Here is a 52,698-nt window from a genome sequence, read left to right on the forward strand (position 1 = left end):
AAATTATTAAGTTGTTAGCAGCACGGATACTTAATTAACGAGCGGATGCATAATATAGCAGCGCAGATACTTTAATTAATAACGGGCGATACTTAAATTATTAAGTTGTTAGCAGCACGGATACTTAATTAACGGGCGGATGCATAATATAGCAGCGCAGATACTTTAATTAATAACGGGCGGATACTTAAACTAATAAAGTATCCGGTTAAGTTGAATTGGGGGAAAATAAGGGATTTTTGTATTTTAGTAAAAGAGTAGGGAAATATTGAGAATAGGTAAAAAAGTGTAGTGTATTTAAGTAATTTTTCCTATTTTTTATCAAGTGACCAAATATGTTAAAAGCCCAAAAGGACTCTACGTAATACTTGGACTAGGACCTACGAGCTGAATTTATACTGGACCTTACTTCTTGGCCCATGGGCCATGACTAGGACTGAGAAACGAGTGGGTCGAGTCGAAAATGAGTTGATAAAAAATGAGTTAAATAAAAATGGATAAAGTTAACTAGACTCATATTTTAAATGGGTAAAAACGACTCGACTCATTTAAGATAGGTGATTTGAATGAGAACTCATATAACTTATCCATTTTGTCATGGCTACTCATGACCTTAAATTCGTGGGTCAGACTACTTTGGGTCACAAAAATGAATCAAAATTCATAGTTGCTACACAATTAATTACCTATAATATATATATTTTGTATCCTTCACATAGTTTTAATATGAAACTACAATTTATCCCTTTTTAATTTGTAATTACGTTAATCCCTTAAAAAGTAACACAAACCAGATACATAATATGTAGCTCGGATATATTAAAGAGTATCTCGGATACATAATATGTAGCTCGGATACATTAAAAACTAGCTCAGATACATAATGTGTAGCTCGGATACATTAAAAACTAGCTCGGATACATTATAAAATAAACCGGATACATAATATGTAGCTCAGATACATTAAATACTGGCTCGGATACATTAATATGTAGCTCAGATACATTATAAAAAATAAGAGATTTTAGAGGTTTTTAGAAATAGAAGGACATATTGGAAATAAGGGAAACATAAGACGTGTATTTAAATAATTTTTCCTAGAATATATCAACAAAAAATTAAGAGAAAATGTCTACTAGTATTTCCTATTTTAATTTCATATAGTATATGAATAATGTAAAACTAATTAAGATTAATTTAAATGAAACAATATTTTCCGAAAAAATTCATACAATTAATCTCAACTTTGTAGCTCGTCAATTATGATTTAATAATGAGTAAATTTTAGGTTTAGCGAACATAAAAATCATATTTGTATGATATAGCTATAGTTTGCATAATTGCGCTCCATAGCAAATTTTATGTTTGAACTTTGATATGGCTATTAATCTGTATATTTCGGTATACATATACATAAAAATCTGTATTTTTATATTTCGATATACATATACATAAAAATTTGTATTTGTATATTTCGTTATACATATACATAAAAATTTGTATATGTACATGTAAATGTATTTTGTATATATGTTTTTTTGTTGTAATTTTCAATCGCATATGTATATGTGTATTATATGTATTTAAAAATAAATCTGTATATGTAACTGTATTTTTGTAGACAGATATATTTGTATACAAATCTCTCTCTTTATACCACAAATTATACATTGTATTTTGTATAATCTATGTTTGTATAAAGCGAGAAAGAGAGAAAGGCAAAAGAGAACTGGGCAGGGGAAGATTTGTATTGTATAATTATAAGTGTATAGGACGAACATATATGTATTTGCATGTGTATATACAATTTTCTCTCGTTTTATACAAACATAAACACAATTTATACATTTGTGTTTGTATAAAGTGAGAGAGGCGAGGGAGAGACTAGTGAGAGTGGCGATCGAGATTCGTTGGGGAGAGAGGCGAATGATAATTGTTTGCTACAGGTTACAATTAAATCAAACTGTGGTTATAACATTTAATTTGAATTAATAGTTTGCTATTTTATACAATTTTCTCTTTAATAATGGAAGTGGGCTTCATAAATAATGGGCCTAAATGAGTTTGGAATGTAAACCGCTGTTCTAGACGCATAGTTTGGTTCGATTATTTATATGAAAATCTTATCATATAGCTTTGTTTGCTTAAATTATCGCATATAATTGTAATTAAACTTTTTCTAACTAATTCAATTATCTTAGTTTCTGTTCGGTTCAGTTAAGTTTCAATAATTATTTTAAAGAAGACTCATGTTACAAGAATTCTTGTTACCTTAAAACATGAAACTTCTTTTTCCACCCGATGTCCGGAGCACGCATTGGAGCTCCAATTAAATTTCAATCGTCCACTATTTGGGGGTCGTGGTCTCAACAATTTTTTTTATACCTCGAGCTCGAATTCAAGACCTTAAGATGAGACAGTCCCACCACTGCACCACAATCCATGTTGGTAAAACATGAAACTTTGATAGTATAATATATATATAAATAAGAAATTAAAAATGTCTTATTAAAAACATCAATATTACAAGCTGAAACAGTAGTGCAAGCTGGCTTATTAGAAATAGAACAAGGAACCATAAATACAATACAAACTTCATTCACAATAGATGAGAGATCTACTGCTGAGGAAGACGTAAATAAAGTGGAATAGGATTGTAAGGTTGTGGAGAAGAGTCCCAAACAGAGAATGCGCTACTGGAATTCATCCATTTTTGAGTCATTTTTGGGTAATGACGATCTAACACATCTTTCAAACTTTCAGTAGTATTCACCCATTCCAATCCTTTTTTTGTGTATGTCTCGTCGTTGTAATTGCTTGTGAAAAATCTATCTCCCTCTAGCCTCCTGCCATGCATTTTCAAAATATATCAACTTTTATAACTCATCATTTATGGAGTACTACACATAAAATTTGTATATATACCAATTACCTTCCTGCCATGAAAAGGAATATGAAAAAAGCAGTTTCAGAAATAGCAAAGCCCTTGATCTTTTTTTCCGCCATGATTCCGACTAACAAATCCAATTCTTCTACATTATTATCACCATATACTTCAACTAGTGTTTCAATAACTTCCTTATCATCGCTCAAATCTCCCATTTAGTGATGGGAATTTGGAATATCCTTCTTCGAAATTCATTGTACCTTGCAACACTTCTTTCCCTGTCCCTATAAACTACGTACGTACCATCCAAATATTACAAGTGAATTACTAATATTTTAAATAATAAAACGAATAAACTTACTTTCGAGAGCTGCAAGGTCAACATGATCTGGTCTGTCAGTTCCATCAACATCTTGAGCAACAAGATCCCTCATCCACACTGGATAATTCCAAAGCTCAAGAGCTCCACAAGCTTGATGCCCCATTGAAACCATTTGATTAATAAACCCGATTTTAGATAATTTCTCCGCTCCTTTACCTCCAATTAAATCTTCCATTGGGATCCTAATGCAATATGAGTACTTTAATTTAACATATTATATATAATCATCTTCAAGTGTGCATGAATGAAATAGCGCAGCCTGTTTGAAATGTGACTTACTCATTAGTCAAAGGGAGAGACTTATTTGGTGCAGGTGTTGCATCTATATTTCTCAGCTGAAGAGTATCAGGTAAGAGTTGATGCATACGATAGACACTCGAAAATTCCTCCGTTAAAGAGTAAGGCACGCCATGGTTTCTTCATTCCAACAAAGCCACTCAACCAAAAATCTCCTCCAATGTGTCCAAATGTATCCTTAAACTTTTTCCCTAGCAATCCATACCTACAATATTAATTATTTCGTCACAAAACATTAAAAAAAAAAAAAAAGTAAAATAACTACTCCCTTCAATCCATTTTTTTTTGTCACCTTTTCCTTTTTAATCCGTCTAAAAAAGAATGTCATCTTAGGTAAGTCTGTAACTATAAATAACTTAACTTTAAAATTCACTTTTACCCTTAGTAAAATGATTTACAATTGCTTAAGGATTATTTTGGATCAGAAATTTCGAAAGTCTTTTTTCTCCTTAAACATTATGGGAATTAGTCAAATGGTGCTACGAGACGGATAGAGTAATTTATAAGAATATTAACCAAGAAATACGCATTCCGGCGAGCAAGGTGTCAGTTTTGAGAAGCTCGACAGTCCAATCTATGGTGTGAACTTTTGCAATGACAGCAGAAGTCACCAGCCTAGCATGACGATACAGGTCTTCGTCCTTCAATTCTGGATATTCTTTCTGGAAAAATGGAAAAACAAGTTATATATATAAATGAATCAAGAAAAAACTGGATTTAGCAACAGAAAATATTTTGTAGCTAAACACTAAAATCCCTCCGTCCACTTTTAATTGTCATGATTTCCCTCTTTAGAGTCAAACTATAAAAACTTTAACTTACATTTTTATGAAGTATTTTTTCATGAGATGCAAAAAATTGCAATTTATAGTACTTTTCTTATAGTTTTTAAATAACTAAATTTTTTGTTTAAAGTATTGAATTAATGAAATCTAATTTAACTTTAAAAATTAATAAAATTAAATTTTCGAAAATTGCAACATAATAAATAAAAGTGGACCCAGGGAGTAATTAATATGACTAGTTATTAGTACCTTCAAAGCATCACAAACAGCATTGTGCTCTTGAACAAAGAGAGCATAGAGTGTCAAAAGTCCAGCCCAAGTATTGCGAACATCACCAGAGATGATTTTTCCATTTTCATCTTGTTGGATGAGTCCATTTTCTGATAGTTTCAATTTTCCGTCTATAAATGTTCTTACTTTCTTTAAATCATCTGCGTTGTTTCCATAAATTGCACTTCCATCCCTTCATCATCATATTATATTATACAAAATACAAGAGAATTTTAATAAATAATAGAAAATCATGTCATCAAATGTTTTAATACGCATATATACATTATACTAATGTTTCATTTAGAGTAAAAATATAAAATTATTGCAGTATGAAATATTTACCACCAAGGGGTACGTCTGTTCAAGTGACCTGTTTTGATTTCATCTAAGCCCATAGGAGTTTCGGTGGACTTGTAAAATTTAAAAGACTTGAGAGGGCACTGACTTGCAACTTAATTCTTTAGGTGCATCAAGTTTCATCTGTGCATGCACAACATTAATATTACCAACAACAATAAAGTCTAGTCAATGGTAGTAAAGTTTAATTCTCTAATATGATCGATGGAGCTTAGAATGAAATTGATTCTTGAGTCGCCGAAAAAATAAAAATAAAAGTAATATCTAGCTAGGCTGACCTGGTTAGTGTCTTCCATATGATCGATCCAATCATGAATCATAAATTGTATCTAAGAGGCAGCTATTATGTTAAGTTGTTTTCCAGTGTCTATGAATTTTCTACGTGCTAGTAGCTTCGTTGCTACTACCATTGGATCTGGCTTCTTTAACTGCATGCATTTTTTATGTTTATTTTTTTTTTGGAATAAAGAAATTAGTAAAAATTAGGTCTCTTGATTTTTAATTAAACTAAAGGTAATAAATTAATTAAGCATTACTTATTACCTTGTTAAGCTGATGAACAGGTAGCATATTCCTCCCAAAGAAGGAAAATTCACTGCCTGCATTTTCATTGAAAGGGTCGTTATATTTTCCATCGGCAGTTCTATAAGGGTAATCCCCCGGATTTCCGGTAGGTGTTGTACCGACGTTGATCAAATTATATTGCTGGTGAAGACGTCGACTCGCTCCAAGATAAGCTAGCCCCAGGAACACCGGCAGCCGGTGCCAAAAGTTCAATTTATCAACGAAATGGACCATCTATATGCATCTCACATTAATTATTATAAAGAACGTAAAATAATAATAATAATAATGGAAAGAAATTAATTGTAATGTTGATCACTTCTTTTGAGTCGAAAATCAGACATGACTTTGATATTTTAATAAACTTTGATCAAAGTAGCAAAAGTTTATTGTACAAGGATGTCTTTGCTTCCTATCAGTTCAAAAGGTAAATATAATCAGTTTGAGAATTAGGGTTAAAAAAGAAGAAGATAATTAATCTAATAAAAGAATTACCAGAAACAAAAAAATTGTTGATTAGAGTCATTTCCTCAAAGACGTCATGAAAATCTTTGTGAATGAAATTACGAAGATGGGATAGCAAGAAATTCTCGAGGAATGCCATAACCAAACACGTTACGTTATTAATTTCGTCGTTATTTATACGATAAGAAAGACAATTGTAATATGATATGATGTTTTTTGTTTAATTTGGAGTATATATGAAGAGAACGCCCTCTTTATATAATACTAATATATAGTATATAATTAACAGAAGCAATAGGCTTTATTAGACACCTACGTACAAAAAAAAAATTAAAAAAATAGCACACGTTGGATGGCTTTGACAATTCAGACCAATATCATCTATGAACACCTATATATAAATAAGTATTTACCCCGAGATGTTGAGCTGGACGGGTAAATGGAGTTGTTTATCAAAGGAGCAAGATATCATACTTAACTTGTACAACCATATCAAATCTCTCTAATTTTTTCTTTTAAAGAAAATAAAATGCTTTATGATAATGGAAAAATAGAGAGAAAATTGGTGTACTTTCTTTTATTACTATTAGCTTAATCTTTCCCCCAAATCCACTTAGTTTCCAATCTGCAGGTTACATTTTTTTGACTCGTTTTATGTAAAAGTTGGATGATGGATCAAGTAAACAAACGGATTGGGCCAATCAAACTGCAGGTTACTAAAAAGTGAATTTGATTTTAGGGTTACTTACCAATATAAACGGGTAACAAAATTCTTTTCAACAAAATGGACATGTGTATGCAATGTATCGAAGGGCCAGACCCACCCTTGAATAATAAGGGGTGTCAAGCGATATTCCTTATCGAAAAATTACATCGTATACAAAGTTTAATTTTAGTTTAATAAATATATATAAATATTGTCATCTTTTGACACAAGGTAAATTTTAAGTCTAGTGGTTAAGACATTGTGAAAATTAGGGGTGTACATGACCGGGTTGGTTCGGGTTTTTCAAATATCAAATCAAACCATTTGTGTCGGATTTTTAAATCTATAAACCAAACCAATAAAATTCGGGGTTTTCAACCTCGGGTTTTTTCGAGTTTTTCCGGTAAAGTATTTATACAAACATATAATTTACTTGTACTTCAAATATTTCTTTAGTCCTACCAAAATATAACTATCTAAGGTGTTTCTTAAGAAAATAACACAAAATATGATATGACTAATGACACTAAAATATCCAACAAAAAAATAATAATAATGAAATCGCATAAAACAAATATTGCAAATTAACAAGTCATAATGGAAATGATCATAATTTAAAAGTACTAAATCATGCTAAAATAAGTTTAATATGTATTTGTTACGTGATTAAATATTAAAGGAAATTAAAATTAGATTATGTATTTGAATTGTCTAAACCAATGTAAAACCAAAGAACAAATATTCAATATTATTGTCATTCTTAGTGCTGAATTGATTTTCTTTTTGCATTAGTATTAATTTGATTTTGATTTAAGCTTTATTATAATTACCAACATATGTAGACTATAATCTTTATTGAACCATTCAAACTTAAAATAATATATTAAAAGATAAAAACTAAGAAAAAGTATAAGAAATATTTTATAATTATATCAAAGTAAATATTTTTATGTATAAAATAAAATTTTAAAATTATATATATAATGTCGGGTTGGTTTGGTCTTGGGTTGTTTTTTTTTTTTAGTTAAAACCAAACCAACCCAAATATAGTCGGGTTCTTTATTTAAATACCAAACCAAGTCAAACCAATCACTAGTCGGTTTTTTTTTTTTGGTTTGACTCGATTTGCGGTTTGGTTCGATTTTCGATTCGGTTTTGTACATTACAGGTATTGATATTTATATAAAATGCATGATATTGTATAAATAGTGTATAATCATGTATACATAATGTATAACTATGTATTAAAGATGTTTTTTTTAAAAAAAAAATGAAAAGATGTATTAGATATGTAAAATAATTCACTGCGAAACGTCAATTTCTAAAGGACTCCTCATCGAGGTTTAATAATATTTTTTTAATATAAATTACATTTGAACCCATTGAGATACAATCCTGTTCAACTAATATTAACTAGCAAGGCCTTAATTACATGTTCCATATTTTTTTCCAGTTACTACAGTACCAAAATAGGCTTTAGTTCATTCCTGAGATACAAAAGGAACATTCTGTTGTGACTTTCAGTACTTTGAAGCCAGTGATAAAATGTCAGTAGTAAATAAGTTTTTTTTTCCAGAATAGCTGTACAGAACAATGGATGGATATATATATGCCAACAATTTGCTGCTCCTTCTTTTCCCATAGCAGCATATTGTTTCTTCCTATACAACCCGATACTCGATTTTTGTTCATAAAAGATGGTGTGATTCTTCGTGATTTCAACCTTTTGGGTGACATCCCTTTCTGCCTTCAAACTAATTGTTTACTTGTTTGAGATGTCTTCATTTTTGAAATTGTGTAACAAGGGGAACTTTTGATCTGGAGACGATTCGAGATCACTAGAATCATTAAATTCAGGCATCTCTTTTGCCTTTCCCCACATTACGGTATAGAATCCAATTGCAATTATCGTTGCTCCAAGGATGCTGATTGTCAAAGAAGAAAGTAGTTAATTAGATTATGATGACATACGTAGTAATTCGTTAAAGAAAATAAATGTGTTGTGTGCAGAATTGGGCACTTGAGTGTTTGTACCTTCCCAAACAAAGAGTATCTCCTAAGAGAATAACTCCCATGGCAACTGCAATCGCGATGGACAATGGATTAAACATTCCTACATATACTGGTCCTTTCACGCGCAAAGCCCAGGTGTGAATTGTAGTCTTTAGGGATGAACCCAATATTCCCTGTGTGATGCAACACATATCATTTCATCGTACATGAACAGACATAGCAAAATATATAGTATAAAGATATGAAAAAATCAAACTTATTTCTCGTTTTAACTTACAGAGCAGAGGATGGAGGCCAGTGCGATATCCGGTTTAATTATCCATTTGTTGGAGTCAGGTTCAGATAAAAACCCTACAATACCAGCTAGGATGCTAACAGTCAAGTTGTAGAAGAAAACTACCGTCACTTCTGCTGGATACACCTTCATAATCCATGTCTGTCATAAAAAACACAAAAACTCTCTATTCAGGGACTAAGTCTGTGTTGGAAAAAACTTTCCCGCACATTTAATCACGAGTCACAAAATAAAGCGAGAATATACATATGAAAGAAAATTGTATATAAGACACGTATTTTGCATTAATTTGGTTGTTGTAAACATTGAGTACGAGTAAAAAGAACACACCTGAACTATATACCACATGGGGACTAAAAAATACTCAGTTGTGAGGAAAAGGCCACCAAGCATCCAATTCGATTGAGATGAGCTGAGAGGTTGATGTTGACGAAGTAAATTGGGTGTGGACGTGGTAGGCACTAATATTTTTGGGCCTTTGTAGAGAGTCACTACGAATGCTCCAGCTATGGACACCACCGTGCCCAACACTTTGGCTCGAGTGGTTGATCTTTTCAACTGTATCTTCTCCATCCTGTTTAACAGTTCTACTCATCAAATTGCTTCTTCTAAAACATAAAAACCAGAGAGCCACTTTTGAACTTGACACCACAGGTCTAATTATGAAAAGTGGCCAACATCTAAATACAATCCACACAAGTGTTTATTTTTGTAAATCAGCGTAAAATGAATTAGTTATACCGTAGGCCTATTCTGAGGTCATTCTTTAAACTTAGTCCCCGTTAGTCGAATTGAGTGAACTTTGCCCTTTAAAGTAGAGTTGGATGTATTTTTCTTTTACAGACAAGTTTAATCCAGGGAGCTAACATCGACACAATTATAATAGTGGCCTCGAAGGGTCATTTATGCAAATGGTTCAATATTTCTTCCAACCTTTGGCCTACAACTTTTTGTTTTTAAACAATGGATCAAATGGCCTACATGCTACAACTTAGATATCAGTAATCTTAGTCGAGTTTATCCTTTGTTTCGGTTGGGAAAAAATGATGGATGCTGACAAAAGATGTCAACAACTTGACACAAATTGGAGATTAAAAAAAAACAATCTAGTTTCATTATAGTGGGGACAACAAAATTAAGAAAATGACCTGAAATTAGGACATGAGATTATTAAAGAGAACCTGAAAATGACAGCCATGACGAAAGTAAAAGCAGGGACGAGATTGCTGATGGCGGAGGCAAGCGTAGGAGAGGCATAGATAATGCCTGTATACCCCATTATCTGTGATGTACACCTGCACTTCCATTTATGCACTATAATATACATTATGAAAAAGCAAGAAAACATGATTATATTTTGTTCTTAGACTATTTTGTTGAAATTTACTAGAATGAAACACCAATGAATGATCATCAAAGCGTATAGTCTAAAATGTTACTGGTGTGAGTTGGATTTCCACTTTACCCCCGCAATAATTTGCACCGTATGGCCTTTTTTTAAGTTTAATCTTTATATTCTGCCACTCTCGTTGTAGTAGCTAAATTTCACTTTTAAAATCAAGTGGATGCATTTTCCTTTTCACGGACAAATTTAGCCTACTGAATTAATGTGGAACAAATTTATGTAGTGCCCTCAAAAGAGGTCATTTGCGCAAATGCCCAGTCCCATCTATGTTAGTAAATGAAAAAAAAAGTTGAAAAAATAAAATGTAAAGAATAGAGAAAGGGACAAAACGTTACAAAAATTCTTATTGAGCTTGTGCCTAGTAAATTACCACATCTGAAACAGAATTACTATTGAAGTATCAATCAACTTGTACTTTAACCTCACATTATTGAGGTGAACGAGGATGGTTAAGAGACCCGTGGTCCGGTCAAATGGATCTGACTTTGATACTATGTCAAATTAGTTCAAAGGAAAGAAGATTGTCCAGTGGGATCATTCTCATCAACAAATTCAATTGATTTGCTCATTTTTAAGACTAACAACATCCAATAATCCTAATTTTCTCGAAAATAACCGAACTTTTTTTGGGGTTTTAGCATATTGACAGATTGAGAGTGAAAAAAAACAAGAAAAAGAGTCAAATTGGTACCCGATAACTCCAAGAAGAAAGATTTTGGCGAGAATTGAGCAATTGAGAGGTGGAAGTATTCTTGATCTGCAGTTAAATGATTCCATTTTTTCAAACCCCCATTAGATTCTTGATCAAATTTTACAAACATGCAATAGAAAAAAAAGCAGAGTATGTACCTGGCAGAGAAGAAAGGAGAAGGAAGAAGTAGAAGAGCAGCAAGACCATGACTATAAACAACAAAGACATGATTACTCATGCCTTTGTTAGTAGCAGCTTTGTAAAGTGTATTTAATCCAACATTTATACATTCCATAGTCACCATAGCTGTAAATGGTAGCACTTCTTTGTAAAAAGTTGTCTCTCTGTTGTTATTGCTTCCCATTTTTGCTCTGTTTTTGCTTCAAGAACTTCAACTTTTGTATTTCCCAAGTATCAATTTCTACGCGTGGCGGCCATGAGCTCTACCTGAAAAATCTGATATTTAATTGTTCAAATACAAATTAGTTCATTAGTCAGTTAACTAGTTAACACTGTTCATTAGTTAGTTAACATTATTTGCACTAGTTAGTTAACGGATTAGTTGGTTGCTCAACTATGAGCTGTCAATAATTAGTTAGTTTGTTATCTCAATTCCTGGCTATAAAAACACAAGTTGAGAGTCACACTTTGTATGTTGTTGCAGTTAAACATCAATAAAATTCTCTCCTTTCTTCTTTCAGTTTTCTGTCAAGATTCATCAATGAACTGATGAGCTGATTTGCTCACAGTTTTCACATGGTATCAGAGCTCTGAGCAATCGATGCTGGTTGTGTATGAGCAAAAGTCTTAGACGAGAACAGAGTCTTCTTCTTCAATAATTTTTTCCTTTTGAGCATTCATCAATGGCGCCTAAAATCGATCAAAACGATCATCTGTACATCGAACCATCAGACGCTTAAGGAGTTGTATTAATTCCCATAAAATTGACTGGATCAGAGAACTATGGGATCTGGAGCAGGTCGATGAGGATTGCACTTCTAGGGAAGAGAAAGTTTGGTTTTGTGACTGGAGCTTGTACTAGAGGATTGTACAAGGATGAGCTTCATGAACAATGGGAAACATGTAATGCGATTGTATTGTCCTGGCTGATGAACACTGTTAGTGATGATCTACTCAGTGGAATCGTGTATGCAACTACTGCATTTTCAGTTTGGGCAGATTTGAAAGAGCGATTTGACAAAGTGAACAAAATGAGAATCTATCAGCTGCATAGGGAACTCACAACACTCACACAAGGTACAGATTTTGTATCACATTATTTCATTAAATTGAAGACATTATGGAGTGAATATGATACTGTGGTACCAAATCCTTGTTGTACATGTCCTCAATCGAAAGATTATGCTGATCATCTGCAACAACAAAGGTTAATTCAGTTTTTAAGTGGTTTAAATGACTCTTATGATCAAGCTAGGAGACAGATCTTGTTGAAGGGAACTACACATTCCATTAATCATGCTTATGCTATGGTTATTGAAGATGAGATTCAAAATTCATCAGTTGTTGTTAATGTAGTAGAGAAACCAGAATCAATAGCAATTAATGTGAACAAAAATCAAGGAAGAGAGTATTACAAAGGGAAGATGTGTGACTTTTGTCATTTCACTGGTCACACTAAAGAGAATTGCTATAAGTTGATTGGTTACCCAGAGGATTGGAAGCAAAGGAGAAAGTCAGGATCAGGCTATGGAAATGGCAACACACGCAGTGCATCAAACTCTACCAGTGGAGGTGGTTATAGTAGACAGTCTTCTACTAACAATGTGAATTTGAGAAATACAGGAAACTCTAATGACTATGGAGGACAGAACTCAACAAACAATGCATCTGGTAGCCATTGTGATTGCTCTCAAGGGAATTTCACTAATCAAGATGAGAGCAGGGCTTTCTTGGCAAAAGGTCATGCATTCACAGACCATGAATACAAGCAGATACTAAACATGTTAAACAAAGAAGGACATGACTCTAAGCAGGTCAACTTAGCAGGTATAACTACTTGCTTAATGTCAAATAATTTCACTCAGGATTGGATCATAGATTCTGGTGCAACTCATCACATTATAGCAGACAATTGTTCACTCACAAAAAGTCAGGTGTTAGCTAAATCACAGAAGAACCAGGTACACTTGCCTACAAGAGACAAGGTAGACATTAGTCACATTAGTGAGGCATCTGTGTTTGATGACAAGACAGTTAAGAATGTTCTACATGTTCTAGACTTCAAATTCAGCCTATTATCAATTTCAAAAATCACAAGGGAATTGTCTTGTTTTGTATCATTCTATCCTGATTTTTGTGTATTTCAGGACCTCTTCAATGGCAAGGTGAAGGGGATTGGTAAAGAAGATGGAGTTTTATACATGTTCAAGGGTAAAATTCCACCACACAAGGAAGAAGTTACATGTCAGAAGAAAGTGATTACTGCAGGAGCAATAGTCAAAGATGTTGATCTGTGGCATAGGAGGCTTGGACATCCTTCTGTTCAAGTCCTGAAGATTTTAAAGCTAGTTCATAACAATAAAGACAGTGAAGTCCTTTCTAAATGTTCAATTTGTCCATTAGCTAAGCAAACTAGACTTGCATTCTCTATCAGTAGCTCTAGAGCATCTATAAGTTTTGATGTTGTTCACATGGATGTTTGGGGCCCCTATAAGACCCCTACTATGGATAAGAAACACTATTTTTTAACAATTGTAGATAACTATAGTAGGTTTGTATGGACCTACCTGTTGCAATTGAAATCTGAAACAATTGTTGCCATCAAAAATTTCATATTAATGGTCAAGACTCAGTTTGATTCTCATGTTACAGTTGTGAGGTCTGATAATGGTACTGAGTTCTTTAACTCTCAGAGCATAAAGTTATTTCAGGAGCTAGGAATTCTATACCAAAGTAGTTGTCCTCACACACCTCAACAAAATGGTGTGGTAGAGAGGAAACACAGACACATTCTCAACATTGCTAGAGTTATCAGATTCCAATCATATTTGCCTATTAGATTTTGGCGCTACTGTATTAAGATTGTTGTCTACTTAATGAACAGGTTACTTTCATCTGCCATTGAGAACAAAAGTCCTTATGAAATGCTTTATGCCAAACAACCTTCTGTCTCTCATTTAAGGACATTAGGATGTCTTTGTCATGCCTTAGTATTGCCAAAAAGTGATAAGTTTGCAGAAAGGTCTATCCCTGCTATTCTCATAGGATATTCAGAGCTTTAAAAGGGATATATATTACTGTACATTAAATACAATAAGATCTCTGTACATAGAGATGTGATTTTTCATGAGGATGTTTTCCCTTTTGCACAAGTGATGCCACAGACACAGCCATCATTCACTGTTTTTGACTTTCCTTTAGAGTTGGATACTACTTATACTGATAATGCTAGGGATCCTCATATTGAAGACAGTGTTGTGTTGGATAGTGAGGATGTTTAGCATGATAGTGAGATTTCAGAAGAATTCACTTGTGAGAATTCTCCATTACAAGTTGTTTCTGATCAGACTCTTATTGTGCCTACAGATCCTCCCATGAGAAGGACCACCAGAAGCACTAAAGAGCCTACTTGGACGAAAGATTATACTACTGTTGGCAAGAAGTAAAGTAGTACCAGGCATCTTTTGATTAATTATCTATGTTATGACAGCTTAACATCATCTTATAGAGGCTATCTAAGTAAAGTGTCTGATTCTGTGGAGCCCAAACACTTCAGACAAGCAGTAAAAGATGATAGATGGATACATGCCATGAAGCAAGAGATACAGGCTCTTGAAGATAACAAAACTTGGATGGTAGTTGATTTACCACCAGGGATGCATACAGTGGGTTCTAAATGGGTGTATAAGGAGAAATATAAAGCAAATGGTGAGGTGGAAAGGTTCAAGGCCAGGCTGGTTGCTAAAAGATATAGTCAGTAAGAAGGATTGGACTATCATGATACTTTTTCACCAGTTGCAAAGATGGTAACAGTTAGATGTGTGATTGCTCTAGCAGTGTCTAAAGGTTGGAATCTCTATCAAATGGATGTCTACAATGCATTTCTCCAAGGTGATCTAGATGAGGAGGTATATATGGAGATGCCTGAAGGTTTCAGAAAGCCAGGGGAGACGAAAGTTTGCAAGTTACTTAAGTCATTATATGGGCTTAAACAAGCCTCTAGACAATGGAACTTAAAACTTACTACTGCCTTGTTATCTACTGGTTTCAATCAGAGTGCACATGATTATTCTCTTTTTACTCTTAAGAAAAATGAAGGACTTGTCATTATCCTAGTTTATGTTGATGATTTATTAATCACAGGCAACAATGCTAAGATGATCACAGAAGCCAAGGAGAATATACATCAACATTTCAAGTTAAAAAATCTAGGGGAGCTGAGATATTTTTTGGGAATTGAAGTGTTAAGATCCTCTAAGGGTGTTGTTTTGAATCAAAGAAAGTATGTTTTAAACCTTATTGCTGATGCATGGCTCACTGGTGCTAAACCTGCTCTCACTCCTCTTGAATGAAACCTCAAACTCACCTCAGTGGAAAATAATTTGGTGAATGGGGTTACTGGAGATGAGATCTTTTATGACATCACAGCTTATCAGAGATTAGTTGGAAAGCTTTTTTATGCCAATGTCACTAGACCTGACATTAGCTATGCAGTACAAACTATCAGTCAGTTCATGCAGTCTCCTAAAAGGTCACATTGGGAAGCAGCTACAAGAGTAGTAAGATACTTGAAGGGAACAGTAGGCCAAGGTGTTTGGTTGCAAGCTAAACCTGCCACTATGTTAACTTGTTGGTGCGACTCTGATTGGGCTAGTTGTCCAAATACTAGAAGGTCTATTACAAGCTATGTGGTGAAGTTTGGTGATTCCTTGGTGTCCTGGAAATCTAAGAAACAACACACTGTCTCTAGGAGCTCAGCTGAGGCCGAATACAGGAGCATGGCTTCAGCTGTATCTGAGATCACCTGGTTGTTGGGATTATTTACTGAGTTAGGAGTTCCTATTCAGGTGCCTGTGACTCTTTTTCGTGACAGTAAGTCAGCCATTCAGCTTGCAGCTAATTCAGTCTTCCATGAAAGGACTAAGCATATTGAAATTGGCTGCCATTTTATCAGAGACAAGATCAAAGCAGGGGTAATAGACACTGTACATGTTCCTACTCAACATCAAGTTGCAGACCTTTTGACCAAAGGATTGCCTCAGGCTCAACATTTGCGTCTTCTCAGCAAGCTTGGTGTGCTTAATGTCATGCACCTTTCAGCTTAAGGGGGTGTGTTCAAATACAAATTAGTTCATTAGTCAGTTAACTAGTTAACACTGTTCATTAGTTAGTTAACATTGTTTGCACTGGTTAGTTAACGAATTAGTTGGTTGCTGAACTATGAGCTGTCAATAATTATTTAGTTTATTATCTCAATTCCTATCTATAAAAGCACAAGTTGAGAGTCACACTTTGTATGTTGTTGCAGTTAAACATCAATAAAATTCTCTCCATTCTTCTTTCAGTTTTCTGTCTAGATTCATCAATGAACTGATGAGCTGATTTTCTCATAGTTTTCACATTAATCATACCAGTGTGTGTGTTTAATAATACTACTTATATATTATGGACCAGAATTAAAGTAACTGTTTTTTCAGCTAAGCGTATATTGGAATTAAAACAACTGTTTTTTTTAGCTAAGTTTATATGGAAATTAAAGTTGAAATCTTTACACTTTTTTTTATTCCTAAGGTCCCATATTGGAGATGACATTTTCTGTTTTTCATTATCTTAGAGTAGAGGTTGTGCAAATTTGGTTAATTCCTAACCATCTATTCATCAAAAAGTATGTTATTTCATTTTCTAATCAGACAGCACTTTCAACTTGCAAAAGTTTTTTCGAATCAAACCTTCTTCTTGGTACAATTTGTAATTAGACCAAGACTAAATATTTAAACCTTTCGTTTATGACTAAATGTGGTAAACTATTTATGATTGGTCTGAGAAAGTCATGATTTATATACATTAGTTGATGATATGAGGAAATACAGAATAAGAATTGATTCATTATATCCATCTTGTTAATTTTATCTACCTATTATCGGAGATTAGAGTCCAAAATTCTTATTGAAATCTAGTTACATGATAAGTCTTGAAATTTTATATCCTCGATTCTCCTTCTTTTTCTTCCATGTCAATATTATTTTAATGATGTGCAAGGCTTGACAAGACCACAACCTACAAATTATGATGAATTTATCTTACTTATTTATGTAAAAATCTACTGGTATTTGGTTGAAATTTAATAATTGATGGCATATCATTTCGCCGAAAGGAAATTATTTAGTGCATATACTTGTGATGTAATTAAAGATGAAAAAAAACATTAGATGAATGAGCACGCTAAGTAGTAGTTGTCCTCATGAGAAATGAGAGTTACTTGTGGGAGTGATAAAAGGATGAGTGACTATTATATTGTGCTTTGGTGTGATAAAGGGGCAATCTACATAATTGGTTTCCTTTCAAATAAACGACAATAGAGCAAGTGAAGTTTGGAGTAATATTGGACCCGATTAAATGTAGATTTGTGTCGATGTCGATCAAACTTAAACACGAAACATTTAATTAAACATAAATAAGTACTTATTACTCAACTCTACCCTACCTTATCGGATATAATTGGCACCCATTCAACTAAAAAAGACAAGTGAAGTTTGGAGTGGAACGGTAACACTGTGGAATGTGAATGGTGACACTAATTGATTGTTGACATTTCGACAATTTATGCACTTCCCTTCAATTATTGATACTTTCAGCACTACAATAATGCTTTAAAAAAAACAAACAGTGGGAGTGCCTGACAAATTGTGAAATTGACCTGCTTCTTTTATCAAAGAAAAAAGTTGTAAGGAATTAAAAGAGCTAGATTAAAATCTGAAACAATACTAATTAAGTGGCACCGATATTCATAGACATCTTTAATCTTAGGTTCAAGTTAAGATTATGCTATGAAATATAATGATATAAGTTTATTTAACTATAAGGTTAATTCGTTGGAAGAGTTCTCATTCAACGTGACCTAACACGAATACAAATATGTAGCTCGGATACATTAAAGAGTATCTCGGATACATTATAACATAAATCAGATACATAATATGTAGCTCGGATACATTAAAAATTAGCTCGGAAACATTATAAAATAAACCGGATACATAATATGTAGCTCGGATACATTAAATACTGGCTCGAACACATTAAAAAAAATAAGGGATTTTAGAGGTTTTTAGAAATAGAAGGGGATATTGGAAATAAGGAAAACATAAGACATGCATTTCAGTAATTTTTCCTAGAATATATCAACAAAAAATAAAGAGAAAATGTCTACTAGTATTTCCTATTTTAATTTCATATAGTATATGAATAATGTAAAACTAATTAAGATTAATTTAAATGAAACAACATATTTCGAAAAAAATCATACAATTAATCTCAACTTTGTAGCTCGTCAATTATGATTTAATAATGAGTAAATTTTAGGTTTAGCGAACATAAAAATCATGTTTGTATGTTATAGTTATAGTTTGTGTAATTGCATTCCATAGCAAATTTTATGTTTGAACTTTGATATGGCTATTAATCTGTATATTTTGGTATACATATACATAAAAATATGTATTTTTATATTTTGATATACATATACATAAAAATCTGTATTTGTATATTTCGGTATACATATACATAAAAATTTGTATATGTATATGTAAATGTATTTTGTATATATGTTTTTTTGTTGTAATTTTCAATCGTATATGTATATATGTATTATATGTATTTAAAAATAAATCTGTATATGTAACTGTATTTTTGTATACATATATAGTTGTATACAAATCTCTCTCTCTTTATACAAACACAAATTATACATTGTATTTTGTATAAAGCGAGAAAGAGAGAAAGGCAAAAGAGAACTGGGCAGGGGAAAATTTGTATTGTATAATTATAAGTATATAGGACGAATATATATGTATTTGCATGTGTATATACAATTTTCTCTCGCTTTGTACAAACATAAACACAATTTATACATTTGTGTTTGTATAAAGTGAGAGAGGCGAGGGAGAGACTAGTGAGAGTGGCGAGCGAGATTCGCTGGGGAGAGAGGCGAATGATAATTATTTGTGATGGATTACAATTAAATCAAACTGTGATTATAACATTTAATTTGAATTAATAATTTGTTATTTTATACAATTTTCCCTTTAATAATGGAAGTGGGCCTTCATAAATAATGGGCCTAAATGAGTTTGGAATGTAAACCGCTGTTCTAGACGCATAGTTTGGTTCGATTATTTATATGAAAATCTTATCATATAGCTTTGTTTGCTTAAATTATCGCATATAATTGTAATTAAACTTTTTCTAACTAATTCAATTATCTTAGTTTCTGTTCGGTTCAGTTAAGTTTCAATAATTATTTTAAAGAAGACTCATGTTACAAGAATTCTCGTTACCTTAAAACATGAAACTTCTTTTTCCACCCGATGTCCGGAACACGCATTGGAGCTTCAATTAAATTTCAATCGTTCACTATTTGGGGGTCGCGGTCTCAACAAATTTTTTTTATACCCCGAGCTCGAATTCAAGACCTTAAGATGAGACAGTCCCACCACTGCACCACAATCTATGTTGGTAAAACATGAAACTTTGATAGTATAATATAGGGATAAGGGTCTGAAAAATACCCCAACTTTGGTCGAATTTGCTGTTGCGATACTAAACTTTCAGGAGGACCTATTACCTCCCTAGACTATTTAATACTGTATTTTAAACATATATATTTGCCCACATGGACATAAAAAATAATGCAAAATTACAAATAGTAATGTGTCCACGTGAGCACATATATACCTTTAAAATACACTATTTGTTGACACCCAATTTTGGACCTCCACAATATAAATTAATCATCGAACTTCCTAAATTCTAAATAATTTGAAATAATTGGTTTTATAAAATTCAAAATAATTTTCAAATCATTTTAAGTAGTTCTGTCATTTTTATAAATTTCAACTAATAAATATGATAGTTTCTATAATTACGTGTCTAATTAGTATATTTTGTGAATGGTCAAAAATTGTGTCAAAAGAATTTTAGTTTTATTTAAATATTTGGTTATTTAGTTTAAATTAATTAATAGCTTATATTTTAAGTTAATTAGTTTATATTTAAGTTAATTATTATATAATTATGTATAATTAGTATATATTATGAATATTGGAAAATCATCTCAAAGATTTTATTTCTTACTTAAATATTTTTATTAAATTAGTTTAGTTTAAATTATGGTTTTAACTTTGAGTAATTTAGTTTAGCTAAATTTATTATCTTATTCAATTGAAATTAGGAAGTTCGTTAATCGATTATATTAGTTCATCTCATTTAAATTTTAGCCAAATTCTTTACATAATGTTCTTAATACACTTGGCTATTGTATTTATAAATATACCCATTTATATAATCCTAATTTCAACTCTTAAAATGTCAAATTTTGGGGCCCATTTACAAATTGCAGCAACTTTTTTTTTCTCCCTTTTATTCAATTCAAGCAACACCCCACCCTTTTAATTCCCCAAACTCACAATACATATAACAACAAAACAACGTACACCAACCGGCCCCACCCCCTTTTTCCCTTCTAATTTCAACAATAGCAGCTGCAGTCCAAAATGTCAACAGCAGCTATACGCAGCAACCCTGCTGCCTCGGATTTTCTGGGATTTTGGAGAAATTTCATGCCAAACTCAGTTGCTCCCTGTTGGCCTTGAAAAGGAGCAAGAAATTTGAATTTGAAATGGAAAAATTTCACCCGATTTCCCCCTAATTTTCATCTATATATTCATCTCTTTTGATCACTAAAAAAGGGGGAGAAATAGAGGAAAATTGATTAAAAAAAAAAACCAACGGGAAAGAGTAAAAAAAAAAAAAAACAGACTTTGAGTCTCCTTTATTAGAATTCAAAGTTATTTTATTTTTTTGGAACCCATCGAAGCAGGCTCACAGTGGTGGTAGCTCTTCGTGGTTAAACTCGTTGTCTCAGTTCCTGCCCGGAAAAAGGTGAACTCTTCTCATCTTTATTCTGTGTTTTTCAACTTCCTTTATCAACTCTTGGCTAGTTAATCATAGTATTATTGGGTTTTCGTAGTTTGGAATTTAATTGTGTTGATGATTTTAGCTGAAAATGTTGTTCCCATGTGTCTACTGCTATGAAGTATTGGGACATTAACATAAATATTTCTGTCCATGAATATTGAATCGGCCCTAATGCGAACTTAGTCATTGTCGGTTTCTTTTGCTAACTCTAAAATGCTCTTCTATAATGTTTTCCAATTTAATTTTCTCACCATAGTTCAGGATCATACAAGCTTTGGCTGCCTAGATTTTACTTTTTCATCTTGTCTTAATAAATTTTACATAATAATGCATATTAATTTGTAATTTGTTGCAAGCATGGTTATAGATCGGGTCTTGTTTAAGTGTAAATTTTTTGCACCAAAGGGTGAATCTATCAATTTTGGTGTTGAGAACTTGCAATAGCTTTCTTTTCTCTTTTTATTAGTGATGGTCAAAGCTTGCTTGTTAACCTCTTGGTGATTAAGTTTATTATGGAAAGTGTAGAATAAAAGATTAGAACAAAGAATAAATCTTGCTTGCTACAGATTAGTGGTAGGTAATTTTGTCCTGATCACTTTGATCTATGGGACCATTGACATGTGATATTGGTTGAGCTATTTTTATTTTACTGTGTTGTTGACATTTATATATAACTAGTACTAGTATAAAAGCATGTTGGCCTAGTGACCTGGAAATACAATATTTGTCCAGTTATCTTCACTAGGAAATCATCTCCAAAGCTCCCACTTGGTCACATGATATTAGTCAACATGTGTACTAGTTGAGCATCATCATTTTAGGGCCAATGAGTGTTTGCTAACAATCTGGAAAGCCATAGTAATACTCAGTTTTGATCTCTTTACATGTGATATGAATGATTACTAATCTTTATCTATCTTTTTTTTTTTTTGCATGAACTCCTCGGTTGAGTCTCATGGGCTCCCGCCTTTCCTCCCTTCGTATTTTGAGAGGGCCATAAAGGCCCAAAATTCTTTTATTGAGTCATCCAACCTTGAGAAATCGAAGTACAAGTCTTTGGAGTTGACGTACAGGTCCCGGAAAGCAGAAAAATAGGTTGTATACATTCGATATACACTGATATACATCAGATGTATACAAAAACGGGAATTAGATTAAAACCCAAAAAATTCCATTGGCCCAAAAAGAGGCCCAAATCCAATTTCTCCCTTACTCTTTAATTGTTTAATTGTGATTATTTATTGTTTGTTGTCTAACTCTAACTTTAGCATTGTTAAATTAACTTAATTAGATTCCCCAAAAGATGAGTTATTTTCTTTGTGTTGGGTTAATTTTCATTTTGAGCAACATGATCTGGTCTGTCAGTTCCATCAACATCTTGAGCAACAAGATCTCTCATCCACACTGAATAATTCCAAAGCTCAAGAGCTCCACAAGCTTGATGCCCCATTGAAACCATTTGATTAATAAACCCAATTTTAGATAATTTCTCCGCTCCTTTACCTCCAATTAAATCTTCCATTGGGATCCTAATGCAATATGAGTACTCTAATTTAACCTATTATATATAATCATCTTCAAGTGTGCATGAAATAGCGCAGCCTGTTTGAAATGTGACTTACTCATTAGTCAAAGGGAGAGACTTATTTGGTGCAGGTGTTGCATCTATATTTCTCAGCTGAAGAGTATCAGGTAAGAGTTGATGCATACGATAGACACTCGAAAATTCCTCCGTTAAAGAGTAAGGCACGCCATGGTTTCTTCATTCCAACAAAGCCACTCAACCAAAAATCTCCTCCAATGTGTCCAAATGTATCCTTAAACTTTTTCCCTAGCAATCCATACCTACAATATTATTTATTTCGTCACAAAACATGAAAAAAGAAGAAGTAAAATAACTACTCCCTTCAATCCATTTTTTTTTATCACCTTTTCCTTTTTAGTCCGTCTAAAAAAGAATGTCATCTTAGGTAAGTCTGTAACTATAAATAACTTAACTTTAAAATTCCCTTTTACCCTTAGTAAAATGATTTACAATTGCTTAAGGATTATTTTGGACCAGAAATTTCAAAAGTCTTTTTTTCTCCTTAAACATTATGGAAATTAGTCAAATGGTGCTACATAAAATGAGACGGATAAAGTAATTTATAAGAATAGAAAAACCTGTCATCATCTGTTTTAATACGCATATATACATTATACTAATGTTTCATTTAGAGTAAAAATATAAAATTATTGCAGTATGAAATATTTACCAACAAGGGGTACGTCTGTTCAAGTGACCTGTTTTGATTTCATCTAAGCCCGTAGGAGTTTCGGTGGACTTGTAAAATTTAAAAGACTTGAGAGGGCACTGACTTGCAACATCTTTAGGTGCATCAAGTTTCATCTGTGCATGCACAACATTAATATTACCAACAACAGTAAAATCTAGTCAATGGTAGTAAAATTTAATTCTCTAATACGATCGATGGAGCTTAGAATGAAATTGATTCTTGAGTCGCCGAAAAAAAAAAAAAAAGTAATAGCTAGCTAGGCTGACCTGGTTAGTGTCTTCCATATGATCGATCCAATCATGAATCATAAATTGTATCCAAGAGGCAGCTATTATGTTAAGTTGTTTTCCAGTGTCTATGAATTTTCTACGTGCTAGTAGCTTCGTTGCTACTACCATTGGATCTGGCTTCTTTAACTGCATGCATTTTTTATGTTTATTTTTTTTTTGGAATAAAGAAATTAGTAAAAATTAGGTCTCTTGATTTTTAATTAAACTAAAGGTAATAGAATTAATTAAGCATTACTTATTACGTTGTTAAGCTGATGAACAGGTAGCATATTCCTCCCAAAGAAGGAAAATTCACTGCCTGCATTTTCATTGAAAGGGTCGTTATATTTTCCATCGGCAGTTCTATAAGGGTAATCCCCCGGATTTCCGGTAGGTGTTGTACCGACGTTGATCAAATTATATTGCTGGTGAAGACGTCGACGCGCTCCAAGATAAGCTAGCCCCAGGAACACCGGCAGCCGGTGCCAAAAGTTCAATTTATCAACGAAATGGACCATCTACATGCATCTCACATTAATTATTATAACGAACGTAAAATAATAATAATAGTGAAAAGAAATTAATTGTAATGTTGATCACTTCTTTTGAGTCGAAAATCAGACATGACTTTGATATTTTAATAAACTTTGATCAAAGTAGCAAAAGTTTATTGTACAAGGATGTCTTAGCTTCCTATTAGTTCAAAAGGTAAATATAATCAGTTTGAAAATTAGGGTTAAAAAAGAAGAAGATAATTAATCTAATAAAAGAATTACCAGAAACAAAAATTTGTTGATTAGAGTCATTTCCTCAAAGACGTCATGAAAATCTTTGTGAATGAAATTACGAAGATGGGATAGCAAGAGATTCTCGAGGAATGCCATAACCAAACGCGTTACTTTATTAATTTCGTCGTTATTTATACGATAATAAAGACAATTGTAATATAATATGATGTTTTTTTTTGTTTAATTTGGAGTATATATGAAGAGAACATCCTCTTTATATAATACTAATATATAGTATATAATTAACAGAAGCATAAGGCATTATTAGACACCTACGTACAAAAAAATAAAAATAAAAAAATAGCACACGCTGGATGGCTTTGACAATTCAGACCAATATCATCTATGAACACCTATATATAAATAAATAAAATAGAAATCCTACTCATTTTCCCCATGAAGCTAATAATAAAGTATTTACCCCGAGATGTTGAGCTGGACGGGTAAATGGAGTTGTTTATAGTAAAATTTAGGCAAATGACATATTATAAGAAAGAAATTACTTCTTTTCCCTACTCTTTCATTAATTACCAAAAATCCCTTTTTTTAGTGTTTTTCGGATACATAATATAGCAGTGTCGATACTTAATATAGCAGCGCGGATACTTAAATTATTAAGTTGTTAGCAGCACGGATACTTAATTAACGGGCGGATGCATAATATAGCAGCGCGAATACTTTAATTAATAACGGGCGGATACTTAAATTATTAAGTTGTTAGCAGCACAGATACTTAATTAACGGGCGGATGCATAATATAGCAGCGCGGATACTTTAATTAATAACGAGCGGATACTTAAACTAATAAAGTATCCGGTTAAGTTGAATTGGGGGAAAATAAGGGATTTTTGTATTTTAGTAAAAGAGTAGGAAAATATTGAGAATAGGTAAAGAAGTGTTGTGTATTTAAGTAATTTTTCCTTGTTTATATTAGAAAGTGTTTTACCATAAATTTGTAGTGCCATGGCTGGAAAATGTTAAGTAGATTGTTAAATAATTATACTTCTGGCTTGTTCACGTAGGAATAATATGCGATGTAATTATAATATGGATGCCTACTGCTTTGGTTTAACATTTTGAAAGATCAAAATTTCAAGAAACAAATTAAAACATATATGTACCTTTTGATAGTTTCAAGTATAATAAATAATGCACTACCGCTAATTCTAAACTTCTAGATAAAGATAAATACCTACTTTTTGTTGAATTAATCTTCAAGCATTATGATGCATGGTCCATGTAAATATTTTCCATACAACAAGCTGGTCCATATATAGGATTGCTAGTGCAAATATATAAATCTCCTCAACGATTTAATAATAAGACATCCCAAGATATATATAATACGAGTTAATATCTCAAATGATCATTAAGAAGTGACTAGTTGTTTTCACAAACCAAGAAACAATAGATTATTTTGATGAAATAGAACAAGACACCTTAAATACAAACTTGTACGTATTACAGTATTAATAAATAGTAACACACATGATTTTGAGGTCTACTACTGAGGAACACGAAAATAGAGTGGAATAGGATTGTGAGGTTCTGGAGAAGAGTCCCAAACAGAAAATGCGCTGTTTGAATTCATACATTTATCAGTCATTTCTGGATAATGACGATCTAACACATCTTTCAAACTTTCAGTAGTATTCACCCACTCCAATCCTTTCTTTGTGTATGTCTCCTCGTTGTAATTGCTTGTGAAAAATCTATCTGCCTCTAATCTCCTGTAAATTCGAAATTAAATCAACTTATAAGTTACCTAATTGTGTAAAAAATATAATAGTAATGCATAAAATTTTCTTGCTTATTTACAACAAACCTTATTGCCATGAGAAGGAATATGTTAAATGCAGTTTCTGAAATGGCAAATCCTTTAATCTTTTTCTCCGCCATGAGTCCCACTAATAAATCCAACTCTTCTATATCATCATCATATACTTCACGAAGTGTTTTGATTGCTTCTTCATCATCCGTCAAATCTTCCCATTTCGAAATAGGAATTTGTAGCATTCCTCTTCGAAAGTCATTGTACCTAGCAACACTTCTTTCTCTATCTCTATAAACTGCATGCCATCAAAATATAATTAATTTATTGATTATTGGAAAAGATCTAATTATTCAACAAATAATTATTAACAATAAAGCCATATTTTATTTATGATATTCTGACTGTACGTAATAGAAAATAAACTTACTTTCAAGGGCTGCAAGGTCAATATGATGTGGCCTATCAGTTCCATCAACATCTTGGGCAATAAGATCTCTCATCCACACTGGATAATTCCAAAGCTCAAGAGCTCCACTAGCTTGGTGGCCCATTGAAACCATTTGCTTAGTAAAACCAATTCTTGATAAATTCTCTTTTCCTTTACTCCCAACTACTTCTTCCATCGGAATTCTACAATTAATTTGATTAATTATGTTAATTTTATGTATATATAATATTGAAATTATAGCGGTTAAAGTTATTTTAGTATTACAATAATTAAGGAAAGTTCGTTACGATGAGAATTTTTTTTTTTTTTTTTTGTTACTATACTAATATAGCGTATAATGAAGACTTACTCATTAGTTAAAGGGAGAGATTTGTTTGGTCCAGGCGTGGCATCTATATTTCTTAGCTGAAGTGTATCAGGTAAGAGTTGATGCATTCTATAAACACACACGAATTCTTCAGTTAAGGAATAAGGCACTCCATGATTCTCAGGTTTCTTCATTCCCACAACACCACTTAAAATGGAACCAACATGCCCAAATGTATCCTTGAATTTCTTTCCTAGTAATCCATACCTGTCATACAAATTAATTTTAATTTAATCACGGGCGGCGACGATAGTATAGTTGATATATAGAGTAAGAGAGATAAATACTAACCAATTGGCACGCATTCCAGCAAGCATAGTATCGGTTTTGAGAAGCTGAACAGTCCAATCTATGGTGTGAACTTTTGCAATGACAGCTGAAGTGACTAGCCTTGCATGACGATACAACTCTTCGTCTTTTAATTCTGGATATTCTTTCTGAAATATTGAAAATCAAAGTTTTTTTTAAAAAAGATTCAAGATCGTCCATATATGTTTCATTTTTCGAGTTATTAATAGTTAAACTCCAATATGATTAATTAGTAGGTACCTTCAAAGTGTCACAAACAGCATTGTGCTCTTGAACAAAGAGAGCTTGTAGTGTTAAAAGTCCAGCCCAAGTGTTACGAACATCACCAGAAATAATTTTTCCATTTTCATCTTGTTGGATGAGTCCATTTTCTGATAGTTTCAGTTTTCCGTCTTTAAATGTCCTCACTTTCTTCAAAACATCCTCATTACTTCCATAAATTACACTTCCGTCCCTTCATGTGAAAATTAAAATTTAAACAATTATTCTGCACTCTCTTTCTTTTCTAAAACAACACTTATTTTGGACTAGATAATAATTTAGTTAGTCTAAATTAATTTATGATAAATATTTTAGAGATCTTACCACCAGGGAGTACGGCTGTTCAAGTGACCTGTTTTGATTTCATAAAAATCTGTAGGAGTTTCCTTGGATTTGTTAAACCTAAAGGACTTGAGAGGGCATTCATTAGCAACTTCTTTTGGTGCCCTTAGCTCAACCTGGTGCACAAAATTTAATGTACCAACAAAATACGTCACAAATTACTTGAAGGAAAATTACTGTTTAATGTTTCTGGAAAATCTAGTCCACAAAATATGTGTACAGTAAATATATATAGTATGCATAATGTATATATACTTCGGTGGTGATGTTGGTAAACTAGCTAGATGACCCATGTACATTTACATAAGTTTCCCAATTATTTTCACTAATTGAATGAAAGAATAATTCTGAAATTGGGCCTAAAAAATACTAAATAAAAGTTGCCTAACTGACCTGCTGAGTGTCTTCCAAATGATCGATCCAATCATGAACCATAAATTGTATCCAAGAGGCAGCTATCATGTTAAATTGTTTTCCAGTGTCTATGAATTTTCTTCGTGCTAGCAGCTTCGTTGCTACTACCATTGGATCTGGCTTCTTTAACTGCATAAATATCATTTTATTTTATTTTAATTAAAAAAATATGAAAAAAAAAATTTTGGACTTGGGCAATGATCCCCTCATGAGCTAGTTTTTAATTTTCGGTTGAGTTATGCAAATATATATATATATATATATACCTTATTATCCTGATGAACAGGCATCATATTCCTGCCAAAGAAAGAAAATTGACTGCCAGCTCCTTCATTAAAAGGGTCATTGAATTTTCCATCAGCAGTTCTATAAGGGTAATCTGCCGGATTTGATCGAATGCCGGTAGGTGTTCTACCGACGTTGATCAAATTATATTGCTGGTGAAGAGTCCGCCGTGCTCCAAGATAAAGTAGCCCAAAGAACACCGGTAGCCGGTGCCAAAAGTTATGCTTATCAATAAAATGAACAATCTGCATGCATCTCACATTATTAGCTACTACGTACGTACACAATAAACTAAAAAAAAATAACTATGATCAACTAGGACATAAAATAAAATATTCGGTCCAACTCTTCTTTACCAGAAAAAATAATTTATCGATGAGGGTCATTTTCTCGAAGATCTCATGGAAATCTTTGTGGATGAATTTACGGAGAGGGGATAGTAAGAGATTCTTGAGCATAACAAAAGACATTGTTTATACGAGAAATTAATATCACTTGTAATATGATTTTGGAGTATATATGGAGGTAACGTCCCCTCTCTCTATATATATATAACAAACACATAAGTACTAATATTAGCAGAAGACATGCACTAAGATAATATATCCCAATTGGGAATAAATAATAGTAGCATGTTGGATGGCTTTGACAATTATTTTCCAATTTTAGCCGCCACCTAAATGATAAGATCTTGTAAAATTTTGGAAGAAAAAAAAATGTATATATGGTGTGCACGTATAGAAGACAATGTATGAGTCAAAAAGAAAGAGCTGAGATATCATTTTTTATATCATGTATGACGAATATACTAATTGAAATTCACACTGTCTTTAGCTCCAGATTTGCAATTTAATAAGTTTTTAGATGATTGGTTCAGTAGATGTGATTTAATAGACAGCTTTTGGTAAAATTATCTAATGACATACGTAGTATGAATGTGATTTCTCTAATTTTGATTTGAAATTTTAGATTTAAGCCTTTAAAATTTGAATCAATCAAGTTAGTGAGTTTGGTAGAATTAAGATAAAGTTTATAAGCATATGGTTCATCGCAACCCAATATTTTTAACAAGATTGATGAGTGAGAGGAGACAATAAATTTACAACGTTATTTATATAAAAGAAATTTCATTTTCATTAAGGAAATTATTTCTTTTATTTTTAAGAAGTTTACTTTTTTCTAGATTTTTTTTAAAAAAAAAATCAAAGTCAAATACAGGAAAATTGAAAGAACATTTTCTCAAAAATGTTCTCCTCCCTACCAAACACACCCCATAAGTGTCGGTCGGTTTGGTCAAACACGTTTCTTTCTAGGAGGAATAGCTTAAAAGACTTTGAATGTTCCATTTTACTTTAAGAGCCTAATAAAATAATTCAAATCTTAATTTATGTAATTAAAAAATATATTTTAAATTATACTATTCTTTAGGTAACACATCAAAATTTGAGTGGCGGCGAAAATGATATTTACTTGATTAAAAATTGTGCAAGAGGATAAAATATTGTTATCAATTTGCACTTGCTTCAACCTCGAGTTTCCGATAATGCTTTTATACAAATATAATTAAATTTGACACTTTTTAAAAATTAAAACTAAATTAGTTATGATTCAACTTTTTAAATACTAAATCAAATCACTAGTCAATTTTTTAAAATCATATTTAACTTGATTTATTGATTTTCTTTGTAAATCCATCTATTTATCGGGAATATCAATCAAAGGAGCAAGATATCATACTTAACTTGTACAACAATATCAAATCTCTCTAATTTTTTCTTTTAAAGAAAATAAAATGCTTTATGATAATGGAAAAATAGAGAGAAAATTGGTGTACTTTCTTTTATTACTATTAGCTTAATCTTTCCCCCAAATCCACTTAGTTTCCAATCTGCAGGTTACATTTTTTTGACTCGTTTTATGTAAAAGCTCGATGATGGATCAAGTAAACAAACGGATTGGGCCAATCAAACTGCAGGTTACTAAAAAGTGAATTTGATTTTAGGGTTACTTACCAATATGTACGGGTAACAAAAATTCTTTTCAACAAAATGGACATGTGTATGTAATGTATCGAAGGGCCAGACCCACCCTTCAATAATAAGGGGTGTCAAGCGATATTTTTTATCGAAAAATTACACCGTATACAAAGTCTAATTTTAGTTTAATAAATATATATAAATATTGACATCTTTTGACACAAGGTAAATTTTTAGTCTAGTGGTTAAGACATTGTGAAAATTAGGGGTGTACATGACCGGATTGACTCGGGTTTTTCAAATATCAAATCAAACCATTTGTGTCAGATTTTTAAATCTATAAACCAAACCTATAAAACTCGAGTTTTTTAACCTCGAGTTTTTTCGGATTTTTCCGGTAAAGTATTCATACAAACATATAATTTACTTGTACTTCAAATATTTCTTTAGTCCTACCAAAATACAACTATCTAAGGTGTTTCTTAAGAAAATAACACAAAATATGATATGAGTAATGATACTAAAATATCCAACAAAATAATTTTAATAATGAAATCACGTAAAACAAATATTGCAAATTAACAAGTCATAATGAAAATGATCATAATTTAAAAGTACTAAATCATGCAAAAATAAGTTTAATAAGTATTAGTTACGTGATTAAATATTAAAGAAAATTAAAATTAGATTATGTATTTGAATTGTTTAAATCAATGTAAAACCAAAGAACAAATATTCAACATTATTGTCATTTTTAGTGCTGAATTGATTTATTTTTTTGCATTAGTATTAATTTGATTTTGATTTAAGCTTTATTATAATTACCCACATATGTGGACTTTAATCTTTATTGAACCATTCAAACTTGAAATAATATATTAAAAGATAAAAACTATGAAAAAGTATAAGAAATATTTAAAAATTATATCAAAGTAAATATTTTTATGTATAAAATAAAATTTTAAAATTATATATATAATGTCGGGTTGGTTTTTTTTAGTTAAAATCAAACCAACCCAAATATAGTCGGGTTTTTTTTTCCAATACCAAACCAAGTCAAACCCAACACTAGTCGGATTTTTTCTCGATTTGCGGTTTGATTCGATTTTCGATACGATTTTGTACACTATATTTATATATAATGCATGATATTGTATAAATAGTGTATAATCATGTATACATAAATGTATAACTATGTATTAAAGATGTTTTTAAAAATAATAATTAAAAGATGTATTAGAAATGTAAAATTATTCACTGCGAAACGTCAATTTCTAAAGGACTCCTCATCGAGGTTTAATAATATTTTTTTAGTAGAAATTACATTAGAACCCATTGAGATACAATCCTGTTCAACTAATATTAACTAGCAAGGCCCCAAAATAGGCTTTAGTTCATTCCTGAGATACAAATGGAACATTCTGTTGTGACTTTCAGTACTTTGAAGCCAGTGATAAAATGTCAGTAGTAAACAAGTTTTTTTTACCAGAATAGCTGTACAGAACAATGGATGGATATATATATGCCAACAATTTGCTGCTCCTTCTTTTCCCATAGCAGCATATTGTTTCTTCCTATACAACCCGATACTCGATTTTTGTTCATAAAAGATGGTGTGATTCTTCGTGATTTGCAGCTACAACCTTTTGAGTGACATCCCTTTCTGCCTTCAAACTAATTGTTTACTTGTTTGAGATGTCTTCATTTTTGAAATTGTGTAACAAGGGGAACTTTTGATCTGGAGACGATTCGAGATCACTAGAATCATTAAATTCAGGCATCTCTTTTGCCTTTCCCCACATTACGGTATAGAATCCAATTGCAATTATCGTTGCTCCAAGGATGCTGATTGTCAAAGAAGAAAGTAGTTCATTAGATTATGATGACATACGTAGTAATTCGTTAAAGAAAATAAATGTGTTGTGTGCAGAATTGGGCACTTGAGTGTTTGTACCTTCCCAAATAAAGAGTATCTCCTAAGAGAATAACTCCCATGGCAACTGCAATCGCGATGGACAATGGTTTAAACATTGCTACATACACTGGTCCTTTTACGCGCAAAGCCCAGGTGTGAATTGTATTATTTAGGGATGAACCCAATATCCCCTGTGTGATGCAACACATATCATTTCATCGTACATGAACAGACGTAGCAAAATATATAGTATAAATTATATGAAAAAATCAAACTTATTTCTCGTTTTAACTTACAGAGCAGAGGATGGAGGCCAGTGCGATATCCGGTTTAATTATCCATTTGTTGGAGTCAGGTTCAGATAAAAATCCTACAATACCAGCTAGGATGCTAACAGTCAAGTTGTAGAAGAAAACTACTGTCACTTCTGCTGGATACACCTTCATAATCCATGTCTGTCATCAAAAAAAAAAAAAAAAAAAATCTCTATTCAGGGACTAAGTCTGTGTTGGAAAAAACTTGCCCGCACATTTAATCACGAGTCACAAAATAAAGCGAGAATATACATATGAAAGAAAATTGTATATAAGACACGTATTTTGCATTAATTTGCTTGTTGTAAACATTGAGTACAAGTAAAATAAAAATTCATACCTGAACTATATACCACATTGGGACTAAAAAATATTCAGTTGTGAGGAAAAGGCCACCAAGCATCCAATTCGATTGAGATGAGCCGAGAGGTTGACGTAGTAAATTGGGTGTAGACGTGGTAGGCACTAATATTTTTGGGCCTTTGTATAGAGTTACTACGAATGCTCCAGCTATGGACACCACCGTGCCCAACACTTTGGCTCGAGTGGTTGATCTTTTCAACTGTATCTTCTCCATCCTGTTTAACAGTTCCACTCATCAAATTTCTTCTTCTAAAACATAAAAAACAGAGAGCCATTTTTGAACTTGACACCACAGGTCTAATTATGAAAAGCGGCCAACATCTAAATACAATCCACACGTGTGTTTATTTTTGTAAATCAGCGTAAAATGAATTAGTTATACCGTAGGCCTATTCTGAGGTCATTCTTTAAACTTAGTCCCCGTTAGTCGAATTGAGTGAACTTTGCCCTTTAAAGTAGAGTTGGATGTATTTTTCTTTTACAGACAAGTTTAATCCAGGGAGCTAACATCGATATAATTATAATAGTGGCCTCGAAGGGTCATTTATGCAAATGGTGCAATATTTTTTCCAACCTTTGGCCTACAACTTTTTGTTTTTAAACAATGGATCAAATGGCCTACATACTACAACTTAGATATCAGTAATCTTAGTCGAGTTTATCCTTTGTTTCGGTTGGGAAAAAATGATGGATGCTGACAAAAGATGTCAACAACTTGACACAAATTGGAGATTAAAAAAAACAATCTAGTTTGATTATAGTGGGGACAACAAAATTAAGAAAATGACCTGAAATTAGGACATGAGATTATTAAAGAGAACCTGAAAATGACAGCCAAGACGAAAGTAAAAGCAGGGACGAGATTGCTGATGGCGGAGGCAAGCGTAGGAGAGGCATAGATAATGCCTGTATACCCCATTATCTGTGATGTACACCTGCACTTCCAATTATGCACTATAATATACATTATGAAAAAGCAAGAAAACATGATTATATTTTGTTCTTAGACTATTTTGTTGAAATTTACTAGAATGAAACACCAATGAATGATCATCAAAGCGTATAGTCTAAAATGTTACTGGTGTGAGTTTGGACTTCCACTTTACCCCCAATAATTTGCACCGTATGGCCTTTTTTTTAAGGTTAATCTTTATATTCTGTCACTCTTGTTGCAGTAGCTAAATTTCGCCTTTAAAATCAAGTGGATGCATTTTCCTTTTCATGGACAAATTTATGTAGTGCCCTCAAAAGAAGTCATTCGCGCAAATGCCCAGTCCCATCTATGTTAGTATAAATGAAAAAAAAAAAAAGTTGAAAAAATAAAATGTAAAGAATAGGGAAAGGGACAAAACGTTACAAGAATTCTTATTGACCTTGTGCCTAGTAAATTTTCACATCTGAAACAGAATTACTATTGAAGTATCAATCAACTTGTACTTTAATCTCACATTATTGAGGTTTGACTTTTTTATCTGTCTTTATTGGTTCAGCACTAACTTTAACAATTGAATTCTGACAAATTAGACACTCCAAAAGTCAACTCAAAGGAACAAGGATGGCTAAGAGACCCATGGTCCGGTCAAATGGATCTGACTTTGATACTATGTTAAACTAGTTCAAAGGAAAGAAAATTGTTCAAATCTTACAAAGAGATCGTATTCTCAGGTGGATCATTTTCATCAACAAATTCAATTGATTTGCTCATTTTTAAGACTAACAACATCCAATAATCCTAATTTTCTCGAAAATAACCAAACTTTTTTTTGGGGTTTTACATATTGACAGATTGAGAGTGAAAAAAAACAAGAAAAAGAGTCAAATTGGTACCCGATAACTCCAAGAAGAAAGATTTTGGCGAGAATTGAGCAATTGAGAGGTGGAAGTATTCTTGATCTGCAGTTAGATGATTCCAATTTTTCAAACCCCCATCAGATTCTTGATCAAATTTTACAAACATGCAATAGAAAAAAAAACAGAGCATGTACCTGGCAGAGAAGAAAGGAGAAGGAAGAAGTAGAAGAGCAGCAAGACCATAACTATAAACAACAAAGACATGATTACTCATGCCTTTGTTAGTAGCAGCTTTGTAAAGTGTATTTAATCCAACATTTATACATTCCATAGTCACCATAGCTGTAAATGGTAGCACTTCTTTATAAAAAGTTGTCTCTCCGTTATTGCTTCCCATTTTTGCTTCAAAAACTTCCAACTTTTGTGTTTCCCAAATATCAATTTCTACGCGTGGCGGACATGAGCTCTACCTGAAAAATCTGATATTTAATCATACCAGTGTGTGTTTAATAAAACTATATATTATGGACCAGAATTAAAGCAACTGTTTTTTTAGCTAAGCGTATATTGGAATTAAAGCAACTGTTTTTTAAGCTAAGTTTATATGGAAATTAAAGTTGAAATCTTTACACTTTTTTTTATTCCTAAGGTCCCATATTGGAGATGACATTTTCTGTTTTTTATTATCTTAGAGTAGAGGTTGTGCAAATTTGGTTAATTCCTAACCATCTATTCAAAAAAGTATGTTATTTCATTTTCTAATCAGACAGCACTTTCAACTTGCAAAAGTTCTTTTCGAATCAAACCTTCTTCTTTGTACAATTTGTAATTAGACCAAGACTAAACATTTAAACCTTTTGTTTATGACTAAATGTGGTAAACTATTTATTATTGGTCTGAGGAAGTCATGATTTATATATGTTAGTTGATGATATGGGGAAATGCGGAATAAGAATTGATTCATTATATGCATGTTGTTAATTTTATCTACCTATTATCGGAGATTAGAGTCCAAAATTCTTATTGATACCTAGTTACATGGAAAGTCTTGAGATATTATATCCTCGATTCTCCTTCTTTTTCTTCCATGTCAATATTATTTTAATGATGTGTAAGTCTTGACAAGACCACAACCTACAAATTATGATGAATTTATCTTACTTATTTATGTAAAAATCTACTGGTATTTGGTTGAAATTTAATAATTGATGACATATCATTTTGCCGAAAGGGAATTAGTTAGTGCATATAATTGTGATGTAATTAAAGATGAAAAAAAAATTTAGATGAATGGGCACGCTAAGTAGTTGTTGTCCTCATGAGAGATGAGAGTTGCTTGTGGGAGTGATAAAAGGATGCGTGACTATTATATTGTGCTTTTGTGTGATAAAGGGGCAATCTACATAATTGGTTTCCTTTCAAATAAACGACAAAAGAGCAAGTGAAGTTTGGAGTAATATTGGGCTCGATTAAATGTAGATTTGTGTCGATAAATTTTATATGAGACTAAAACACTTTTTAATAATATTAATTTCATATGCAGTCAAACTTAAACACGAAACATTTAATTAAACAGAAATAAGTACTTATTACTCAACTCTACCCTACCTTATCGGATATAATTGGCACCCATTCAACTAAAAAAGACAAGTGAAGTGTGGAGTGGAACGTGAATGGTGACACTAATTGATTGTTGACATTTTGACAATTTATGCACTTCCCTTCAATTATTGATACTTTCAGCACTACAATAATGCTTTAAAAAAAACAAACAGTGGGAGTGCCTGACAAATTGTGAAATTGACCTGCTTCTTTTATCAAAGAAAAAAGTTGTAAGGAATTAAAAGAGCTAGATTAAAATCTGAAACAATACTAATTAAGTGGCACCGATATTCATAGACATCTTTAATCTTAGGTTCAAGTTAAGATTATGCTATGAAATTTATTTAACTATAAGGTTAATTCGTTGGAAGAGTTCTCATTCAACGTGACCTAACACGAATAATTAACCTCGCTCCTTGATCAACGGGGACATGTCTAGGCTCAATTTTTTTAAATACAAATATGTAAATTTGTTTATGTGTGGTATGAAATTCAAACCTAAGTTCTACCTGCTTTAACATGAAGTATGTGTCATGTACGTCTCCTATATAGTATCTAAATTGGCAGAGATTAAATGTGTGTTTTCGATCTACAACAATATTCTCAACCTCATTATCAATTATGATTGTTAGGTAGAATATATTGAAAATATAATTAAATAATAAAATTCTACTCTCTCTCTAACCGTTTAAGCTTTTAAATGCGATTGTCACATACTTTAACATGATATCAATCATCTACTTCAACAAAATACACCATAGTCCATAAAGAATATCTCCAATTCTCCACCCCTATAAAAGGATTACTTCTTGCACTCGTAATCATAAGTGAAAGCTGAATGTACATTTCACTTTACATCCTCCTCCATTGACCACTTTTCTCTTCTCTTTTGAAAATAAAAAACTATTTTCATGAATAACCCATCTTTTTCTTTATTTCTAACCTAACATAAGTATCTCAAGCAAATTATCCTGACAACTAAATGGGAACAGAGGGACTGAGGGAGTATAACTAACCAACTTCTCAAGGGCGTTAAGCAAAACGCATGAAATGCGAGGTTACTAACAGAAGAAGCATAACCCACTTTTCATGCTATAGTTTACTAGTAACATTACTTAATCTTATGCTTTTCTTACTATAATTTACTTGTGCAATAGAGGGCATGTTTGATTTGTTGAGTCAATTACACAAACAATGTCGTCAACCTCAAGCACGGACTTGATCTCCTTAGCCTTCCCCCATAGAACAGAATAAAATCCAACAGATATAATAACTGCTCCAATAACACTGCACACAACATTCAAACAAATAATTCACTTCATGAATGTTGTTCTTTTTCCGATAAGTGAGAAAATGCTAAAACTGAGAATATATAGAAATGAACAAATGAAAATGCTGGCTATGGGATCTTCAAATTAAAATCAGAAGGAATATGTTATGACATGTTTTTTTTTTTTTTTTTTGAATATGTTATGACATGTTTAAAATCACACGATTCAATAATCTTTTTTTTTCTTGTCAAACATAAAATCCAGTCAAATAAATTCACATAAATTCAAATGAAGGGTGTAATACAGGGGAAAAGAGCAGACTAGGGGTTAAAGGTTAATTCTTAGGAACAAGCACTTAATATATGCATTAATCTACTTTTGAACAACAAAGCTAGTCGATTAAAGATGTATAAGCACAGGCAAAAGGATGGCGTAGTCTATATATTACCTTCCTAAATGGAGTGGATCTGCAAGGAATAGGATCCCCAGGATTGCTGATATGACCATTCCCAAGGGCTTGAACATGGCAACATAAAGAGGACCTTTCTTATCCAAGCACCATGTCAAAACGTTGTAACGAAAGACATTTCCAGAAACCGCCTAGAGTTTAAGATATATAACCGATAAGTCACATACATAATATATCTATATATATAAAAAAGAACAAGGAGAAGAAGAGAACAGAAAATGAAAAATGCATTAAATTTCTTACTGAGAAAACAATGGCTATCATCCCAATCCCAGGCTTCACCATCCATGTCTTTGGATTACTTTCTAATGCCAGAGTTAAAATTGCACATTGAATACTCCCAAAGAAGCAAGTGAAAAATACTATTGTCATGTGTTCGGGGTATTTCTTCACGGTATCTGTCTGAGTATATACGAACAGAATTGAGCATGTGACTGATGTGTTAATTGTGAGATATAAACTTATTTATACCTATGAAACAATATAGCAGCCACAGTTTAGTGTCTAAAATAATTGAGACGGTGCGCAAGTAAAGAAGTGAAATTTTATCAAGTATAAAATGAATCGAGCCCACCAAAAGGTTGCTCGAGAGAAAATGTTTTGTTATGAACTGAAAACAGATTGAACCATCTTCTACTATGACATGTTTTAAACGAAGCATCATTAACTAAAATAAGTCCTACATGCATGAAATGCACTGCTAACTCTGGGAGATTGTTAAGCTGATTTTTAACTTCAAATAATTCATTTTCTCAATCTTGAATCGCTTTCTAATATGTTTACCTGAAGAATGTTCCATCCAGAAGACATGATGCAGGTGGTGGTAATCAGCAGACCTCCCAGTATCCAGTTTGATTCTTGTGAAAGTACTAACGCGTGATGAGATGAATCAGAAGGTAAATTTGATCCTAGTACTCTCGGTCCTTTGTATAGTGTCATGATGGATGCCCCTATAATTGCCACTATGGTGCCCACAGATTTCGCTTGACTGCTGACCTTTCTTATATCTAACTTCTCCATCCTGAAAATTGCAAAAGATATGAAGGAACGAACGACTGAAACTAATGATCTAACATAGTTCCACTTCTACTTGTAGAAGAAAATAGTGCTAGTGTCAATACCACAAAAAAGAGAACACGGATCAGTAAATTCTTTAATTGTCCTCCGTCCCACAATTGTGAACAAATATATTAAGTTTCAACAAAATATTCAAGCAATGGCAGACCTACATGTACACTATTGTATGGTCAAGCACCCATTGTTCTTTACACAATCACTACATTTTTAATAGGAAGCTAGCATTAACACCAGAATAGATTCACCGAGCACCTTTCTGTGATTAGTAGAACTGTAGATTAAGAGCAAATGGGCATCAAATTCTGGGTCCGCCACTTTATTTCTATAGCATTAACAATCATTAATTAGTAAACCAAATGATAATGGTAAACTATGTTGCTACAAACAGTGTGTATAAATCGAACAAGAAATTAGGAGTTGGCTAAGCCTTACCTGAAAATGATGGCAAGCAAAAATGTAAAGCCTGGCATCAAATTCCCTAAAGCAGCTGCCAGTGTAGGAGTGCTGTACTTAATACCTGTAAAGGCCACGGCTTGCACCAAACAAATTCTGCAATACAGTTTACAAGTTAAAGTTTCCCCAAATTTGATAACAATAAAAGAGAGAAGAAATTAGTAGAATACCCCAACAGGCCAAGAAGGAAGAATCTCCACAATATAGGCAAAGTAATAGGAACCATATTGCTTCTGAAAAAAAAGACTAAAGACTTTAAATTTGACTAATCTCAAGAAATAGGTAAAGGGAATTGATGGTTTTTGACAAACCTGAGCCTATGGAAGATTAAGCAAGGAAGAAGAAAAAGGGTACCAAGGGCATTATAGTAAACAACATAAACAAGATTGTTCAATCCATCATTCATGGCTGCTTTACCAAGTGTAATCATCAACATTTCACAACATTCCACCATCACCATTGCCAAAAAGGGTAAGAAATCAGTTGACCAAACCATTTTTCTTCTTTACACTCCCAGACCTAGACCTAGTCAAGAATCCTTTTTGTTCAGATGAAAGACAACAACTTTTTCATTGCCGAATGACTCATGACCCAGGATTCCGTACTAAATTTCACAATGTTGTTTTTTTGGTTTCATTAATCAAGTTGGACCCTTGTTGTTTGTCAATAGTATTATCGTGCTTTGCCAAAAAGCAGAGTAGGGTAGAGTTGTCAACTTGAATATTGGTTGGTCCTATTTATTTTGAATTTGAAATTTAAAAATAATTTGGTATGTATTGGAAAAAATGGAAACTTTATACTAATGAAAGTTCAAGTTAGTTCATGACAACTTGAAAATGTCCAACATATATTTAAAAGATAAATTTCGAAATCTACTCTCAAAACTTGTAATCGATACTCATGAATCAAATTTCTCTGTCAATTTTTTTTTTTTTGAAACAGGATTTTGTATGCAATAGATTATGTCAAACACGAAATCCTGCTCCCCACCTACTTCTGACTTCTATATAGAAAAATAGAGCCCACAAGTAATAGCTACTCAGAGACCCAAAGGCCCAACTTGTGAACTCTTATTTCCCAACTCAAAATGCCTAAACTCAGTAACCCTGGAAGAGAAAGGATTACAGATTCCACTTTTCAGGAAATTTTTGACACAAGGATAAAATTCTGTGTATAATTTATCTTCTTCAGATTTTGCTTATAGAATGTTATTAAATAATAAATAAAATGAGACAAATGTCTATTATATCAGCAACTTATTGTGTGAAAGTCATAATCATGAAGAAAAATAAAAACAATTTCGGCCATTTGTTTGAATAATTCAACAAGAAGATAAGCACATCGTGTGGTGCAATTTAGGGATTTATAATGTATTTTTTCTTATCTAATCCCTTTTTCAGCGACTAACACTTGTTTTAAATAAAAATTCTTCATTTGATTATAATTGCCTTCTTAATAAAGACAAAATAATCTGGTGTAAGTAAGAGGTTTGGTTTAAACCATATACTACTGTAAAAAAGAAACTTTTAGTGGCAATAATTTTTTCATATTTAATGTCATTACTGCTACGTATAATATATCAATAAATTTTTTGTTGCTAAATAATTATCGCGATATTCTTTATTTATTGTGGTGTATCCTTAATAGTGATATGTAATATGTAGATATATTTTTATCTTTTCGTTTTGGCTTAATAAGTCATAATATATGCTATAAATTAACACTCGACTCTTTTGAGAACTGTCACAAATAAATTTAAAATTCTTCAAAAAGGAATATCTTTATATCTAACAATTATTTATGCATTTAGATTTTTTTTTCTCAGATCCTATGCAGTATAAACGGAATCTAAACCTCGAAAACTTGCAAAAAGTACGTTACATTTGCTTAGACTTCAAGAAAGTTACCCATTTTATTTATTTGTTTGAACGGTAGACATTAATATAAAGTTTTGGGTTCCACTTCGTGAGTATGGAGTTATCTTTGTCGAAAAGCGTTTTATTTCTAATTTATGACTTTTTTGGCATGAATTTAAATTTAATCAGGTTTCAACATAGATATCGAACACGTGAGTGGGGAAAAAATATAAAAAAAATTGTGTGCTCAAAATAAGGCCTATCAAAATTTGAAAGTGGTCCAGTTGGCAATTGATAAAGAATATATTGTTTATTACCCAAAAATATTTTTAAAAAATGAGTAAGAATATCATCAACATGCCTATATCAAAGGAATTAATAGTAGTAATTTGAATAATAGATTTGAAACCTGAAGAGCAATCCATTAGATTGATACATCCAAATCATACTATTTCCATTTCAGTTTTTCATCATTAATGTTCTCCAATTAAATTTTATTTATTTCCTATTAAATTTTATTTGATTTTCCTTTTTTAGCTTTTTCTCTTTTATCTTTTTTCTCCTTTTAACTTTTTTTTTCCTTTATCTTTTAATTTTTTTTATAGGGAACTAAAAGGTGCAACAGTAGTGAGTATTTCTTTTTATCATTTTTTACTGTTTATTTTGGAGAATAGTGAAACTTGTCAGTTGACAGCTTTTGGCTTCCAAATAAGTCAATGTCCTTTCCCAGTTCAAAATCACCCCTCTAACTTCTCTGTTTTATATTTTACACTCTTTTTTTTTTTTTTTTGGCTCTGTTACTAAAAACTAGAAATTGTTTAAACATAGAGAGAGAAAAATAGGCTCAAAAATATTCAAACTTCTCTTTTTTTCTATTTACGTTGTATAAGGGATTTCAAGATCCTATAAATGTCTTAGGGTTTTGCTGCAGCCAGAAGTGATTCTTTATATAAAGGGATTGCTATAAGTATTGTTTTTCTGTGTAATGGTGACTAAGTGGGAATCAAGACAGGTAAAGATTCTGTCTTTAGCATTTTCTGTTTGGTTTCATCACTATCTCTTGTTATTTGCTCTGTCAGTAAATTGTGTTTTCTTTTGAAAAAAACAAAAGACTCCAACTTTTCTTGAATCTGAAGGTATAGTGATTCTGGATGTTTGAATTTTTTTTTAGCTTCTGAGATGGTGAAAGGGAGATAAAAAAGTTGGGGGTTTTTTAATGTGTTTTTGAGATGATTTGTTCATTTGGTGAAGTTGAGTCACAAAGATGGGTTTCTAGGAATACCCATTTGAAAAGTTCTTGGATTCAACATAGAAAAGATGGTGTCTTTACATATCCTCCTCCTCTGTTTCCCCCATCTCCTCCTTCATTTGGTGGAAGTTCTAGTTTTCATAAGGAACCAAACTCATCTTCTTCATCCCCATCTGGAAACAAGATTAGTCCAGCTGTTCTTTTCATTATAGTTATATTAGCTGTCCTGTTTTTCATATCTGGTCTGCTCCATTTGCTAGTTAGGTTTCTTATCAAACACCCTTCTTCTTCAGCATCATCTCAGTCTAATGGATATCCTGAAGTTTCTAGTTCAGATGCTTTGCAAAGACAGTTACAACAGTTATTCCATTTACATGATTCTGGTTTGGATCAAGCATTTATTGATGCATTGCCTGTCTTTTTGTACAAAGAGGTTGTTGGTCCTAAAGAGCCCTTTGATTGTGCTGTTTGCTTGTGTGAATTCTCTGATAAGGACAAATTGAGATTGCTCCCTACTTGTAGCCATGCTTTCCATATCAACTGCATTGATACTTGGCTCCTCTCGAACTCAACGTGCCCTCTTTGTCGAGCAACTCTTTTCAATCCCGGGTTTCCCATTGAAAATCCAATTTTCGATTACGTTGAGCCAAGAGATGATGATGGTTATCATGGTAATGGGGATCATGAGTACCCCACTTCTCAAAAGACTATGGAACTAGAGGAAGTTGCGGTTGCTAAAGCAACATTTCCCGTGAGACTTGGTAAGTTTCGAAGATTGAATGATGGGGGAGAGGGAGAGGAAGTAGAAGGAGTAGGAGAGAGCAGTAGTAGTAATTTGGACGCAAGAAGGTGCTTTTCAATGGGTTCATATCAGTATGTGGTTGGTGATGCTAATCTTAAGGTAGCCTTGGACAATGAGCAAAAGACGAATAATATGAATCAAGCCAATTTGGCAGAGCACAGTCCTAATCCGTCAATTGATGAAGAGAATGAGGGGAAAAAGATAGGTATCGGCACAAAAACAGATAGTTATTCTGTTTCCAAAATATGGCTTTGGTCGAAAAGAGGCAAATTTGCAAGTTCTTCAGATTGCCAAATGGAAGATCAGCCTCCTTCTGGTATGGACTTACCATGGCTTAGAAGAACAGAAGGCATGTAGTGAATTCTGATCTCTTATTCTCTTTGTTTTATCCTTTTTTGTTAAATGATAACACAGAGGTGAGTTTGCCTTTTGGCTAGTATTCTTTTAGATGCTAATTCAACAAAGCATGCCATACTTGATAAATGATAATCAGCTTGATTCAAAAGTTTGTTCCACAACTACTATTTACTATTATTCTTATGTTTCTTAAGTTCTGTAAATGTATAGTCATCTCTTCATTCAATTGGTTCATGAATTCTTTAATGATTAACATATGAAGCCTAATGATCAGAGTGTAGGGGTAACATTTTTTTTCATTTGTCATGAGCTGTGTTAGTAACCACCTGTAACATGCCCAAAATTTGCAACTTAGTCCTTAAGCAGTTTCAAACTGAGTTGTTATGTGTTACTTGAGATGAGGGTCTTTCGGAAACAACCTCCCTATATCCACGAGGTAGGATAAGGTCTGCATTCACTCTACCCTCCCTAAACCCCACCTGTGGAAATACACTAGGTATGTTGATTCTTGAAAAAGGTGGATACTGTATTTTCCTTAGTCACAAGTGTGGATTCATTTTTTTGATAACGGAGAAATTTCCAATTGCTAGTAGGCTCAACATTGACACTGGATAGATAATGGACCTGTCTACCCTCATCCACTTAAATTCCAGGTTTTCGTGTGTGGCAGTACTCAAACTTGTGACATGTGCTCAACTCAAATATCTCTCACGGGTTGTTCTTTTACCCTTGAACCAAACCAATTCCCTTTGGTTCTCAAAGCATCCTATTAATTTGGCTTACGTGGTCTTATTGACCTATCTTTTGCCTTAAACCACACACATAAGCAAACTTCACTCTTTCTTTTGTTCTTTTATCTTTTCTGTTGTGATGGAGGAGGGGTGTTTGTGTGGAAGGGCGATGTTTGAACACATGTTTTTGGTGTAGTGGTGGGATCCATGAAAGCAGTGGCTTTGTTGGAGACCATATTAAGTGGCATCAGTTATGTGTCATTTGTCTTCAAATATGACCCTGTTTGTAATTAAAGCCTTGTTGATTCTCCAAGAAAGAGTGCTGGCAAAATCATTAAGTTACAAGTAGAGATTAGATATCATAACCCCCTACTAATTATTAGTTAATTGACAATAATAATAATGTAGCCTCACATGTTGCACTGAGGCTTAAACTTTAATAATTAGCTGAGAATGTACTTCTCTTTTAATACAGTAACACTGTTAAATTTCCTTAGTTTTTCAAGTTTGACTTCCTTTGCCTAGCTACATTACAACTTTCCTAGTTCTAGCAATGATCCATCCTTTCAACTTTAACAAGATGTGTGGGGTTCGAGCTTTAGAAAGGAAAAACTCTTAGATGGACCAACGCTGCGTGAATCTAAATTAGTTAGGCCTACATGATTGTACTGAAAAAGTTTTTCTAAGATGAGAGAGAAAAGTTCCCTTTTGTACCTCAAATTTTCCCTCTATATTTTCCTTCTTTGTACTTTTCCTTTTTCTTCTTTCCGTCCCTAGATGTAGGGTAAAAGGTTGCACAAATTATTTTTTGCAACAGCTTCTAAATTGTTCCACATTCTATAGTGGGATCATTCAGGCAAATAGTTGGATTGTCCTACAAAGTTTTCCTTTTCTCTCTCCTTCTTCTTTATATCCGAGGCTCCGGCTCTACTATACTTGGCAATTTGAACTTGTAACATGCTCCTAAGTCCTAACCAACAACATATCGCGTGTTGTATATGTACCGTTGGACCAAAGTCATTTGACCTATTGCAGTGTAGCAAATAATTTGGAGTAAATGACATCTTTCACTGGAGGGAGAAAATAGTGTGGAATCACGAGTGCAGATTATAGTCCTTCTCAAAGACTATAACTTGAAAATCTGTACCACATGACAACCCACACATTGGTAAAGTGGACCAGAAGAGTTTTAGATTTATTCAACTACAGGGTGGGGTCGGGTGTTAGCTTATTTGGACTTGCACATTGTATTTTTCTTTGGTTTAGGCAATGAATTGTCAATATTCTGTAGTGACTGGAAAATGACTTAGTTATGTGGTCCACACATATTAGTACTAATAATAGCTGAAACTTCACCTTTCAATCATGCTCAAATTGGTCCATTATTGGTTATTCATCATACTTTTTTTTGTCTCTTCTTCTGCTTCATTTCATCATTATGAATTTCAATTGTTTAACTTATTATTATTAGATTAAGTAACTTTGTCTTCTCAGATAACCCCAAGGAAGCTGCAACTACCACCCACCATATATGATCAAATAATAATAATGCTAGTTATTATGGTGAATCAATTGGGCCAACAAATATAGCGAACCTGAAATTTAACGAATTACTATATAGTATATTTGATGCCTACCATAGGTGATAAAAATGATTATAAAGTTGGTAGCAATTAGCAAATCTTGGTGGGGGGTTGAGCACTCTGTGTAACATAGAAGGACCCAACTAAATTAGTGATAGTCAAAAGGCTACTGGATTCCAACCCTTTTTCACGATGATTACACCAAGGAGATGATTCATTCAGAACTCAATTAAATTCTTTTTTACAGTTAATATCTTTTTATAGTCCAGATTAAGTTAACATTCTCTTCTTAATCAATGCCATAAATATTAGTACTTTCTTTCAATAGTAAATAACCTTCTATATAGAAGGTTATTGTTAATTACTTACTCTGAATCACTTTAATTTTATGAATCATCCCATTTACAAGTTCAATGATAATCTGATGGAACAAATCATCAAAATAAACTAGAAAAATCCTGTGATCTATCAAACTGTACACAAACAAACAAAAGTTGGTAGTGACATTTTTAAAGAATTGAATTGAATAATACTCCCTTACAGCAATTAACTAATCAAACATATAAAACAAATACTCAACTAGAAAAAATAAAAATAAAGAGTACTCAAATCTTTTTTTATTTCCCAACTAAATTTTATGTCAGAGAGAATCAAAACCACCTGTATCATCACCGTCACAAGCGTTGCAAATAACAGAGCCCAATCAATTTCTCCGCCGCAATTCTCGGCCCATCGCCGTCGCTTGTCCGATTCCACATCATGGCATTCTTTTTTCGTAATTCGCCGCTGAGGAATTCACAATTTGGATGGTGGGTCTTTGCCCAAATCCATTGAAGACTTAGCAGAAACCTGAATTGAAGCGAATCTCGACGAGAAATCACGGAATAAACGATCATCTTCCGACTGATCGTTTACCCCTGGTCCATCGTCGAAATTCAAGGAGTAACTCAACGGGTCGTAATTGAATTTATTTGTTTTGGAACGATTTTTATTGAATCGTCGAATGAATGTCTTCCATTTTGGACCTGCCACAAGTTCCGACCACTCCCTGACTTTCATAACGGCGATCAAACCCTTATCCCACCAATGGGGTTCTTCCTTTTGATCGCTGGTAGACACCCGTTCCCATACGCTTCTGCCACATGTGAAAGATGGAAACCAGAAACAACAACAACCCCTTTTCGTGAATTCAAGCTCCTGCAATTCTTCATTCACGTCTGAGTCTTTTGGGGATAATTCCGGGTTTGTTTGACCCGCCATGTTTCAAGAAATTAACAACAACAAGAAGAAGAAAATATCACACAAACCGCAACCCCTTTAAATTAGGGATTTTGTTGTTTGCACATAAATGTGGAATTTTATAGAAACCCTAAAGCATTGGACTCTGGATTTCTCTCTGTGCAATAGTTGCGAATGTTTATAACGGAAATATAGCAAGAGATAAAGGGAAAACCGGTGACAAATTATTAGTGGGGGTGCAAACAACTGTTATAGGAACACAGCTGGAGCCAACTAATTTTCGGCTTAGTTATGATTGTACTCGTGGCAATTTTTTATTGGAAGAATATCTATTCAACTGGGGGCCTGCGGCGCCTCTCCTAGTTAATCTCATTTTGTCTTAGTAATTAACGGATTGTTTTTGTTGAAAGTCACCTATTATTCCCGGTAATTCTTACAAGGGTATTAAAGTCTTCAACGGTCGAAAATCGAAGCAACGGATTTTATTTTTTTGTCAATCTTCTTTTTTCTGATTGGTATATTGGTATTCACTTTCACATTTACTTCATGTATTAAGTCACCATATTTGAGTTTCACATACTTTGTTTTCGTTTTGGTTAACCTCAATCAGATATCATGATATTCAAACGTTCGTTATATTATTATCTTTATTACATGTCTCATCGATTAATACTATAGCATTCGTGAATAATATACACTACAATATCTCTCCTACTATATGCCGTACTATCAATTTTTTCAATTCCTCTATTACTAAAACAAATAAAAACAAGCCAAGGATCAATTTATAGTGCAACACCATCATGATCCAAAAGTTAATTATTTGGTGATATGAGTAATTTTTTATTTGTTGACAATAATAGAAGTTATTAATAATGAAACTTCGTTACTATATTATATAGAATCTTGTCCCATATTAGATGGACAATTTTTATATTGCATGATAATTAAGAAATCATTAATAGATTGAGCAACTTTATTATTTTTTTCCTTTGTTTATATTAATTATCCTATTGAAAAAATAAATTCTTTTGTCTTCAAAATTTGTTTAAACTTCCTAAGGTCATATGGTTGCAGGGGTAAAATGGGAAAAAAATAATTTTATTCTGATAAAGTAAGTGATTAAGTAATATAAGACAAATAATTTTAATAAAAAGCCCATCAAATATGAAATGGAGGGAATAGCTCAGAAGTGAAGGATTCACTTTTTTTTTCAAGCTATCAGTAATTTATTTTATCATCTTTGACTTCATAAAATTTTGAAAATGTTTCATGATTGGTTAAACTAAAAGAGAAGAAATTTAGTTCAAGGTCCAAGATATGTTGAGGATATAGAGTTTTAATTGTGATTATGGTTTTAATAAGAGAATGATATTTTCAAAGATTTCATTTATTTATTTTTTGCAATCTCTGATCATAAAAGGGGTCATATTAATAAAGAACATGTGTATGATGAGACACAAAATTGATCTGCCATGCGTTTAATAAATGTGAAATTAAGTGCTTATATATATGTTTTGTACTTTAATTTGTTGGTCTCAAACTATTTATCATGTTATATTTTTCGAGAGTTAAATAATAAAAAATTTAAAATATATTTTCTTTCGATATGGATAGGAGAAAAAATGATAGCTTTTTAATAATTTTTTTAAATAGTTTCATTTTAATTTTAAAATATTAAAGTAATTAAATTTAATTTAATTCTGAAAATCAATTAATATTAATTTTCGAAAAATAAAATGTGATCCAAAATACTTTTGTATGGAGAGATGGAGTAGTGATTAAATTTGCAAACATTATATAAAAGTTTTGAAGTTCGTTATTTCCACCTAATAATATTCTTGAAAGATGAACCTTTAAATTATATATAACTCTTGAGTTCTTTTATTTTCACCTAAAATTATTGTATTTATTATTCGTAGTAGCAGTAGCTTTTAGTCAACTTAGACCGAAAAAGAAGAAGAAAAAGGAGAATAATTTTGTCTTTATTTGATTTTAATATAATAAATAAAGTTATAATATTCCACCAAACTCTTTGTGTGCAAATATTAGTGTAGCTGGAGAAGCAATTGGTAAGGGAGTAGGACACAAGCAACCAAATGCCGAGCCTCTAAATAAAGGGAATATGGAATCTAGTGTATGGTGTATGAATTTATTTTTATTATATTAATATATATGCATTTGTTAGCACTTTAATTAGTTGAAGAAAAAAACTTAACACTTTGATTATAATAATTAGAGTGCTTGGTGGATGTTATATTCTAATTTCTCTCCAAAATAATTGCCACATATGTCATATATTATCAACTCCCCTTCAAATTTTTAATCAATCTTTTCTGTTCTTTATTTTACTTGAGAACATTCATGATTTGATTACCAGAGTGTATATTTGAAATATCTCATAATTAAGAATGTGAGTCACAAAAAGATTTGATATAATTGTGTGTTATACTATTGTGTGCTGTATGAAAAAAATCGACTAATTAATTCATAATTCATATAATCACAATTATGGAGGATTGGTGTCTTGGAAATTATGCAAAGAAATTTTCCTTGCATGTTCTACATTAATTAAGGTTGAATTTATAGCCTTAGATAAAGTGGATGGAGAAGTTAAATGACTCCGTCGATGACACTTCATTTTGGCCCAAATCGTTGATGTTATATGCATATATTGCCATGGTCAAACGATAATTAAAAAGGCAGAAAGTGTAATGTATAACAAAAAATCTCAGCATATACAATAAAGGTATAATATCGTTAGTAAACTACTTTTTACAGTGGAATTATCATAATTGACTATGTCAAGTCATCAAGAAATAATGTGTCGAATTCACTTACATAGACTATGATTAAGGACAAATTGTCATGATGGTAACTCTTTCTATATAATAGAAGATTGGAGATCCTAAAATCTAGGTTCAAAAAGATCAAACAAAGTCATTGATAACGATTCAACATAGTCAAAATAATTTTTTGATCCAAGGGTAAAGCGTTAAGGCCTTATAATGGTTTCTAAATTTGATAGGTATATATCAAATAGTGTCATCTCGCAATATGACACTTTTAGAAATCACCTACTAAAGTGTAAGTTATTTCAAGGAGAAATTTGTTGTGTCAATTATCTACGCATTTATGAACCAAACAATATTCATGGATGAAATAAACAAAATAGTGAAAATCAAAGGCAATATTCAAGCATATATTCATACTATCACTGACTATAAATTCAGAGGACCAACATCAATTTTCGTCATCAAATATCTGAACTTTTTCAACATTTTAATAAACAAATATTGGGACTTTGTGTGATTGGTATCACCATCTTTGCATTCTACTTCTGAAAGAAAATAATTTTCTTAATTAAGTAGAAGAGTAAATTCAGTCGCCTCATATACTTAATTTAAAGTTTCTATTTTTTGAGGGAAAATATGATTTACTTGGAGACTGAATTCGAATTGTTTTGACCAAATTCAAAGTTGAAAAAAGAGAGAAATATTTTGAGGTTCCCCTGTTGTTCGCTTTAGTTGTTGATTAGAATTTAGTAGTAGGTTAACGTTAAAAATGCAATTTGTATGGTAATGAGTCAAGTTTACGCCATCTTTTTCGACCATTTCCCCATCAAATTTATAAATACTACTCATTCTTCACAACTATTTTTTATTTCAACTTGTTTCACTAGATAATTAAGCCATTTTAATTTTACTATATTCCTCTCCATCTATCAAATCAAATGAGTATGAAAATGGGCACAACAAAATATTTAGCTATTTTCTTCACCTTCTTTTTGTTAGTCACTTACATCCAATGCCGTCCAATCACAAATCATTCTAATGAATCTATCAAGCATTCAAATTCTCATAACCAACGCATGAAAGTTCATCAACTTGGTGGCTCATCAGTTTCTCTAACTGAAGCCAAGAACTCGGGTCCGAGTCCTGGGGAAGGCCATAATGTGGTACACAATGAACACAATTGATATTATTATAATTGTTTAGTGTTTCACCTTCGTTGGTAGAGAGAATTATGTTTCTTTATATTATCTTGGACAATTTTAACCCTATATATAATTTAGCTTTTTTTAATTGAGTTTATGTCCAAAGTTGCAAGAGTAAATACACAGTTCGTAATTATTCATTACTGAATTTTCTATTTTTATTTTTCAAAATTTTTGTGACGACTACTCTAACCGGCTGCTAACTATATTCTACTTTTGAGTTCTATTTTTTTTTTGTAAACGGATCAATAATGTTAATTTGATTTGTCTTTATCATCTATATGTAATGTTTTCAAAATTACTCGCTAGACGTTGTTGTTTCAACTTTCCATCATATTGCCTATTGCTTGACGACCCATGGATTATGCTTGCAAGAATTAGAAATAGAGAAGGACCATATCACAAGGATCTATTTCCACAAGGATTGTAATTTTATATTTTTCCAAATAAAAAATAAAAAAATTTGCGTGCTAAATTATTGCATTACACAAAAATTTGCGTGCCATGGTATACTAATCAGTGACCACGATGCATGTGTCCTATTTCAGTTAGTTATCCACACTGATGTTACTTGAGAAAAAAAACATTACTACTGGTCAAGTTGATGACTCTTCTCTTAAAAGCTTGAGTGATTAAAAAGTCATTTTTTGTAACTTGTAGTACTAATTAAATAAGACCATTTGCGCTTCAATTTTTAGGTATTCAAGTGTCTAAGTTTTGACGATCAACAGTGTTACTTGATACATATATTAATGAAAAAAATAACAAGTACTAGATGAAATAGTCGAGATATGAACAAACTGTTGAGGGTCAGATCGATCCCCTTGCATCACATGTTGTTTAAATTC

At 32.3% G+C, this 52,698-nt stretch overlaps 6 protein-coding genes and 1 pseudogene across 6 annotated transcripts; 1 reads left to right on the forward strand and 6 right to left on the reverse strand.

Moving 5' to 3' along the window:
* Positions 1 to 2,617: 2,617 nt before the first annotated feature.
* LOC125811000 (alpha-dioxygenase PIOX-like) lies at positions 2,618 to 24,701 on the reverse strand (annotated as a pseudogene).
* LOC125810833 (WAT1-related protein At3g28050-like) lies at positions 8,177 to 11,528 on the reverse strand. The gene is made up of 7 exons (XM_049490324.1): positions 11,279 to 11,528; positions 11,121 to 11,186; positions 10,206 to 10,319; positions 9,355 to 9,598; positions 9,007 to 9,165; positions 8,751 to 8,902; positions 8,177 to 8,641 (listed from the first exon to the last, which is right to left on the reverse strand). The coding sequence occupies exons 1-7, from the start codon at positions 11,482 to 11,484 to the stop codon at positions 8,479 to 8,481; spliced, it is 1,104 nt and encodes a 367-aa protein (XP_049346281.1). The 5' UTR covers positions 11,485 to 11,528; the 3' UTR covers positions 8,177 to 8,478.
* Positions 24,702 to 26,003: 1,302 nt separating the features above from the next.
* On the reverse strand, positions 26,004 to 29,472 carry LOC125810826 (alpha-dioxygenase 1-like). The gene is made up of 10 exons (XM_049490315.1): positions 29,162 to 29,472; positions 28,787 to 29,050; positions 28,500 to 28,649; positions 28,089 to 28,222; positions 27,744 to 27,957; positions 27,486 to 27,631; positions 27,177 to 27,401; positions 26,807 to 27,009; positions 26,431 to 26,674; positions 26,004 to 26,335 (listed from the first exon to the last, which is right to left on the reverse strand). The coding sequence occupies exons 1-10, from the start codon at positions 29,273 to 29,275 to the stop codon at positions 26,110 to 26,112; spliced, it is 1,920 nt and encodes a 639-aa protein (XP_049346272.1). The 5' UTR covers positions 29,276 to 29,472; the 3' UTR covers positions 26,004 to 26,109.
* A 2,644-nt stretch (positions 29,473 to 32,116) lies between these two features.
* Positions 32,117 to 35,639, reverse strand: LOC125810834 (WAT1-related protein At3g28050-like). The gene is made up of 7 exons (XM_049490325.1): positions 35,359 to 35,639; positions 35,201 to 35,266; positions 34,195 to 34,308; positions 33,351 to 33,588; positions 32,993 to 33,151; positions 32,736 to 32,887; positions 32,117 to 32,626 (listed from the first exon to the last, which is right to left on the reverse strand). Exons 1-7 carry the CDS (start codon positions 35,559 to 35,561, stop codon positions 32,464 to 32,466), a joined length of 1,095 nt encoding a protein of 364 aa, XP_049346282.1. The 5' UTR covers positions 35,562 to 35,639; the 3' UTR covers positions 32,117 to 32,463.
* Positions 35,640 to 37,663: 2,024 nt separating this feature from the next.
* Positions 37,664 to 40,570, reverse strand: LOC125810835 (WAT1-related protein At5g40240-like). The gene is made up of 7 exons (XM_049490326.1): positions 40,348 to 40,570; positions 40,207 to 40,269; positions 40,016 to 40,132; positions 39,290 to 39,527; positions 38,750 to 38,908; positions 38,486 to 38,637; positions 37,664 to 38,053 (listed from the first exon to the last, which is right to left on the reverse strand). The coding sequence occupies exons 1-7, from the start codon at positions 40,530 to 40,532 to the stop codon at positions 37,909 to 37,911; spliced, it is 1,059 nt and encodes a 352-aa protein (XP_049346283.1). The 5' UTR covers positions 40,533 to 40,570; the 3' UTR covers positions 37,664 to 37,908.
* Positions 40,571 to 42,690: 2,120 nt separating this feature from the next.
* LOC125810832 (RING-H2 finger protein ATL46-like) lies at positions 42,691 to 44,573 on the forward strand. Its single transcript, XM_049490323.1, has one exon. It carries the CDS (start codon positions 43,122 to 43,124, stop codon positions 44,298 to 44,300), a length of 1,179 nt encoding a protein of 392 aa, XP_049346280.1. The 5' UTR covers positions 42,691 to 43,121; the 3' UTR covers positions 44,301 to 44,573.
* A 2,478-nt stretch (positions 44,574 to 47,051) lies between these two features.
* Positions 47,052 to 47,996, reverse strand: LOC125810846 (uncharacterized). The gene has a single exon (XM_049490337.1). It carries the CDS (start codon positions 47,872 to 47,874, stop codon positions 47,410 to 47,412), a length of 465 nt encoding a protein of 154 aa, XP_049346294.1. The 5' UTR covers positions 47,875 to 47,996; the 3' UTR covers positions 47,052 to 47,409.
* Positions 47,997 to 52,698: the final 4,702 nt, after the last annotated feature.

Source organism: Solanum verrucosum, unplaced genomic scaffold (genome assembly GCF_900185275.1).
Source record: "Solanum verrucosum unplaced genomic scaffold, falcon-dt-bn FXZP01000032.1, whole genome shotgun sequence".
NCBI lineage: Eukaryota > Viridiplantae > Streptophyta > Magnoliopsida > Solanales > Solanaceae > Solanum > Solanum verrucosum.

Excerpts from the sequence above, each read along its gene's own strand:
- LOC125810835 (XM_049490326.1), bottom strand. The coding sequence starts at position 40,532 with ATGGTTTGGTCAACTGATTTCTTACCCTTTTTGGCAATGGTGATGGTG. Across the intron at positions 40,133-40,206 it reads TTCCTTCTTGGCCTGTTGGG|AATTTGTTTGGTGCAAGCCG; the intron begins GTATTCTACTAA and ends ACTGTATTGCAG. Across the intron at positions 38,909-39,289 it reads CTGGATGGAACATTCTTCAG|ACAGATACCGTGAAGAAATA; the intron begins GTAAACATATTA and ends GTATATACTCAG.
- LOC125810846 (XM_049490337.1), bottom strand. The coding sequence starts at position 47,874 with ATGGCGGGTCAAACAAACCCGGAATTATCCCCAAAAGACTCAGACGTG.
- LOC125810834 (XM_049490325.1), bottom strand. The coding sequence starts at position 35,561 with ATGGGAAGCAATAACGGAGAGACAACTTTTTATAAAGAAGTGCTACCA. Across the intron at positions 33,589-34,194 it reads GTCTTGGCTGTCATTTTCAG|GATGGAGAAGATACAGTTGA; the intron begins GTTCTCTTTAAT and ends ACTGTTAAACAG. Across the intron at positions 32,888-32,992 it reads TGGCCTCCATCCTCTGCTCT|GGGATATTGGGTTCATCCCT; the intron begins GTAAGTTAAAAC and ends TGCATCACACAG.
- LOC125810832 (XM_049490323.1), top strand. The coding sequence starts at position 43,122 with ATGATTTGTTCATTTGGTGAAGTTGAGTCACAAAGATGGGTTTCTAGG.
- LOC125810833 (XM_049490324.1), bottom strand. The coding sequence starts at position 11,484 with ATGGGAAGCAATAACAACAGAGAGACAACTTTTTACAAAGAAGTGCTA. Across the intron at positions 9,166-9,354 it reads CCATGTGGTATATAGTTCAG|ACATGGATTATGAAGGTGTA; the intron begins GTGTGTTCTTTT and ends TTTTTATGACAG. Across the intron at positions 8,642-8,750 it reads GATACTCTTTGTTTGGGAAG|CATCCTTGGAGCAACGATAA; the intron begins GTACAAACACTC and ends TTTGACAATCAG.
- LOC125810826 (XM_049490315.1), bottom strand. The coding sequence starts at position 29,275 with ATGTCTTTTGTTATGCTCAAGAATCTCTTACTATCCCCTCTCCGTAAA. Across the intron at positions 28,650-28,786 it reads CTGTTCATCAGGATAATAAG|TTAAAGAAGCCAGATCCAAT; the intron begins GTATATATATAT and ends ATATTTATGCAG. Across the intron at positions 27,402-27,485 it reads GCTGGAATGCGTGCCAATTG|GTATGGATTACTAGGAAAGA; the intron begins GTTAGTATTTAT and ends TTTGTATGACAG.